Source organism: Lactuca saligna, chromosome 2, assembly GCF_052625555.1.
Source record: "Lactuca saligna cultivar CGN05327 chromosome 2, ASM5262555v1, whole genome shotgun sequence".
NCBI lineage: Eukaryota > Viridiplantae > Streptophyta > Magnoliopsida > Asterales > Asteraceae > Lactuca > Lactuca saligna.
Genome location: NC_136418.1, coordinates 9,866,247 through 9,938,335, shown reverse-complemented (window position 1 = coordinate 9,938,335; position 72,089 = coordinate 9,866,247). Strand labels below are relative to the sequence as shown.

General features: G+C 34.6%; 4 protein-coding genes across 5 annotated transcripts; 2 read left to right on the top strand and 2 right to left on the bottom strand.

The window, feature by feature from the left end:
* The first annotated feature begins 23,748 nt into the window (after nt 1–23,748).
* LOC145030677 (uncharacterized) lies at nt 23,749–27,105 on the top strand. Its single transcript, XM_078979072.1, has 2 exons — nt 23,749–24,057; nt 24,772–27,105. The coding sequence occupies exons 1-2, from the start codon at nt 23,899–23,901 to the stop codon at nt 26,911–26,913; spliced, it is 2,301 nt and encodes a 766-aa protein (XP_078835198.1). The 5' UTR covers nt 23,749–23,898; the 3' UTR covers nt 26,914–27,105.
* Nucleotides 27,106–35,355: 8,250 nt separating this feature from the next.
* ECH2 (enoyl-CoA hydratase 2) lies at nt 35,356–39,055 on the bottom strand. Its single transcript, XM_078979071.1, has 12 exons — nt 38,930–39,055; nt 38,762–38,837; nt 38,484–38,506; nt 38,276–38,381; nt 38,122–38,192; nt 37,739–37,811; nt 37,438–37,477; nt 37,252–37,324; nt 37,001–37,148; nt 36,236–36,306; nt 35,708–35,881; nt 35,356–35,567 (listed from the first exon to the last, which is right to left on the bottom strand). The coding sequence occupies exons 2-12, from the start codon at nt 38,816–38,818 to the stop codon at nt 35,477–35,479; spliced, it is 927 nt and encodes a 308-aa protein (XP_078835197.1). The 5' UTR covers nt 38,819–38,837; nt 38,930–39,055; the 3' UTR covers nt 35,356–35,476.
* A 2,564-nt stretch (nt 39,056–41,619) lies between these two features.
* On the top strand, nt 41,620–47,827 carry LOC145030675 (Pseudouridine synthase family protein). Of its 2 annotated transcripts, none has more exons than XM_078979069.1 (16): nt 41,620–41,828; nt 42,637–42,992; nt 43,072–43,192; nt 43,424–43,538; nt 43,682–43,776; nt 43,870–43,941; nt 44,256–44,324; nt 44,409–44,489; nt 44,988–45,107; nt 45,396–45,470; nt 45,655–45,735; nt 45,984–46,057; nt 46,162–46,222; nt 46,470–46,525; nt 46,821–46,930; nt 47,590–47,827. In XM_078979069.1, the coding sequence occupies exons 1-15, from the start codon at nt 41,691–41,693 to the stop codon at nt 46,900–46,902; spliced, it is 1,596 nt and encodes a 531-aa protein (XP_078835195.1). In that variant the 5' UTR covers nt 41,620–41,690; the 3' UTR covers nt 46,903–46,930; nt 47,590–47,827. The 2 variants fall into 2 exon arrangements, with proteins under 2 accessions (XP_078835195.1, XP_078835196.1); XM_078979070.1 differs by having other exon boundaries at nt 41,621–41,828; nt 43,694–43,776.
* Nucleotides 47,828–50,686: 2,859 nt separating this feature from the next.
* On the bottom strand, nt 50,687–53,461 carry LOC145030674 (triosephosphate isomerase, cytosolic). Its single transcript, XM_078979068.1, has 9 exons — nt 53,305–53,461; nt 52,470–52,545; nt 52,211–52,334; nt 51,997–52,081; nt 51,732–51,864; nt 51,462–51,556; nt 51,299–51,377; nt 51,054–51,136; nt 50,687–50,934 (listed from the first exon to the last, which is right to left on the bottom strand). The coding sequence occupies exons 1-9, from the start codon at nt 53,341–53,343 to the stop codon at nt 50,884–50,886; spliced, it is 765 nt and encodes a 254-aa protein (XP_078835194.1). The 5' UTR covers nt 53,344–53,461; the 3' UTR covers nt 50,687–50,883.
* Between the last annotated feature and the right edge of the window lie 18,628 nt (nt 53,462–72,089).

Genomic DNA, 72,089 nt, shown 5'->3' with positions numbered 1-72,089 from the left:
AAAGTGTAATTTCATGGAATTGCATGAATTCACTTTTCCTAAAGTAACTAGGATTGGGAATTTGAAAAACATGTTGTTACTTTGTATTTTAACATTATACTTTTAATGAGGAGATAGAGTTTCCCTATCCTACCCGTTCGGCTAACGACCCTCCACCAGTCAAGCAAGCGGTGGGTGTGAGTGTACACCCATTAAGCGCTATTTTATAGGCAGCAACCTTATACCCACCTTATAGACCAGTTTCGTGAATGAGGCCTACTAACGGTAAGACTAGCATTTTTAATTATACATATGTATGTGTGTATATATATATATATATATTAAACTTGTAATAATATAATAGTATAGGGTGTATTTTAAACATTTCAAAATACTAGGGTTTTAATCTTCAATTTAAAATTTTCAAAATTTAATACAATTTAAATTAAAATTTTAAATATTAAAACTCTCTTGATTTAATAATTACCATAAATTAAACAATTAATTTGAATTATTAAATCACAAAGGATTTATTAAATCATGAGGATAATTACCATTTATACATTTAAAATATCCTAATCCCTTGAATCCCTCTCTAAATCTCGAAAATAGGGATAGGATAATGCAAGATCTTCAATTACCATATTTAACAATTAAAGGATAATTACAAGATATGGGATTATCCAAATCCCTAAAATTTAGGATCTTATCTTGGGAAAGGAGGCCAATCTCGAAATCTAAGGGTTTGCAAACCCTAGATTTCGAAATCTTGGATCAAAGGAATGGATTCACAAAACCTTTCATGATATTTTCGCAAATTAGGGTTTGGAAACCCTAATCTCGAAATCTATAGCCTCCTAGGGTTTATTGGCAATAAACCCTAATTTGTCAAGTTCATACATTTGAATATACTAATTGAAAACTAGTAAAACAATGGCTCTGATACCACTGAAGGGTTTTAGACAAACAATCCTATGTGTACATGCAACCCTAGCTTTGGATCTATGTCTTCACTTTTAGATATTCAACATTATGAACACAAGAATAAAACCCTAATGTACAATGCTATTTTTCTAAATTCACATAAAAGGTTAGATCACATACCTCTTGTTGTTATATTGTAATAACAACTCAAATCTCCAAACCCTTTGTCTTGAAAGCAAGCACCACAAATGTAATGCCTCTAATGGCTCACAAACACCACAAGCAATTGGAGAAACTATAGAGAAAGAGAGGAGGAATAGAAATTGGCCTTGGTATCTCTAGAGAGTGGGTGGGACGATTTCTGAAGGCCAAGGGGTCTTTATATAGGGTTGTGATTAGGGTTTCAGTCCTTATCCTTATCTAATTGCTTGCCCACCAAGCAATCACAAGATAAGCCTTGAAAAGCCCATATCCTCTATCCCTTGGACGATTTCAAGGATATCTTATCCTTGATTTCGTCCAACCTATAATAAGGATAATCATTGCCCTAATTTATAACTATCACATAATTACAATTCAGTCCCTCTAGTTTAATTAATTACACTTGATCACAAATTTAATTCCTAATTAATTATTGACCAATATTAATTAAACAAATATGATTTTTCCTTTAATATATTATTCTTATAACATATTATTAAATCATAATAACCTCTCTCTTCAACTATTTCTCCAGTCAAGTTGCTTTGGTGAAGGCAACCCAAAAGGACCATGCACAACCGGTTCAAGTACTTACCAAATATGGTTACAGCCTTAGACACTAATCCAACAAATTGTTGTTGAGGAATTCAAGCAATGAAGCTAGTTAAGAATGTATTTTTAATTTTAATTGTGTAAATAGATGAAATAAACCTAATGTGAGGTTCTTTTTGCAGATTACAGAAGGCCCTTTAATCCTCTTTGACCTCCGTCGCATGACGGCTACTGATAAAGTGATAATCGAGTAAAGCTAATCAAATCGGAGTAATATCAATATGAAATGAACACAATGAGTAAATAGAATTTGGTTTCAACTCAATTATAGTTCCAACACTTTTAGAGAGAGTAAAGAAGATAGGTTCTATAAAAGACTCCTATCTAACTCTAAGTAATGTCCCTATTTACAGGAGATGCGAAAGTATACAAAAAATACTAAGGCATTGACATTAAGCTTCGAACATAAGATAGCTTAGAAAACACATTACAAAATATACGAAAGGTGCAGACCTCGACTCATTACAAGATAATTTTGACCCTTACAATCTCCCCCTTTGTAATGAATTCAACTTCTCTCAGTTCGTAAGAATCTGTATAGCATACATCATAACCCTTCGGATTTCCGTGTACCAAGAAATAATCTTCTTAAGATCCTTCTTGTCCCCTTCATTATTTTTCTTGCAATTATTCATACAAACAATGAAGTTCGTATACTGGGACGTCGTATACCTTTCAACTTCGCAAGCTTGGAACAAAAATCTTTTGGCTTTTCCATCTTTATCCATTCCAGCGAAGACCATTCCAATTGCTTTTAAACAGATCTCTCTATCTGCATACTTCTTCAATTCTTGTTGAAACTTGGTCGGTTCCATAGGAACTTTTACTTCTAATCCTTTCACAGTTGCTAGTTCCACATCGGTAAGAGCCAAACACTCATAGTAATTCTCCAAAAATATCTTGATGTGAGCAATTCCAACTCAAAAGACTTCGGGAACAGTTTCTCGAAGATATGAAGAATTTTTATCTTTTAAGAGTAGTGCAACTTGTATAAGATCATACAAGTTCATCAGTGGAAAATCAACTACCGTAAAATCACAATTTTGAACATTTGCCCTTGCCACAAAAAATCTCAAATTATGCATCATATCTTCGAATAAAAGATCCATCTTTATGATGATCACTTTCTTTATTTTGATTAAAGACCATACTTCTTCTGGAGCCTTTGCAAGAACAGCATGAAATGGAAGCTTAATGTAGTTATATTCATCTTCACTCTTGAACTTGTCATAGATTTTGAACTGAGGCATCAAGAACATCATTTCATTGACTGGAAAGTCAAGTTGGCTTCTATCAGCATTCAAACCCATGTAACTTTGATTTGGTTTCTTTTCGAAAGCATACATATGATTAAAAGCCACCTTTGCTTCAATGGTCTCGTAATTATAATGTTTGGTAGGATCTCCCTTGTTCAATCCAGGAGGATCACTTGCTCTTTGTCTCATGATGCTTTCAACAACTCTTAATTTTTCTATCTCAGCTTCAGCCTCAACCTTCTTTTCCTCTTTCGACTTTTCAACAACAATTAGCTTCCCTTTGTCTGTTAAACTTTCTATAACATCTTTTGTTTTCGAAGCATCACTTTGACTAATAGATGAACCAATTATTATCCCTTTCAAAATTGGCTTTGTAGTTGGTATTGAAGTAACTGTTGAAGTAACTGGCCCAACAGTAGAAATTATTGGCTTAGTAGATGGAAGTTTCGAAGGAAAAGATTTTCCAATAACTTTTACATCACCATGTGAAGCTTCACCCCCAACCTTCGCATGAGAAGCTTCACCAACTTTCTTCTCTCCCCCTTGCACCCCTGTGCGAACAGGTGGGGCAACCGTTGGCAGAATATTCGATATGTGAGATAAGGGAGCCAATTGCTTATGGAGAATTGCTTCAAATTGATAAAAAATTTAAGACAGAAACTCTAGGGTAATGATCGAAGAGGAAACAGGTTTGAGCACTGAATCTTTTATTTCTTTTAACAACGAAAGAACCTCCCCATATTGTTGATTATCACTTGTAGAAAGTTGAATAATTTGAGGACTCAAACTTTCGTATAATTTGACATACTTCGTTACTGCATCACAAATAATGTCAAACTTCTTCTGTAGAGTTGCATAGTCTTGTTGAACACTAGCAACTTCTTTGATCATATCTTCACGAAGCTCTTGAAGCTTGAAGTTGACATCTTCGCGAACCTTCTTCACATCAAGAACAAATAAAGTATGTCTCTCTTTTTGAACATTGGTCAACTCCTTTACTACTCCCATAAAATTTGAATTAATAGAATTCACTCGTAACTCAGTTATCTGGTCAGCATGATCCACCTTCTCTAATATTCTTGATTCTGAGTCTTTAATCATGCCCAACACTCTACTCACCATTCGAGCTTCAAATGCCTTCATCAGACTATCAAGTTCAAAACTGGAAACTAAACTACCTCCTTCCATATCCGCTTGAGTCTGTGAATAATGGAATTCATATTCGTATTCATAATTTTAAACTGCTTCTTGGACATAAGCATATGGTCAGGAAAGTACTCATCTTCATCATCAAATTCCAAGGCTTCGAATGTTCCTCCAAAACCTCCTTCTTCATTCTCAGACTCGTCCATAGGTTTTGGTGGATCAGTGGATTGTGATGAGAAAATAGATGTGAATGGTTGATTGATAATATTTTCAAAAGTGGGTGACTCAGTGGTGGAAGTGGTAGGTAGAATATATGGAAGTAAAGAAACGAAAGTACTAGAAACAGGTTCAATATGAAGAATAACTAGAGTACCTTGGGAAGATTTTAGAGCTTCTTTATGTAAATCTCTTTCACCCATGTTGACATTTACATTTGTATCAGATATTTTTGTAGTGATGTCTGAGTTCGTACCACCTCATGTAATGATTTAGCAGACGAAACTTCGAGTGTTATATCCATAGTCTTCTCAGGAGATGAAGGTTCGATGATAGGAATAGCTTCGGGAGTTTCAGGCACTTCTCCGTCTTCAGAAGATGTTGTTGGAATAACCAGCTATCTATTCTTTGTCTTCTTGGTCTTCTTAGAAATCTTCTTTTCCATGTCTCCAGCTCTTCATTTCTTAGATGAAAGAGAAACAGGAGCTGGAACTTCTCGGATAAGTACTCCTTGCTAAGTAAGATGAGGTTTTCAAACAACACTTAAAGATGGTGATCTTTGTGAACCGCTATACTTCTTCTTCAACCTTCGAAAAACTCCAGACTTTGATGGAATAGTGAATGAAACTGGTTCTTCGACAACAGGTTCAACTGGCTTGACCAAAACAGTTGAAACCTGATCATCTTGTTTCTTTGGTTTCGTAGGAGACTTCGTGTTCTTCAGTTCTTGAACCGTTTGCTCAGGTGTAATGGTAACAATCTTCATTGATTTTCTGGATTTCTTTGAAGGACTTGCATCTTCTTTGGTCAATAATTTCCTGGTTTCAATTATAGGATCGATAGTCTTCATATACTCAAATAATACATAATTTTTCGGATCAACACGTTTTAACATTGCATCAAGAATTCATGCAGTGTGTTAAATATCTCAGCATCATCAGAAACCTCCTTAGGAAAGTGATACTTCATGAATTCAGAAATTTCCTCATCAGCAGACACTTGAATCCCTTCTTTATCATAGAAATACAGAAGAATAAGACTCCAATATCTTGCAAACGAAATACCTTGCATCACGTTCGTGTTTTCTACACTCTTCTAAAATTCCTTCCATAGCTGTGTTGAGTAGTCCACCGGGATATCATAGTATACACCTGCAACCATGGCGTAGACTTCCATCCTCCCTTTATCAAGACCAACACCGTGACCAGTCAAGTAGCGTAAAAAGATTCCAAACAGAAAATTCCATACAGTCGATAGACCAGACTTCTTAACGTCACTTATCTTGGTGAGTGGGGGTTGATGACCCATCTCATTAACCATATGATTGACTTGGGGCGAAAGAAAGAGCGGTAAATGGTGGTGTGTTTGGAATTTCCAGAATCTGACAAAACAATTTCTTCGTCAATCTAACCTTCTTGTCACTTACCAGATTGAAGGTAATGACATCTAGGGCTTTGATGTAGGTTGTAGTGGACACTGCTATTTAAATCTAGGATAGAGGAACAACAAAAGAGTTAAACATGGTGGTGGAAAGAACACAAATTTTAAGAGAAACCACCAACATCTTCAAATCATCAGGATAAAGAGATACGTCTTCTTCGACTTGATAATTCGTTCCTTGGATCTTCATGATCGGTTGAGAAGTAATGTCCTCTATGGTTTGGGATGGTGCATCAACATCATCATGAGTAGCCATGATTAGGGTTTTGAAAGTTTCTGAAGAACAAATCAATTTTGCAGAGAGAATTTGGGAATTTTTCTTTTGAAAGCGTAAATTGATCAAGAACCCTTGAATCCCCTTTTATATGTATCCCTGAAGTTTGAATTTGAAGCAGGACATGCATTTAATGAAATCCAACGTGGCACCTTGAAACTCGCACCACTATTCCAATAAAGTAGCCATGCGTGAAAAAGTAATTGTCATTTCTCCTTGAAAACCGGATAGAATACAAGACGTCACTTCTAACAACCTGTTTATTTCTCCCAATAGAATTTGAATCGTCATCAACCTTCGGATGGATGTAAGGCTCTTTCACTTTTGGGATTTAAAGCGAAGTCATGTTCCATACGTTCGAAATCATCAACCTGATTTGGTATTACTCACAACCTCAAGGATTTCATGAGTGCATTGTTCCAAAGTAAAAGATACGAATCAAATAAAAAAACTTTGGATTTGTGATGTAAAAATCATTTTGACATGAAAGCAGTTAAACCCCGAGCAAAAGTTACTTCGTTAATTATCAAGAGATATAATCAAATGCTTGTGTGTTTTCCCGTGAATTACAATCGAAAACTTATTGAGAAGTTTTGAAGGGCTTGTTTTTCAAGGCTTCGTGGGTGGTATACATGATTTCGTTACATATCATCCAAAACATAAGGTGAGTAATTGTAACAGAAATAACTTGTTTGATCAGTGTAATCAGTGACAAGTATGCTTTGGATTAATTTTAAAAGTGACTTTGAAATCAAATGAAACTCTCACAGAGATCTTATTCATGAAAATTAATGTTGGATCCTGTTGGGTAACAAACATCAATAGTTTCAATAGTTTGATCAAGATCACTCATTCGAAATGAATATGATTTGGAGTTTTGAATCTAGTTATAGAAACACAGATTTTTGATATGTCTAAGTCTCGATGGGTTTGATCTGAGACCTCTTGGACATATGTTTTCGTGTGTGGTCGTGTAAGAACTTTTTGGATGAAAAAAATTTGTTTAAGAAATCATTTGTACCTCTGTTATTTCAGAAAAAACAGTAAACTCTAAACTCATGTAAGAAGAGTCAGGTACCTCATGTGACTAATGTGAATACAAGCCTGACTTGGGAAGAATTTTTATATGAAATATTTCATTAAGGATTTCGTTAAACACACACACAGTCAATCGAGGCTTTGGTCAACATGTTGCAGTATGATTCTAGGGACATCTTAACTAGTACAAAAGTTTCGAAATATTTAACAGGCCCTAGAACTACAAGCATTAAGCATTGAGATTCATCTTTGTTATCTAAAACGAAACACTAAGACAAAACAATATAAAACAAAATATTTTTGTGATTTTGATTTTTCGAAAATAAAAGAGAAAACAAATAAAAAAAATTTTGTTATTTTTATGTTTTTCGAAAAGAAATGACAAAACAAATGAAAAATCTTTTTGTTGTTTTTGTGTTTTTTCGAAAATAAAATCAACTTTAACGAAAATATTTAGAATGTACCAGACATACGAAATTTTCAGCTCCTATTTACGAAAACGAAGGGTGTCGAAGCTTTGACTCTGAACAGTAACTTTTGACTTTGACAGCTGTCCAATGTTCTTTATTCTTTCGAAACAGACCCCTCTTTGACCATTCCATGTCGTCCTAAAATTCTCACAAATGATTTTTCATCTAATGGTTTCGTGAAAATATCAGTCAATTGATCAGTGGTTTTTACAAAATGCACCTCAATATTACCATCCTCTATATGATCTTTTATGAAATGGTAACGAAGAGCAATATGCTTAGTATTTGAATGTTGCACAGGATTATGACAAATACAAATTGCACTTTGAGAATCACAATATAATGGAATTCTTTTCATATTTATTGCATAACCACGTAATTGACTTTGAATCCAAATTATTTGTGATGTGCAAGCTGCAACAGCAAAGCAGTCGAAATTGAAACACATGTTTGCTTCTTCGATTGTCGGCTCACCAGTTTCCTATTAAGTAATTGACATCCTCCACTCGTGCTTTTTCGATCAAGATTGCAACCTCCCAAATCAGCATCTGAGAAAGCTGACTAAAGAAACTTGTTTTCGAAGGATACCATAATCCTAACAAAATCGAGCCTTTGAGACAACAAAAAATATTATTGACTGCAGTGAGATGTGGTTCTTGTGGATTTGACTGGTACCTAGCACAATTACAAACAGAATACATGATATCAGGTCTACTTGATGTGAGATAAAGTAGCGAACCTATCATGCTTCTGTAAAGAGTGAAGTCAACAGCAGGTGTATCTAACGAAGGTGTAAGCCTTGTTCCAGTTGCCATTGGTACTCGTAATTTTGTGCTATTCGTCAATCCAAACATTTCAAGCAGATTCTTCGTATATTTTTCTTGATTGATAAAAATTCTTTCTCTGCTTTGACGAATATTTAGACCAAGAAAATTATTAATGTTTTTCATCATACTAATCTCAAATTTTCTTTTCATTAGATTTTCGAATTCATTAGACAAAGCAGGGTAGGAAAGCCAAAAATAATATCATCGACATAAATTTGAACAAGCATAAGACGATTCCCAACTTTCTTTCGAAATAATGTAGGGTTAACTGATCCTTGTTTAAATTTCGATTGTTTTAAGAAAGAGGTAAGAGTTGCATACCAGACTATTGGTGCTTGTTTTAATCCATAAACTGCCTTATCTAATATATAACAATAATCAGGATGATCTTTATAAACAAAACCTGGAGGTTGTTCCACATACACAGTTTCTTCGAGCTCTCCATTCAAAAATGCACACTTCACGTCCATTTGATATACATCGAAATCTTTGTGAGCTACATAAGCCAGAAATATACGAACAGCCTCGAGTCTTGCGACAGGGGTGAAAGTTTCTTCATAGTCTATTCCTTCTTGTTGTGAATAACCTTTTACAACAAGCATGGCTTTGTTTCGAATAATGTTTCCATCTTTATCGGTTTTATTTTTGAAAATCCATTTTAACCCGACAATCGAAATATTTTTAGGTTTAGGAATTAATCTCCAAACCTTGTTTCATTCAAACTCAGCTAATTCAGATTGCATTGCAACAACCCAAGCATAGTGTTTCATTGCATCCTTAACTATTTTTGGTTCGATTTTCGAAATGAAAAAATTGAACATGCAAAATTCTTGATGAGTATTCAGTACCTCATTCTTTGCACGAAGTTGAGCTCTTGTTAAAACTCCATCTTGTGGATTCCCAATTACTTGTTCTTTTGGATGATCTTTTGTCCATTTTTCGAGTGGTGGATATGTTGGATCAAAATCCAAATGTGCATCTTCGTATAAATCTTCATTTTCTGAACCTGCAACAAAAAGATTATCATTAATTTCGTGAAATTCATCATTTTGATCAAGACTTGTTGTATCATTGTCATTATGATTTTGTTGCTCCCCCTCAACATATTCATTCATTTTCCTATTCTCCCCCTTGAAATAATGCCCCCATCGATCTGAGTATTCGTATCCAAGTGCTCCCCCTCCACTGGATTTTCGCCAATTCTTGGAAAATTCGGTGTTGAATTATTGTCATCAATAATTTGGGTAAGATCCGATTCATCACTATGCTTCGAAGATTCAGATTGATGGTTATCAGTCGCATGATTTTTAGCATTTACAACCCTGTCAGGAACACCAAAAATTCAATCATAATCAAAATTAGATGAACTCACGATTTCAGATTCATCATTTGATTCATTAATAATCAGCTTTTGCTCGAAAAGTTTGTCAACTTGTTTAACATAATAGTCATCAAAAGTAAGATTAAAAGTTTCTTTGACTTTTCGTGTACGCTTATTTAACACTCTGTATGCAACCGAATTGTGCAAAAATCCCAAAAATATTCCTTCGTCAGCCTTAGATTGAAACTTCGAAAGATTATCCTTGAGATTCGTGATAAACCACCAACAACCGAACACGTGGAAAATTTTAACATTTGGTTTTCGATTATTTATATTCATATGGAGTGATATTGAAACGTTGATGAATAAAAGAACGATTCTGAGTAAAACATGTTGTTGACACTGCTTCGGCCCTAAAAATATTGAGGAAGATTCGCATATGTCAACATTGTTTTGGCTACTTCGCAAAGTGACCTATTTCTTCATTCAACTACACTATTTTTTGTGGTGTATATGGTGTCGAAAAATTATGCGAAATTCCTTTTTCAATTAATAACGAATCAAGAATCTTGTTCTTAAACTCTGACCCATTATCACTTTTGATTTTTCGAACACTCTTCTTCAAACCTTTCTCAAATTGCTTGATAAATTCGATCATCATTTGAGTGACTTCAGATTTTTAACCTGAGAAAATACACCCACGTAAATCATGAAAAATCATCAACAATAACCAAAATGTATTGTTTCTTGTTGAGAGTTTTAACATTAGATGGTCCACAAAGGTCAATATCAAGAAGTTCCAACGGTTCCACAATTTTCGAATCTATCACAATTGGTTGTCATTGGAGACTTGTCAGCAGATTTGGATATGAAGCATCGACCCGTCACCTCTTCGTCCGAATCATCCTCCAGCTTCGCATACATGGCACCATGCGTAGGTTTACTCATTTCTTCATCATCTGAGCCCGAAGACCATATTGGATAAGTGCCATCTTCCTCCTGTTCATCTCGATCCACCAAAGACATATCTTTGCCTTAGCTCTCACTTCCTCAAGCCTCTCTGTGTAGTACGCCTCATCCTTCACCTTATTCTTTCTCTCATCTTTCTTACGAAGCATGCAATCATTTGCGAGATGATTTTCTATGTTGCAGTAATGGTAATCTACACCCGAATCTCCTTTCAACTTCCTCTCACTCTTCTCCTCAACAACTTTCTCATCTTTCTTTTCAATCTTCTTCTTCTCCTCTCCAATAACCTTGTTCACAAAACTTCCTTTTCCTTCACTCTGCCTCACTTTCGGATTGAAAGGTTTCTTGAAGAACTTTTTGACCCTGTTGTTTGAATAAAAAGCTATTGCCACATCATCCGAATTCATTAAAAGCCCCTCTTCTACATCCGAATCACCATTTTCAACTACTTCCTTTTCGGTTACTTTTGAGACAAGTGCTAACGGACCTCCTAGACTAAGCTTCGACTCTTCTACCATTTCATTTACCTCACTTTCATGAGTTTTCAGTTGATTATACAAATCATTTAATGAAGATGTGTCAAAACTCTGTTGATTCTTCACCATCATGCTAACACTCCTCCATTCTTTACGGAGTCCCATAACGAAGGTAAAATTGAATTCCATAGCAGACCTTGTGATTCTAGATCGATTGCATCGATAAATCAGCTCATTGAAGCGATCATAGTAAACTTCAACTTATTCACTCTCCTTTTGTCTGAATTCTTTCAGCTCCACAAGACATTATTTCATGGAGTTGATTTTCGTCTTATCGCTTCCTTGATATTTCTCCTTGAGATTATTTTATATTTCTTTTGCACTTTTACAACCACGCACGTAATTGTAAACCATAGGTGGCAGTGCACCTCTCAATTTCCTCAGACAGCGTTTTTTGTTCTTCTTCATCCTTGTGGATTGTTCATCAACAACAGTAGTGGAATTCGAAGATCCGATGTTTTGAACATTCAATGGAGGTTGAGCAGTTCCTGAGATGCAATTCCAGAGTTCTTCATCCAAGTCATTCAGATAATCCTCCATGCGATCCGCCCATTGATCATAATACTCCGGAATTAACATAGGAATTTTCGTTGAAGATCCTAACAGATGCGAGAAAGAAGTCATTGTGTTCATGTTGAAATTCGCCATTATCATACAAATAAGAATTTTTCAGAAAACTTGAAGAAATTTGAATTTTATTGAATGAATTCAACAGAAACTCAAAAACAAACACTCGATTAAGCAAATCAAATGCAGAATCAAACCAAAACTGATGATCAGAGATGATTTTCAGAATCTAACAGTGCGGAAACTTTTAAACCGAATTTTACGATTCAAAAACAAAAGATTCAATGAAAATCAGATCGCAGTAATGATTGCTGCTCTGATACCAATTAATGAAGTGATAATCGAGTAAAGCTAATCAAATCAGAGTAATATCAATATGAAATGAACACGATGAGTAAATAGAATCTGGTTTCAGCTCAATTATACTTCCAACAGTTTTACAGAGAGTAAAGAAGACAAATTCTGTAAAAGACTCATATCTAACTCTAAGTAATGTCCCTATTTATAGGAGACATGAAAGTATAAAAAAAAAAATACTAAGGCATTGACATTAAGTTTCGAACATAAGACACCTTAGAAAATACACTACAAAATATAAAAATTGTACAGACTTCGACTCATTACAAGATAATTTCGACCCTTACAACTACACCACTAAAGCTACATCTGTTTGTTTTTTATGCGGTGGCATCTCCGATGTCGGTGATAGCGGCGTCTGGGAATCCGAGATTTTTTTCTTAATGGATTCTTATTGAAGACTCAAATTCCTGTTTCTTTATCTTCTCCTTATGTTGAGTATCTACTTTATTCAAGTATCATGTTTATTGTGGGAATAATGAGCTTGGTCGATGACTAAAGCTACTCATTTTGACTTTTCAACTTCAAAATTGTTTGAATTCTTTATAAATTTTAATACAATTTACAGAAAAAGAACCTGTTGTTTGCCGATATCTTTTAACAAAAAACAAAGAACAAATATATTCCAAAACCCAGGAGCCACAACAAGAGTAGCCCAAAGGAAAGAAGTGGTAATTTCCAATCCTTTTCTGTGACAAAAATTAAAGGTAATTTCTGAAATTAAGTTCAAGTCTTGAATGAAAAATATGACATTAATGACTGAATTTTGGTTTAAAAAAATAATGCTTGGAAAATGTTTATAACCTATAAAGAATTAAGTGAAAGGCAATTAGTTCATTTTGACAGCTTTGAATTTCTATTAAAGTCAAACATAGAGTGCAAAATCAAAATTATTTTGAATGCTCTCAATGCATGTTGAAATTGAGTTCCGATTCATAAAGTACTATTGGTAATAAATTAGAAACATAAAATAACCAAACAATTTAAGCTTTTGAGCTTAGCCTCAGCGATAATAAGTCGGTAAAAGGGTACAAATTTGGCTTTTGTAAAAGCCATGCTTAATACAAGAAATTAGAAGTTTCATGTTTATGTCTAAAAAAGTAATGGAAGTATGCTACTTGGAACAAATATATGTATTACATGATAAATGCTAAGTTTAAATCACATGTATGTTGGTTAAAACGGACTAAAATTAAATGGATTATTTGAGGAATCTGATGCATTAACGTTACTAACTATGTTCTACACAGACAAATAAAAAAATTGATTTTGATTATGGTCAGAATAAAGAAAAGTGTAAAGTTTGCTTTCTGCCTTTGGTAATATGAAAATCAATGCTATTGGTTCTAAAAAAGAGTTTCCTTTTAATAGAAATAGTATTTTAATTTTGGGATAATGACGAACAAACCATTATATTTTGTCACATTTTTTGTTTTAACCACCAATTTTTAATAAGTTCCGAAGAACCATCAATTTTTGGTAAAATGTTTCATCACGACCACTTTTACCTAACAGAAACTATTGTAAATACGAAAAAACCACTATATTTTTCTAAAAGTTCGGTTTAACCACCAATTTATGAGTGGTTAAACCAATGTTTTGAAAAAATATAGTGTTTTTTTCGTACTTAAAATAGGTTTTAATAGGTAACAGTGGCCACGCTGAAACATTTTATCAAAAATCGGTAGTTTTTTCGTAATTTTTTAAAAATTGGTGGTTAAACCGAACTTTTGGAAAAATATAGTGCTTTTTTCGTCGTTTTCCCTTTTATATTTTATAAGATAATAAATTTGTAATTTACCTGATTTGATAGCGGTTGTAAGGATGGAGAAGTGCAGATGGCGTCAAACGAGGGTGGTGGAGGAAAGCAATGAATGAACGGTAAGTATATAGGAAAGCATGAGTGATCCAGAAGCATAACTGTTCACAAATATGTTCATTTTTTAAACCTATAGATATGGGATTCATTTTTGAAAAGTTGTAACTGTTCACAAACATGTTCACTTTTATTCTATATATTAATGTCATGTTACACCATCGTATTTTGAACTTTTTCTTCATTTGAAACCTTAAGATTTTTAGCAATCGCTTTGATCCAACTTCCCTTTTCCAACTTTGGTCACAGGTTTTGTTCTTTTTAATATTTTTTTAACCTATAGAATTAAGGGTTTAAGGTTGTTGACCAGGTGACTCTCATTTTACCTATAACCAATCCAAAAGGTAAAAAGAATCTTATGCATTAATAACGTAGACTTGGTGGAGAAAAAAGAAGACTTACTCAAGGTTTCTGACAAGTTTAGAGATCTTTTTGGATATAAATTGTATGTTACTCTTTTGTGTAATAAGTTTCTTTTCGTCCACATTTTGCCCGCTGAATTTACATTTATGTGCTCTTTTGTTCTTGTAGGTGTTTCATGATTTATGGACTTAAGGGTTCTGGTGTAAAAGATCTTATATAATATTTGATGAAACAGGGAAGCTTTCAATAATTTTCATGTTTAATACTATTTTTCGTATTGTTTTGCTGCAAATAATTTTGTGTATTTGTTGGTGTATGTAGGTTTTTTTTATGTTAGCCAGTTAAGATACAATGGGACGAAGATCCTCTCATCATCATGGCCCAAAATGACATCAAGAACATATCATTTGAAGTTGTTAGAGAAATGTTTCCACACCGTAAACATCAATTTTCCTTATTCGAACCTTTTAAGAATGATCAATTTACCACTTATGGTCTTTTAAGAATGACCAAATTACCACTTATAGTCCTCCACTAGATTAAAATGTCAAGAGTAAATCAGTCTTAATTTTAAATTGTTACAGGAAATTACCTATGATGTTGAATATCAATTATTAAATTGGAAGGAATTGTGTGATGCGAGCAGCATTTCTGTAACATCCAAAATTTTGGTATGTCTTGAAACCCTAAGGAATGATAACTTTTGCATAATTGGTCCCGTAAGTACGTTGGGCATACTTAAGAGTACGCCTAGCGTACTGCATGGTTGTGGTCGCAGAGGAATCAGGGTACGCTGGGCGTACCTTGAGTTACACAGGGCGTACGCGCCAGGGACGCAAAACCCTAAATCCCAGAGTTGAGGCCTATTTAAACATCTTTAAGTCCTTTGGACTAAACCCCAGAGAGCCTCCCTAACTATGGAACGTTCATATACTCCTAGAAACCTTGTGAGATCATTCTTGAGCCTTAAAGAGTGCATTTGTGGCCTTTTTAGTGTGTATTTCAAGAAGAAGGGGTGGTCAAGCAAGCTTGGATCAAGTGGGTGCTTCATGATCCTGCACCAAAATCATCTTGCAAGGCTTCTGGAGGTAAAAAGCTTGCATCTTTCCTTTCTAATCTTTAGATCTAGCTAGGGTTTGTGAACTTTGGACCTCTTTTGTTGAGCTAAGCCTCCTGATTCGATATGAGAGGTAGATCTGAGGTCCCCTAGTCATTTAGAAGTATAAAAATGGAAGCTTGAGGAGCGATTTGACTACATGAATGGGTAAAAGACCTTGGAAAGGTCTTAATGGAGTAGTTAGGCGTGTATGAGACATGCAAGGGCATAAAGTTGCCAACTTTATGCCTTAGTACATCTTGTTAGACTTAGATCTAGCTTTTGGACGTGAAAGATTCGAGCATTAAGCACTTAATGGAAAAAGTGCTTAAAATGGTTGTACGCTGGGCATAACTAGTTGTACGCGGCGCGTAGTCCCTAAGCCTTCATTACGCTACACGTACCAGGGTGGTACATTGGGCGTACTCAACTCAGTTGGGCACTAATCTGTTTTGGGCCTTTGGGCCTCATTTGGTTGTTGGACTTGTTTGGATTCTGTGAGTTAGAGGCCTTTTCATCTGTTTGGGCTGTGGATTTACCGGTTTGTCCTTATTGGGTCAAGGGGGCCCATTAAGGATGATGGACTTGGACTTTGGGGCCCATTTGCAAGGAAAGGGTAATTGGGCCTTGGGGGTAGAATTGGAAGGTTGGGCCTTTCATGGAATAACTTAAGGCCTTATCATTGATTATATTATTATTGTTATTATTCAGCTTCGGAGGTTGCGGAGTTTTAGAAGGAGAATATTTGTATTCATCGGACAGAGGTGAGTCTTCTCACCATACATATGGGTCTACGACACCAAGGCCGTCCCATTATATGATCATGTTATGTGTGTGTTATTCATTTATGAATTGATATGTTATATGATATTATGTTGGTATGGAAGACCTCGAGGGGAGCCTATGGTATTGGATATAAGACCATGGAGGGTAGCCTATGGCATTCCTAGGTAAAGACCATGTGGGGTAGCCCATGGCATTGGATGTAAGGCCATATGGGGTAGCCCATGGCAGTCCTAGGTAAAGGCCATGTGGGGTAGCCCATAACATTCTTGTTGGATTATATTACATGGTTTCTGTGGCATGTTTATAGCTTTATTAGATAACACGATATATGTATGTGAATGTGTGTGGCATGCTCTGGGAAACTCACTAAGCATTTCGCTTACAGGTTGTTGATTTGTTTCAGGAACTTTTGAGCCCAAGGGTAAGGGCAAGGCGTGATGATGTGGCGCGCACTCTATCTCTCTTTTTAATGTGTTTGGGACCTCTGATGTTTTAAAAAGGAAAACAATGATGTAATGAATGTTATTTTGAAAACATATGTTTAGGAATCTATGGTTTATGAGATTGGTTTTGATTAGCTCAAAAAGGAAAAATTATCTTTGTAAAATTGGGTCGTTACAATTTTATTATTGACAAACTCAGTCTGGGGAACACTATAGTTAGGAAGAAATGTTCTAAAATAGGGTAATTTACTTTCATATCATAACTTAACTCACCTCTGTCTTTCTAAATACAAGAAATAGCAGCATACTTTCGCTTAATTCTCTATTACAACATCCATCCTACTTTCGTTTCTTTCTGTTACGAATAGATGAATCAATTTTTTTGACAAACAGATGCATAGCAATCACAAGAAGAAGGAGGTCCCAAGATTCTTATGAAGTATGTGCGTTTTGTTGGTTGCACTTTCCTCCTTCTACTATCTTTAATATCTACATACTTTTTTTTGGAGGAACTAGAGGCTTTTCTGGTGTTTCTTGGCATTTTTTCAAGTGATATATTCATTTGATTATAAATTATCGTGGATTTTATTATTGTTAATTTTTTGGTAATAAATGTGGTGTATTTTGCGGATAGGGTGGTCAGAAAGTAGACAAGTACTTTGCTATACTTTGAAAAATGTGATTCTGTCTATCACTGATTTTCATTGGTCTCCTTTTGATCCTATTTTTGCGTTCTTTGTACGTGAATAAGGTGGTGGATTACTTTTAAGAGTAATTTTAGGATTTTCATGCTCACCGTTGGTTTAACAACCATCAAAATTGCCATTTTTATGAGCTTTGTTGATATTGATACATTCAAATTTGTTACTTGGCCTTTGCATATCACAATTTGATACGAAAGTCACTCCCTTATTTCAATAAGATGGAAACCAGAAGAAACGCAAATTTTAGAAAATTATACCGCAAGAATGCACACACATGTTTTTTGTCGCACTATTACTTTTGGAGTTGGAATCACCACACATCAGATTGGTTTAAATATTGCTAATTCAAGTACAGTTAAGTTTTGAAATAGATAAAACTAATCCTAATTATGCAATTTTTGAAATTGTTGTCATTTATGTATTTTTTAGGGAGTAATCATTTCTGATGTTATTTTAAAGCAAACCGTTTCAACATTTTGTAAACATGAAAAGTGTTTTTAAAAGTGTTTACATTGAAAGTATAATGCTATAACATAAAACCAACACCTTATGTCCCATGCAACGCGCGGAAAAACTTCTAGTTGTTATTAAAAGTGTTTACGAATCAAAATTTTCTAAGATATGATTTTCTTAGGTATCATTTGTAAAACATGGCCATAATCATTGTCTAGAAAAAAATTTGAGTAAAAAAAAACAAATTTTATAACTTTTTCTGTGGAAAAACCAACAGTGAAAAGTTTAAAATGTCAAAAACTCTCCAATGGACATACCATATATAGGGATGGTCATGTAGGCAAAAAGACGGCTATATAGTTTAGGATAGAAAAAATAAAAACCAGTTTCTTAAACCAAATTCTATACCGGTTCTAATGGTGATATTCTTAAACCGGTATAAAACATTGATTGGTTTCGAGTTTCGACCAAACCAATATGTAAATCAGATTGGATCAGATTATGGGCGATTTTTTGGGCTCTCTACCCAACATAAATCCAAATAACAAAATCAGTGTATAAGTAATAAGACTATTCAAGTGGTTCTGCACGGCTCTATATCTAATAGTCTAATTTTAATAGACCTTTTAGCAACTTCATGGGTTGATAACAAAAAATCCAGTTTTTTCATACATTGATGCAAAATTGTAAGCCCAATACAACTGTACCAGTTAACAGAAGATAAGTAGATAAACTTTGTCATTTGGCCCAAAACTAAACTTTTGAAACGGATACTGTAGTTTGGTGGACTTCATGAAAATCTTGGGAGCATAACTTGTATTTAATAAAATACATTGAAAGTATAAAAAAAATAAGAAAGACATGTGGTATAAATTCACAATGAAATTATCAACTCAACCGGTAATCATTAAAGTTAACTTCCATAAATATATTCGACATTTTTATTTAATTATAAACTTATAACATAGTTCATTTAATGGTGATATTAAAAATAGGTGTGGCAAAAAATTGAAATGATACGAAACTCAATACGAACTCGAACGAAATAAACGGGTTTCAGTAAGATATTTCAACTCGTTTGAATAAATTGGTTGACACGACACAATATGCAAGTTTTTGACTCGACAAGTCATTTTATTTATATGCAAGTTTTTGAATTTTTTAAATAAACTACAAAAATACAAAACCAAAACAATAAGTAAAAGAATACATTTTGATTAAATTATTTTGTAATGTTGAAATGACTTAATTATCTAGATCAAGACTTCATTTTCATTTTTTCCGTTCGCTCCCAAACTATACAGTCTTCTTGATCACTCTCTCATCCTCATGATGAAGTGACTTAGCTGCTTAGATCAAGTCTTCTGCCTCCTCAACTCCTACTCTTTCAATTTTGTCATGTGAACTTGATTCTTCATCTATTCTACCTCCAAACGATTAGTTTTTCTTTCTGCCTACCCAACTCTTCTTTCAACATGCTTAACTTTTTAACCTCACATGACACGGCATATTTCACGATATATCCCTAACACGAAAATAAACGGGTTGATACGACACAACATATTAATTAAACAGGTGGGTTTAGGGTCAAACACTTTCAACACGTTTAGTGTTTTGATATAGCACGAACCCGACACGATATGACATGATTGTGACCTCTATTAAAAATGTATTCTTTATACATGTAATTTCCAGTAACTTAAAGCATACGCCTTTAACCCCATTTAGTTATTAAGAAACCAAAATCTTGATTTTATCCGAAATTTAAGCTAAAAAAATACTATTTTTTTTTTGTTGTTGCAATAAATTATTCTTGTACCAATGTCAACATACTAAAAGAACTCCTAGCGATAAGTTTAAAAAATTATGCCTCATAAAAGGATTTTAAATTCACAACTTGTTATAGAATATCATAAGAGTAATATTCTAGAATGTGTTGGATTAAAGACTTCTATCTCGGATTATATATACATAAAGACTTTTAAAGAACATTTCTTTGTCATCAAGATAGACACAATACGTAGGTAAACATATAACTAAATTAAATATTTCAATTTGTTTAAATCAAAATTTCAAAATTCTATAAATGAAAGACAATGGTTTTTGACATAATGTTCCCTTTTCGTTTGACGATTTAATATTCTATGATAGTGAATAAAATATAAGTTTACCAAAAATCGTAATGAGAAACTCTTTTTCTTATTAACTTATTTTGAATTCTGGCATACTTACTAAAGGAGACAAGCAAATATAATGAGAATACTTAAAGAAAATATTTCTATTCACAGTCTATAATGTCTAAATGAAAACACTTTGATGATATATATATATATATATATATATATATATATATATATATATATATATATATATATATATATATATATATATATATATATATATATATATATAATATCATAATACTTAACAACATTTTGGGTCTATTTCATATGTATTTTATATTAGATTTGATAAAAAGTCTGATCTGATTCGATTAGATCAAAACCGCTAGCTATTAAATTAGAAACTTATGAAGTAGAGTTGAAGCCTAAGTGAATGTGTACATATAACTAACTCAAATAAGATGCCCCTTACCATGGTGATGCCCTACTAACTCCATCCAGTCGCCCTACATCGCCCTACACATCGGTCGACATTACTTCTGATTCAATTAAATTCGTAGCTTAAGTCGCCCTAACTATTAAACACTTTGTCTATAAAATGATTTTCATATCTTGTAAATTTCATTTATATGTTTTGCACACCACTGCATATCTTAGTCTGTTAGGTGTAGTAAACGGTGTTATGAGGCCAAATATTGTTATCATATATTTCAATATGTTATATCGTCAATGTGATGTTCTTATTATCTTATATTTCAATATGTTATAATGTCAATGTGATGTTCTTATATTAATATGGTGTTGAGAGAGAGATGATTTGATTGGGTGTTACCTCTCGTATTCATTACAATATATCATAACATAACATAAGGTTGAGATGGTATTCCAATCGTTCGTTAAAACACTGTTTTTTTGCCCCATACCAAACATTCTTGTAGTTATGATTTTCGAATACCACCACACTTAAACCGTTATGAGATGCATGAATGAAATTTTATTTAGAAGTTGCAATATTTAATTAAAATGATTATATTATTATTTTATCAAGTATATTTTCAAACCGACTTATGACACAGAAGGTCCCACCAGCAAAACAGGCAAATGACTACGCATTTAGAGGAGTTGGTGATCTCTAGCCGTCACAAAGCACAACTGTACGACGTATTGTTCTACCTGCTCCAACTAGACCCAGTGACCCACTTCATTTTCGGTGAGTGGGGCCCAGGTTTCGTGGACTTCACGTGGCATCCGACGTGGCAATGGACAGCCATCGTAATGCATGACAGCGTGTTCTTCTCTTTCCCAAACATGCTTTTATTCTTCATTCAAATGCCGCCTCGTTGTCCAATCAAAATTCTTTTTTTCTTTCTAGTTTCTTAAGGTTTTTATATGGAATAATTAAATTATGCAATGTAAAATTTTGAGTATATTTTTAATTTAAAGTATAATTTAAATAATAATTCATTATTAAATAGAAGAAGTAATATCTGAATTTTGGAACTGGTAATATAAATTTGTATGATAGACGATTACGTATTTAATTTAAATATATAACTACTAACTAATTGCTGAAAATATATTTGTTTTGCATACAGGATATACAACTAATGATCAACTTCAGTTAATATCATCAATCATTGATATTTAATAGCCGTTCCGAAAAAGAATAATTGGTATTTGATATCCTTTGTTGTAAAGTTTAATGAATATAATATTTATAGGATAAAAAACCAAATATATAGAAGTTTTGATGATAAACTTAATTGTTATTTCAACTCGTTAACAATCATTATTTTCCGTTAGAAATATGATCAAATAACTAATCTACCGTTAAAATATATGCGTACATGTTTGGATTCTAAGTAAAACTAAAATAAATAAAGGAAGTTTCAAATAACCGCTTTGATAAAAATAGCTGGCAACTGAAACTTGTAAGTTGAAAATTATAATTTTTATCTATACAAAAAATATTTGGTAAAAATTAAAAGTTTTTCAAAGTTACATATAATATGCATTTATAAAAGCTCTTTGGAATAGTTTTTGTATTATAATTTTTTGTTAGAGAAAAAGTTTTAATTAAGCTTATATTTTCAAACAAATATTGTTTAATTTGAACTTTTTAAAAGCTAAATGTTAAAATTCTCTAAAAGCTCTCGTTGTCAAACACATCATATAAGCATCATTTTAAGAATGGAATTTGTAATTTATTAAAATACTAAGTTTTTTTTTTTTGTCGAACTAAATGTAATAGTTCTAGATATGTTGGCTACATAGCTCGATCGCCAAAGGTGAGCTCCTCCCTATAACCTCAAAATAGCAGAAAAATTAAACCGCTACAATATGTGGTCAAACCATTTAGTTCTACATATTTTACCAAAAAAAAAAAAAAAAAAAAAAAAAAAAAACATAAATTGTTTGATTAGTCTTCAAACTTAAACTAAAAATTTTATTTATTAATAATCATTATTCCTAGTTGTAATTTTATATTTTAAAATCTGATTAAATGATATGTGAACATTAATTGTGCTTGAAAAGTAAACACTTTTGGTAATATTAAACCAAACCAACATTACGTATAGGGTGGAGGGTGTCTCATTTGCCACCTCATTTTCCACAATGGAAATTTATCTCTTCCATTCCTGTCAATCATATAAATTTTAACTTTAAAAGTAAATTCAAACTAATTAAAGTTGCATAAAACTAACTCGTAAAATATTAAAACATACAAAATTAATTCACAAACCAATTAAAACTATATAAAACTATTTTGGTAAGAAGAAAAAGAGTGTCTTTTGCAACCAAATATGCATTTATCATTTTATGTAGAACGTTGTCGCCGTAAATACTGCCCTTAACCCTTATATAATGATTTGTATCGTGGTTGTGATTCGTAGAAAATCATGTCTTTTGCAACCAAATGTAATTAATCACCCAACCAACGCTTTATGTAATTTCGGTCATTGACTTTTTAATCCAAAGACCAATATTGTTTCTGATATTTTCTGATATTTCTCAGATAAAAAATAAAATAAAATAACTAAGCTAGATTAGGAAACATGTACATTACAAGGTCAAGAACATATTCGTAGAAATCGACTAATTGTTTCTTTCGTGTTTACACATAACATTAACATATAAAATGAATATATGCGCAAACCATCTCTCTAACAATTTATTAAATAAAAATATACGTTTTTGTCATATAATGCGAAGTTATTGTATTTAATTACATACATGATATGATAACTGAGAAGAGATTTATCTTTAACCAATGCATGCCCTAGATTTCTTTTGTCGATAAAAATGAGAGCAGTGTTACCCAAAAAAAAATCAATTGAGTTTTATATTTATACAATTCATTTTAAAAATAATATCTAAACATAAATTTATAAGCAAATAAAGACTTTGTTATCAATATAAATTAAGTTATAACCCATTCATCAATTAGTCTTTCTTTTATTGTAGATAATGAGGTATTTTATTTAACTGGAATCCTTTTTATTTAATATAAATATAAATGTTAAAATATAAATCATGGGATAAAAGACTAGTTTTCTTTATATTCTATGGATTAATGGCCTAAAGGCGCGTGACTTGAACAGCAAGTAGGTTTCCGATAAACCGCCGCCATTGGTGGATTCCGACCAATTGCGTCCTTCATTTCTTTATCTATTCGAAGATTAGGTATTTCAATCTTAGTCGTAACAACTACGCGCGAAAATCTCCTATATAAACCTTCATCGTTTCTCTCTCTAGACACACATTCATTCATATTCCAAAATCCAAAGCTTCTCTCATTTGCATCTATAAAAACAACCCTAGTTCTTCACATAGTCACTGTGTGTGTGTTCTGTTCTTGTTTCTATTGTGATATTTAATTTGTCACTGTGTACGTGTTTTGTTCTTGTTGTTGTTGTGATCATGGCTGACAATTACCATCAAGCTCCTAAGACTGAAGAATACTGTGAAACTGTCACCATCGTGAAGGTGGAGGTTGAGGAGCCGAAACTTGAGTGTAAGGAAGAGAAGAAGGAAAGCTTGTTTCAGAAACTTCATCGATCAGAAAGCAATTGCAGCAGTGTAAGTTTCTATTTTTATTGCAAACAACAGAAGCACACAGAGAAATTAAATTATATGTAAATACGTAAAATATGCATGTACTTAAGAAGGATACAAATACAGATATAATTACATGCATGTTAACTTTTTTGATTTAGTATTAATTAATTAGCGGTAAAATTAAATAATATGTGCAAAGTATTCCTATCATTTAATTAACTATTTTTTTAAAGGGGAAACTATTATATTCCTAAGTAATCCTAAACATAACCTAATTACCTTTTTTTATGTTTTTATGTAAACTGAATTATTTAATGCATCAAATATGCATTTATCATTTTATGTAAAATTTACATTTTTTTTGAAAGGATGTAAAATTTACATGCAGCTAATAGTAAAATCATGGATATAAGATGTTACGGTAAAATTTATCATTGGTAAAATTTACATTTTTTTGAAATGGATATAAGTTTATTAATGATTTAAAAGAGTTGTTAAATTATTGGTAAAATCATGGATTATTTTTTTCTTTTTCAATAAGATAATTGCTGCTCACATCTTATATATTTAGTATTCTCCTTGCATCATGTTACAAGAAGATTAAGATGTTACGGTTTACAAATTCTTGACGCTCTATTACATGGTTACGTTAAGATTATATATTAAATTATATTTATCTTTTAGTTTTTCTATCTAGTATTTAACTTTACATAATCTTTCTTTTAATAATTACAGTCTAGCGATGAAGAGTGTAAGGAGGGAGAAAACAAGAAGGAGCTTAAGGAAAAGATTGAGAAAAAAATAGACGAGAAGAAAGACAAAGTTAAGGAAGAAGTAGAAGAGGCAAAGTACAAAATTGAAAAAGTGAAGGAGAATATTGAGTATAAAGTCGAAGAGGTCAAAGAGAAAACGGAGGAGAAGGTAGAAGAAATCAAGAAAAAAATAGAGGAAAAAGGGCACGAAGGCAAATACAAAGAAGAAGAACTAAAGGAAAAGATCGAGTGTGAAGTAGAAGAGGCGAAAGAGAAAATCAAAGAAAAAGAATATGAGGCCAAGTACAAGAACGAAGAACACAAAGAAAAAGTAAAAAAAGAAGTCGAGGAGGCCAAGTACAAAATAGAAGATTTCAAAGAGAATGTTGAATGTAAAGAAGAAGAAGTTAAAGAGAAAGTTGAGGAGAAAATCGAAGAAATCAAGGAAAAGATCGAGTGTGAAGTAGAAGAGGCCAAACATAAAATCAAAGAAAAGGAGTATGAGGCCGACTATAAGAAGGAAGAGCACAAAGAAAAATTCAAAGAAGAACTAGCAGAGGCTAAGTACAAAGTAGAAGAAATCAAGGAAAAGATCGAGTGTGAAGTAGAAGAGGCCAAAGAGAAAATCAAGGAAAAGGAATATGAGGCTGAGTACAAGAAGGAAGAGCACAAGGAAAAACTCAAGAAAGAAGTAGAGGAGGCCAAGTACAAAATAGAAGAATTCAAGGATAATATCGACTATAAAGTAGAGGAGATTAAGGAGAAAATTGAAGAAAAAATTGAAGGAATCAAGGAAAAGGTTGAGTGTGAAGTAGAAGAGGCCAAAGAGAAACATAAGGAAAAGGAATATGAATCTAAGCATAAGAAGGAGGAACGCAAGGAAAAACTTAAGGAAGAAGTAGAGGAGGCAAAGTACAAAATAGAAGAATTAAATGAGAAGATCGAGTATAAAATAGAAGAAGTTAAAGAGAAAATTGATGAGAAAGTCAAAGAAATTGAGCAAAAGGTTGAATGTGAAGTAGAAGAGGCCAAAGAAAAACATAAGGAAAAAAAGTATGAATCTGAGTACAAAAAGGAAGAACGGAAGGAAAAACTCAAAGAAGAAGTAGAGGAGGCAAAGTACAAAATAGAAGAATTGAAAGAGAAAGTTGAGTGTGAAGTAGAGGAGGTTAAGAATAAAATCGAGGAGAAAGTGAAAGAAATTGAGGAAAAGGTTGAGTGTGAAATAGAAGAAGCCAAAGAGAAACATAAGGAAAAAGAGTACGAGTCTGAGTACAAGAAGGAAGAGCGCAAGGAAAAACTCAAGGAAGAGATCGAGGAGGCCAAGTACAAAATAGAAGAAATCAAGGAAAAGATTGAGTGTGAAGTAGAAGAGACCAAAGAGAAAATCAAGGAAAAAGAATATGAGGCTGAGTATAAAAAGGAAGAGCACAAGGAAAAAATCAAGGAAGAAATAAAGGAGGCTAAGTATAAAATAGAAGAATTAAAGGAGGATGCTGAGTGTAAAGTCAAAGAGATTGAAGAGAAAATTGAGGAAAAAATCGAAGAAATCAAGGAAAAAGTTGAGTGTGAAGTAGAAGAGGCTAAAGAGAAAATCAAGGAAAAAGAATATGAGGTCGAGTACAAGAAAGAAGAGCATAAGGAAAAACTAAAGGAAGAAGTAGATGATGCCAAATACAAAATACATGAATTAAAGGAGCATACAGAGTGCAAAGTGGAAGAGGTTAAAGAGAAAACTGAGGAGAAAATTGAAGAAATCAAGGAAAAAGTCGAAGAGAAAATTGAGGAGCACAAAGAGAAGAAAGAAGAAAAGAAAGAAAAGAAAGAACTTGAGAAAATCAAGAAGCATAAGGAAGAAACTTATGTCCCTATAAAGACTTATGAGGAAGTTGTCATCTTTCAAGAGCCAGATTCCTGTGAACAAGAAGAGAAAAAGGTATTGGTTGTTGAAAAAATTGAGGAGGATTGTGTTGCTTCGCTACCACCTCCAGTGGTGGCACATAACGAGTATGTGCCTGTTGAAGTTGAACACAAAGAGAAGAAGGGTATCTTTGGAAAAATTAAAGAGAAGTTCCATGGACATCATTCAAAGAACGAAGAGAAGAAGGAAAAAGAGCACTACTAAAAATATGATTTTGATCAGTTTGTTGGTTTGGTTTGTAATTGATTTGTGATTATGTGTTGTTTATTGTTTTTGTTATTGTCGCTTTTGATTAAGTACATTCTTTATGTTCTTAAGTTCGGGATTTGTTTGTGATTTCTAAAAGTGTGTTGTTTATGATAAATGTCAAGCTTACAAATTTGTATTCTTTTAAAAGCTTGTGTAAAAGGCAATTTGCTTTCATATATTTGAATAATACATTCATATTCTTATTTTTGAATTCTTTAAAGACAAAATTGCAAAAATGGTCCCTGTGGTATGCATTTTTGGGGGTTTTGGTCCAAACCACGAGTTTTTTAGTTTTGTGGTCCTTTTGGACTGGTTTGTTTGTGAAAATGGTCCCTATACTTAACACCCGTTAAAAAGAATTCGTTAACTCCCACATGTGCCTTGCACATGAGGGTATTTCTATCTTTTTACTTATAGGGACCATTTTTGCATACGGAAAAATAAAACCTCCTTTATATATTATTTTCTATTCCCAGCTTCTTCCCCAACGAGTCTTCTTCCCAAACGTTCTTAACTGTTCTTCCCCAACGACTATTTTCTTCCATTTCTCCTTCCTAACCTACAATCGAACAATAGTGGTTTGTTTTTGTGGAAAGCTCACTTTGGTGAAAACGTCTTGGACACCACTAAATCCCGGAAGGATGTTTTATGCTTGCCCTAATAAAGATTCTGTTTGTGGGTTTATCAGGTGGGTTGACCCGCCTATGTGTGCTAGGAGTAAAACAATCATACCTAGTCTTCTAAGAAACATAAATACGTTGGAGGAAAGATGTAATGGGCTGGTAAGAAGTATCAACATGTTACAGGAATAGTGCAATGGACTTTTGAGCAGGAACAACATGTTGGAGGCAAGATGTGATGCATTGAAGGATGAATATTTCAAGTTGAATATGTATTTATGTGCAAGCTGGTTTATGTTTGTGATTATTATCTTTAGTATTTGGTCTATGTAAGGGATAGGGTTAGACAAATGTGGGGGGGTTTTGTTGATCAAGTGATGCAGGGTAAAAATGGTATAATTTTGTTGTAAGTTGACTTCATTATGTTTGTAATGAATTCCAATGTTGTTAATGATATAAATGATATTCAATTGTGAAAATGCATTCAAAATGTGTATCAATTGTCGGATATAAGCACATAAATAGAACCAAACTTTACCAAAATACGTGTCATAAACTGACCAAAATTCACATTTCATTAACCACCTGAGTGGAACCAAAAACCATTACCAAATTAAGCATACAAGTGTATGTGCACTATACATAACCACATCATCAAACCATAACTAAAGTTTTCAAAAACAAACAGTTTTTAACAACAAGCAACTAAATAGTCATTGCACCACAAAAAACAACCAAAATCACTTCTTGGATTGATTCCCACCTTGCCCTTTACAGGTCCTAGAGTTGTGTCACTTATTCTTGTATTTGCTACAAGTAAAACTGATATGTTTCCTTGATAGCTTTTGCACTCCAGCATTTTTTGGACCTTGGGAATCTTCTCCTTGCATCACGTTGACTCCATCACCTTGACTTCCCTTCTTCCTTTTGCTTAACTGTAACGACCCAATTTTCACGTCCAAAAATTTCATTTTTGATTATGTGATTTACGAAACATTTGTAACAAAATATCATCCGATCATATCATTTAATAAAAACATGTCTCGTATCTGAAAACTGAATCGTAAAAACATAATAATGTCAGAGTACAAATCCTAAAATATCTCATAGTGCGGAAAACAAAGAGTGGGTGTATGATGTGCTGCTACCGCGCCAGCTCCTTCCCCTTCACTGAAGAGGTACCTGAAACCAAAACTGTAAATTGTAAGCACGAAGCCTAGTGAGTTCCCCTATCGTACCACATAACATGCAAACATATAGCATACATACTGTCGGGCAATTCTAGGGTGCCTGGCTTACCCGGTACGGCCATTCTGGGGTGCCGACCTACCCATGCGACCATTCTGGGGTGTTGTACTACCTATGCGGCCATTCTGGGGTGCCGTCTTACCCATGTCAAGCCATTTTGGGGTGCTGATCTACCCGTCGATCCTAACAACCGATCCTCAGGGACTATTCCACCCTTTACTGCTACTATCACACATATCATAACATAAGCATACTATCAGACATATCTGGGGTGTCTGACCTACCCTTTGGTCCTAACAACCGAACTCTACTGCTATCACATATAACATATCATGCCAACATATAACATATCAGGTAGTAGCAAACCTAGATGTTATCACAAAGACAAACATCTAATCATACAACTCCTACTGTGGGCCGGCATTGTAGCCATAGACCCACCGCTACTGGAAGGTAACTCACCTCGTAGTAGCTGCTGATATGTGCGGGAATCCTCTGACTATTGTCGCTGCTGCTCCAGGAATCCTCCGGCTATAATTCCCACAAAACACTTAGTCAAGCACTGCTAACTGTTCTTAGGGTAAAATGACCATTTTACCCCTGACCAAAACAAGGTCAAAGTTAACATCTAGTGACCTGACTCACTGAGTTGGCTCGCCAACTCGTCGAGTCCCTATCCTTCCATCTGTCCTTATACTCGTCTCTACTTGTCGAGTTAGGCGATAACTCGACGAGTTTTCCTTCTAAAAGAACATCGACTGAAACCTCATCCGACTCGTCGAGTTGTATGAACAACTCATCGAGTTCATCTCAACTGATACACAAGTCTTGTCCTTGACTCGTCGAGTTCATCTTATTCCTTAAGAAGTTTGACTTGGACTCGCTGAGTCCCATGAACTTCCAAAACAATGGCTTAGTCCAGAACGTTGGGTCACTCCCCGGAACCCCCTTAAAACCTTTCCATACTCAACTGGGTCCTTATGACCCTCAACTGATATGGGACAAAACCTTGGTGTAACGACCAAAATTTCGAAACAATTAAAACTTTTCAAAACACCCCATTTTAAGAACGTTGTTACAAAAAGGTTTTCAATATATTATTTAACAGAGTATTTTTCCCAGTTCCATTTCATAAAACTCCAACGCGAGGAACGGTACGATCACACCTTTGCCTTGCCACAGACTCCTGAGAACCTGAAAACATAAAAAACCACAATTGTAAGCCCGAAAGCTTAGTGAGATACCCCCAAAATACCAACCACATATACGCCCTTTCAGGCCACAACCTTCCGGTCCAAAACATATTGCCTTCCGGCCCATAGCGTATTGCCTTCCGGCTCATAACATATCGCCTTCCGGCCCGCAACATAGAAAGCATACATATCATGACAGAACACAGAACAATCATGCATACCGGGTTACACTCCAGACCAGACAAACATGCGCATAACATGTAATCATATAACAGTTCACAGTTAGCAAATCGACCAACCGATCACATAACATATCATTACCCTAACCAAGATACCAGCCTAGCCGATCACTAGCATAACATCACCCTACGACTCAGCCAACATAATAATTATGCACCTACGCCTTTCCAGGCCATGACCTTCCGGTCCACATTGCATTGCCTTCCGGCCCACAACATGTAATGCCTTCCGGCCCATATCCCGCAATATCATACAACAGACAATTACCCGGATTTCCATCCGATAAAAGGGTCGGCCTTGGTGCCTTAAACCCTATAGATATATTGAGGATAAATCACCTCGAAACTGCCGTCTGAACAGATAACCCAAGCTGCTCCGATCCCTGATACGATCTCCACCATTGGACAGCCACCAATGCACTGAACTCAAAACCATAATCAACAATTACCAAAAATGCCCCTGGAAACCACTGGTTAACCCTTGGTCAATTACTAGGTCAAAGTCAGCCCCTGACTGACCCTACTCGCCGAGTCAACCCTATGACTCGCCGAGTTCCCATACTCAAAACTTCACTCGATCCGCGACCTAACTCGCTGAGTCCAACAACTCCGAGTCCACCCGCACACATCTCACCGAGTCATCCCTTAACTCACCGATTCTTCGACTCAACCAGGAAAGATTGGGACTCTTCGACAAGACTCGCCGAGTCCAAGAACAGACTCGCCGAGTCTAAGGCTATCTTCAACCTACTCGTCGGGTTGTTCATCCAACTCGTCGAGTTCCAGGCCATCTTCAACCGACTCGCCGAGTTGTTCTTCCAACTCGTCGAGTCTCAGCTCGTCTTCAAGCAACTCGTCGAGTCCACCCATGTGACTCGCCGAGTACCACCGGTCTGAATCCATATAGAAGCATCCCAGGCCATGCAATTGGTCCAAAACATAGATCTAGCCTCCTACAACTCATCCATCACGTAAAGTGGCAATCTTTACGTGAATCCAAGGAGATCTATGCATTTTGCACATTAGGTCTAAGGTTTGGGACAAGATAGCTTCATCCAACACTCAACATAGGGACTTTCCTGCATTCTAACCCTCCTCTATTCCAGATCTGAGGTAGCAACCTCAGATCCAACCTTTAGACTCCAAAATAACCCAAGATAAGTTTCCCCCCAAACCCCAAAATGAAGAGACAAGACAATAACAGCTCAAGAACGAGATTTTATCTTCAAAGAATGCCCTAATCTGCAAGGAAACTCGAATCCAAGCAGAAGCCCCTTGCTCCACACCTTCAAACTTCCAAACTTTCTCCAACAATTACTTCTCCAAGCTCCAATCCACTCAATAATGGTGCTTCTCCACGATTTTAGGGTTTCAGGGACTCAAAGGGGTGATAAAGAGGCTGGGGAGGAAACATAATGCTCTTTATATAGGGCTCAACCCCGAGAATTAGGGTTTTCTCCACTCAGCGCCTACTCGCCGAGTCCATCTCATTGACTCGCCGAGTCGGCTGTTTAACACGCGACCAAGTCGCGACTCTACTCGCCGAGTCCATCCATGGACTCGCCGAGTCACTCTTTCCCAAATTACACTTTTAGCCCTTCCACTCAGCTCTTGCTATTTTGGGATGTTACACTTGGACTCGCCGAGTCCAAGAATGGACTCGTCGAGTTGGTCACAACCACTCACTAAATCTTCGATTTCTGATGTACAACCTTTGATCAAAAGATAGATCTATGCTTCTACAATCGATCTAGCATGTAAAGTTACAACCTTTACATGCTTGCATGGGACTTTGAGCTCAAAAAGTCCTTAAACAAGCTCTAACAATGCATGGGGCCTTCTTTGAGTGCAAAAGCCACTCCTTTCTGCCTTGTAACCCCTCTAAGGACCTAGATCCGAAACACCAAGTCCAAACCATGCTTGCAATCATGGTTGGTGACCTAAATGGCTTAGAAAAGCCCTAAAACTCCACAAAATGGGATCTAAAAAAAGAACAAACAAGGTATAGACTTTATACCTTCTGTAGGCTGCAAATGATGCTTAAACTCGGATCCTTCTAGCCTCCTCTTGATCCTTCAAGCTTCTCCTTCCTTCCTTGGGTCACAAAAGCACCAAAATCACTCCAAATGCCTTAGATTGATTCAATAATGGCTAGGGTTTGCTATGGGGGTCTTCTGGGAGCAAATGGGACGAAGGAGGCCAAGTTAAGGTGTTTAAATAGGGTGTAAACCCTCGGGTTAGGGTTTTTGTCCAGACATGGCCTACTCGCCGAGTCCGGGACTCGACTCGTCGAGTCAACAGCTTAAAACCCGCACCTCATCACGCTTCTACTCGGAGAGTTGGTCCTTCAACTCGCCGAGTCCAAGGTCGATATGCAAAATTATAAATAAGAGAATACGTACCAAGAACCAGGTGCTACATTAACTTTTCACCCTCACTTTGTCTTCTTTTTTTCTTAGGCCTTCCCACCTGAGTGAGATGTGGAGGAGGGATTAGCTTTGTTGGAAAATTACTTTTAGGCCACATGGGTCCCCCTTTAATAGGTTCCACCTTAAATGAATAAGCTTTTTGCCATGTCTCTAGCCATACACCTTGTGTACCCACTTGTAAATGTCAAGCTCAGCCTCAGGGTCTTTGCTCATTTCATTAAGAGTTGCAATTTCATGCCTGCAAGGTATTCCCATTAATTCCCACTTTCTGCAAGTGCAGGTTTGGTTCCTTACATCCACCACATGTTGATCTTGCAATGCTCCAGTTACTTGATACTTGTTTTCCCCATTCCACCTAACAATATATTGTGAAGCACCTTTTTCCCTTGCATCTAGTATGTCTGTTGTTGTAGGTATTAGTGGACCTTTAGCCTTTTTCATTGCCTTCATGACATTGCATATCCTCTTCATTAGATACTCCCTAATGAAATCTAAACATGAAATTACAGTCTTTTCCTTGCCTTTTTCTATCTTCCCATTAAACACTTCACACATGTTTGAAATCAACACATCAGAAACAACTCTTCCTGCACATTACAATAACATACAATTAATGATGATAAATAACGGAAACACATAATCATTACCGTATGCAAACATATACATAAATTTAATAGTGAGGCGTTGAAGGTTGAAGGGGACAAAGTGGACAGCTGAACAAGATCTATTTTTTTAATATATATAATATATATAAATTTATTCAAAAATAAAAATCTATAATAATGATAGGGGTGCTTTTTTCTGATTCGTACAGGACAATTGGTGATATTTACATCCTCAGGACCGGCGCTGATGGCCATACTCATGTGAGTGTTTCTCGTGTAAAATTTGAATCACAATCAAATCTAACTGTATAAAATCGAATCTAACCATATGAAACCAAACAAGTTCTTGTCAGTTTTACAAAAGAAAGTTTAAGATGCCAAAAAACTGTGAGATTTGCCCTCAAAGGGCAACCCCATACTCACTGTGATGATTGTCTACATGAATGAAGGGAGTCGTGAAACCAGAAACTTTCGCAAGGGATAGATAAAAAAAACAATAAAAAATATTAAGATGTTTCTTTTTTTCAATTACGATTTCATTAGATGTAACAAACTCGTTAAATAGTGGTTATGGTTGTAGCTGATGTCTTTTTCCTCCACCGGTTTCATCACTACTACCATTAAGTTTTCATTTGAACAACTAAATAAAACTAAAATATTAAACATTGAAGATTAAAGTAAATAACTTATATTTGTTTCATTATTGCTTGTGGAAGAGAAGTCAAGCCAAATAACCATTGCAACTAGCCAAGCCGTGACAATCCATAAGCAAGCTAAATAATATTAGGTTTTCTTTTTGTTGTTGATACTTGTGAAGAGGGGACAGAAGAAAGTACAATCATTTTTACCTTTGTTGAATTGTTGTTGAGTATTTGTTGTGTCGGATTCATTTTGTGTATGTAATATAGTGGGCTATTAATTCCACCATCCATTTTCCTTTTCATTTTGTGGGTTACTTAATTTATAAAGTCGGCCTTTATTTGGACTAAGATTTAGAATTTTAGACTTTTTATTAAGCCTAATAAGTGCACCATATTAGTTCTTCCACTTAATGAAGCTTTGGTGATCCATGGCAATTGGTCATGGTCATCGCGATTGGGGCTCACCACAACGAAGGGTTTGTGTCAAAATTGGTAATTGTTTCTTACATGTCTTATTTGTTAGATTTATAAGTAAGTAATGTGTGTTTAAGATGAACATTTAGAAAATATATAATATTAATTTATCAAAAGCAAATAATCATATAACAATAGAGGATGTCTAATATAGTGTTTGGATGTGTTCATACTGTTTGAATTGAAGTTGTAATAATCAAATAATTAATTGTTAATCATGTTTTGCAGCTTTATATGAAAAGTTCATGACAAAATTGCAGAAATGGTATTTGTGTTTTGTTATTTTCTTTGGTTAAGACTCAAAACTTAGAAAAATTGTAGATTTGATTCTTTCGAAGTAGTTTCGTTGTGAATTTGGTGTCATCAAAACTAAAAAAAGATAACCAAAATCATAACGACTTTATCAAAACACTATGAGAAAATGATTGCAGACTTTGATCAATGGAGGGAAGTTTCATTTTCCCGAATTTCTCTATTAAATCGTTCTTTCTACTGGCATGGGTTCTTTCTTTCCCCATAAAATCATGTATAGATGAAGTGACTTAATGTGTAATAATATATGATTGATAAAATGTTGTATATGATATATACATAAATGTGTGTTTCACTTCCTTTTTAAGACCGATAAATTGTATCTGAATGAGAAAGTCATCAATTTTAACACGAGGGGTTTGGGGAAGAAAGAGGAAGAGAATATAAGTAAAAGATTGATGTCTTATGTTTTTGGCTTAACCCATTAAGTCATTATGTTCAGATTAAGCAAAAAACAAACAACCATAAATAGCTATCTAGAGTAAGTGCTTAACTTATTAACCCCGTTAAGTTAAAAGTAAACATCCCCTTAAGTCTAATCCCCATTAAGTCCAAAAAAAAAAGTGTCTACTTTATGAAGACATAAACAAATGTAGAGATTTCTTATCAGATCATATTTAACTTCAGCACCTTAAATACTAACAACAGACAGTATAATTATTAATAAATGCAAAACACAAGAATTTCAAGCTTCTATTACATTTCTTACACAGAAAAACCAAAAGATACTTGCCTTGACTTTTGTCTGATATAAAACTCACAGAGATGAAGTTCTTGAATGATTGAGGTCAACAAATCCAGCAAGCACTGCTCTGTTTCTTTCTTTAACCTTTGTCTGATATAAAACTCTGCAAATTTTTTATTCAATTACTTTAAAAACAAAAAACATGTCGAACAACTTTCATCTCTAACGAATCAAATTTGTTTTTTTTTAAACAAAACAAAAAAAAAAAGAGTATAATTAATTAATTAATTAATTAATTAATACCTGGATCCTTGAGGCCACATTTCAATGATCAATGTTTCACCAGGGTAAACATGCAACAGAAATCGACCTGAAATGGCTTTCACAAGGCTTGCATCTCCATTGCAAATGGTTCTAATAATAGCCCTCACAGTAAACCCCATTGTGCAGAGTCCATGAAGAATAGGGCGTGAAAACCTTCACACAAGTAAATTATAGAGTAAATTACCGAAATCGTCCCTATGGTTTGGTTAAATTTGCACGTTTGGTCCCTAACTTTTTTTTTGCACTCGGATCGTCCCTGTGGTTTGGTTACAATTGCACGTTTGGTCCCCAACTTTATGTATGTAAGGGACGAAAAACACAATAAAATCAAACCACAGGGACGATCCGTGTACAGAAAAAAAAAAGTTAGGGACCAAACATGTAATTTTGATCAAACCATAGGGACGATTTCAGTAATTTACTCTAAATTATAATCAGCTGTAAATATAGTTATTTCTGGTATTTAGCTCATAAAATAGACAACATTGAAGTAGCCAATACACATACCCTGCTACTTCTGCAATATTAGGATCTGCATGCAAAGGGTTGTAATCACCAGAAAGCCTGTAAAGCAATGCCTACATAATAAAGGATTTAGTTCTTTTTTTTCTGTTAACAAAACACAAAATGATAAGATAAAGTCAAACATTGTTCTTTATTCCCTTTTTGGTAGAAGTATAAATTATTTTGAGTAAATTACACAAATGGTTCCTATGGTTTAGGGTAATTTTCGCGTTTGGTCCCTAATTTTTTTTTTTAACTCGGAAGGTCTCTGCTGTTTGTTTTTGTTACGCGTTTGGTCCCTATCTTACGTAAAAAGACAATTTTACTCTTGGTTTTTTAATTTATTTAAATAAACACACCCCAACTCCACCCCCTCACGTTACCTTACCTACCCCACCATTTTTCCCTATTTAAATAATAGTCTTTTTAGGTAAAACAAGGACCAAGCACGTAACAAAAACAAATAGTAGGGATCTTCCGAGTTAAAAAAAAAAGTTAGGGACCAAACACGCAAATTACCCCAAACCATAGGGACCATTCGTGTAATTTACTCAATTGTTTTCTTGTTTGTTCATCCTAGAGTGGCTAAATTGATAAAATGGTCAAAGCACATTGTGTTTTTCTGTATTATGTTATGGCCTTGTATGATATAATTAGCTAAGCTTCGATTCTAATTCAATCTTTTTTTTTTTTTTAATATTCTATATTTATTTTACGGTTTTACCACAAACATCTTGACTAATAAAAATATCAAAATGCTTTACACACCTGTGATGGTTGAATACGTTCCTCATGTACTACAAAAGGTGGAGTCTTTGGAGTTTTTGAAGCTGTTTGATCCTTTGGATACTTAGAAAATGAATATGGTGGAGATGATTTTGAGAATCCACCAGCACCCCTTAAATAAACCGTTGATCTGAAGAGTAAAAAAAAAAAAAAAATTTAAACTAACTGTGACAAATAGGTAACATTTGTAGACACCTTTTTATTTCTACATTAATAATTCAAGAAATATTAACCTGTTCATGCTTAGTAGTTCACCAGTCTCTTTTTCATAACTCAAAACTTCAAACTCAAGAATTGCAGCTTTACCTATAGAAAAATGAACACTAAAGAAGTAATTCTTACTGAAAAAATTATGTATCCATGTTACCTTTGACTATTTCTATCATAAATATATGGGGAATTTAGAATTTAGATCAAACCTTTATCATGCAACCCTACAATGCTTGCCTTGTTCCTCATCTGTAAAGGAAATGGAGAATAAAAGATGTCAATGACACCAAGAATACTGCAGCAATAAGATATAGGGATAAGTGCAAATGTTAATAAAATAGTAATTTTGCAACACTTTAATGGTTACATGTAATAACTGGCCCCACATGGATAGTTGTTACATAGAATAGTATTTAAAAGAGTATATGCAGTTAAGTCTGAGTAAAGAAAAAATAGCCTTATTAAAACTTAACAGAAGTGTTTATAACAGAATAAGGAACAGATTCTCACTGAACAATTAGAAGGTAAAGGCTTGCAGATCTCAATATATTGCTGACCATGTAAAAGAAGGCGTGGATCAAACCTAAAACATATAGAAACAAGGTTAAAACAATTACAAAGAAGAATTGTTTTTTAGGTTAGAGTTGATTCAATGAAGTGAAATAGGTTATATTTTGGTGTACATCATATAAGGATTAGATATGCAAAGAAAGGGAAAGTCAACTGGTCAAGGTTAAGTAAAGGAGGTCAAATCAGGTCAAGGCAATTCAGTTGAGTTCACCTTTTGTAAACCTTTCCATTTCATAATCAATCATTTTCAGTTCTTAATATGATCATTCAGCACTAAGCTACAAGTATACAACATATTTTAGCAATATAATAGTAACACTTACATAAATCCTGGCAACTGCTCTAGGTTATTAATAAGTCCAATGGAAAAGATAGCTGCAAAAGTTGGAAGCACCTACAAAGGATGAAACACCACAAGATTTTCAAATTATCAACTCTGAAAGATTTTGCTAAGAAATTCTATCCAATTTGTAACACCTGAATGGATTGTTGCCCATCTTCATGGTAAACATATTTGAGCTCCTTATCATCTAAAGCATCTGTACTACATGCTCCAATTCCTAGGGCGTATACTGCAACATCTCTATTTTACCTCAAAGAAAGCAACCAATGAGTAATAAATCCATCTTCTATTAAGTGTCAAGAGGAATGATGATTACAAATGATGTATACATGTTCAACCTACCTTTCATTATAGGTGTATGTCGTCTGCAATTACACAACAGAATAAAGTCAAATTAAACCAATAGTGGTCAAATTATATATATTTAGTTTATAGTTCCTAAATTAGAAATGGATCGCTAGTTCGCTACCACTACAACCAACGAATTTCAAAACGAAGACTGATTTCAATATGTTAAAAGTTTATTTTCTGCAACATAGCATGATCGCAGTACCTAATAATCATAAGTGAATTGAAATAACTGATTGCGGATGGAAATAAACGGTGAATTTTTTTTATACCTCTGGGAATTTGTGATCAATTACAAGCTCTGGATTAATCATGGAATCGTCACTCATGATTGCTCCTCCCGGTGATCTAAAACACAACCAGAAGAGGAAATACTAAAATTAATGCTACAAATAGTATATATCAATTGAAACTAATACTTTCGAAGCTCAAACTCTTACCAAGTCTCTATTTTATTTTCTTGGCAGTATAGTAGTATAGATTGAAGAAGAGAGTTTACTTGCGTCGGAGAAGAGATTATATGATATTACGCAGTTCGAGGTATGAGATAAAATTTTATGACTTCCTTGCCGTTGAACATTCCAAGAAGTCAAATAAGCCTGGCCCATGTAGGTGTGGGTAAAATTGATGGGTAGTTAGGTGGATCTCTCAATTCACAGTGACGTCAAGTTAAGTTTATTATTATTATTAGACAAAACTGCACAAATGGTCCCTGTGGTATGTCGAAAATTGCCACTTTGGTCCAAAAAGGTTTGGACTAGCACCACATATCCAAAATTTTCATTTTGTTGCGAGTTTGGTCCAATCTGTTTTGAATTTTTATAAAATGACGATTTTGCCCTTTGTATTTTCATTATTTATTTATTTTTTAAATTACAAAAACTAAAAAAGGAAAAAAAATGTTTGTATTATTACCCCCCACCCCATATTTTTCTCTCTCCCATTCAGAAAAAGGAAACACCACCAGATTTCCGGTGGCTGCCGGAGCACCGTCGTCCGACCACTAAAACCACCGTCGACGTCGGAACCCTAGAACTATCCGGCGCCGACTTCGCCAGAGAAAAAAAACTGAGATCTGAACCTCCAGAGACCATCATTCTTCTTTCTTTCTGCTGCTACGATGGCCATCTCTCTCTCTTTCTCTCCCTTCTACTGTTATGAACCGCCTGTCGGACCATCCAAATTACCACAGATGACGAAGATCTAAACATCTCGCCGCCACGACGAAGATCTAGATTTGCTGGTTGTTCGACAAGAAAAAGAGAGAGAAAGAGGGTTAAAACAGATCTGAAAACTTGGGGTTTCGTAAAACTAGAAGGGTGGCGGCGTTAGGTCTTTTGCTGTGTAGACACCTCGTCGGGGAAGAAGAGAGTCGAGCGGTTTGATGGTTCTGATGCCTGAAACTAGAGTTTTATCGAGCCACAGACGTCATCATCATTGCCGATGACGAACAGATCGAAGGCGTCGTCAGATGAGAAGATAAAAGACAAAGGCGATGATGGTTTCGACGAAAAGCAAATAGAAAGAGGGAAAGATTGAGTCCGGTTTCCGACAGATCTACGTCGTCCTTAGGAGGGTTTCTTGTTCGCCGGAAAACGATTTCTTAGATTTTGCAACTGATTTCTCGATTTCTAGCAAACCCGACTCAGTTCATCTATCTTCTCAATCCGTCCTTCGCCCCTTTCTCAGATTTATGGCACCAGAAACCCTAGCCTCAAATATCGAAACCCGCTTCGTCGGAAGCCTCCATCGCCAGTGGTGGTGGTTGGTGGTGAAGAAGATGAGCAACTTATTGTGTGGAGAGAGAGAGAGAGAGATAGTTTGCATTTTTTTTCCGGTATAAAAAATTATAATAATAAAATAAAAAAGGAAAATTTTCTTTTTTATTTTTCTTTTAATCAGAAAAAATCTTTAAATAATAAAAAAAAACTGAAAAATGAAAAAACAAGGGTAAATTCGTCATTATGAAAAAGTTCATAGCAAATTGGACCAAACTCGCAACAAAATGAAAAGTTTGGACCTCTGGTGCTAGTCCAAACATTTTTGGACCAAAGTGGCAATTTTAAGCAAACCACAGGGACCATTTGTGCAGTTTAGTCTTATTATTATTATTATTATTATTATTTTACAAATTAAAAAATAACTTGTTAACTTTTTAAAAAAACTGTAAGAATACGTTACACTCTTTTGTTTTTCTGTTTTATTGACTTTGCTCAAACGTACATTGTTCAAAACGGTATCTATTCCATGAATAAAGTATAGTTAAATACTGACATATCCGATCGTTATAGTGAACCTGGAGAGAATTTTTATATTTGGAGCCTAAAGCGAACAATATTGTATTGTATGTAAGAGGGAGATGTTACAACTGATATCTTGAGATTAGTTTGATTTTGCTTTATATTTTATATTTTTATTTATTGGATCTCCATCTTCATTAACCTATTCCCAAAAAATTATATTTTTTTCTTCTTTAAATCCTTCATATTCAAAAAGTAATTCATATAACCAAGCCATTATTTAGGAAAAGGATATACCAAAACTTTCGGATACACTTACCAAAGAGTTAGGACAAATCTTTAACATTCTACCAGGATTAGCCTTCATGAATGATGTCTAAATTCGAAAATGGTACCCACGATCACAAGACTTTGCATCATCAAGTGACCTCTTTGTCTCGAAAATGTGTGTATTTGAGCTAGAGCTCACCAATTTACAGGAAGAAGCCATGAAAGATGAAGAAGTTGTTCACAAGGATTGCTACACATTGGTTCTTGCCCTAAATCGATTCATTAAGGTGGGATATATCATTTAATGCTGAGTCGGTATGCCTACTTACTAACTGAGCAGTAAAACTCATATACTAATATGAAGTAACTTGTTACTATAAAGTGTGATTTGAACAAATGATATACTTATATGATATTATGTGTACAAATACTATAGTTTACTGATTTTTTTGTATTTATTAAACTTCAATGTTTTTTTTTTTTTTTTTTTGAATAATTTTAATAGTTAACTACCCTTCTACTTCGTTTTCCATACGGTTAACCACTATTCAATGTAGGGGCTAAACTAACATTAACAAGAAGTAGAAGTACCATATGCGAATTTATTATACCAAAAGACACAGGTCCATAACAGTTTCAACCCGTATGAACCTCAAAACCTCGCCGCTTAACGTAAAACCCCCGACCGATAATGGCCGACGAATCCGTAAGCGCGCCGGTTGTTAACGATCAAGATCCCGCAATAGCGGCCGCGGACGAGATGAAGCTTCTTGGATATGCCGTGCAGGAACTACCTGCTCACGCAGTGAAAGACCTGTTTGCGCACGAGGTTTGTGCGTTTTTATTTCAATCTCTTGTTACACTTGAGTTTTTTCTGAAATTATAGGGGAACATTTTCTTTGTATTGAATATTAAACAAAGTTTATGATTTTGGCAAAAAAATTTCCCGAAAGTTTCATAACCAGTGTTAATTTTAATACGCCTGCGAAAGAGCTGATCATGACACTCGTGTGTTTGTATCTTCAATCTCTTACTAGCTAGTAGCGACACTTTAAATCTTTCTGAATTTTCAGAGAAAAGTTTTTTGTGTATTATTTATTTTACCAAGTTTGAGACTGTTGTTTCAGATAGGCCTGTAATCGATGTTGAATTTCCAATGCGCTTGCTTTCTCGTGAGTCACATTTTGGCATTCAATTTTAGTGCTTATAATATATTTCATTAGAAGGCGTTAATAGCTATATCTTTTAAAATATTTGGTTAACCAACCAGAACACAAGAATAGTAGTTAAAAATATATTGATTAAATGTTATCATAAACTCCTGTCAAGAATCTTATATAGATACACCTTTTGCATCTGCATGTATGAAACTATGAATGATACATTCAAATTTAAGTGTACTTTGACATAAGAGAACTTTAGTTTTGTTTATTGAATGTTGGTTCCATGCATAAAAATATCGCCAATATACAAGCAAAGAATAAAAGTACATGATCAAATTGTTTCACTAGGTAGGCATTTTTATCTAAAGATCCATCTGATCTTAATATCTTTTTGAGATCTGATTACTGCATTTATGCATTGCTACTTTGCATACAGTGATGATGGAGCTTCTGAACTTCTTTGATGTTATGCAGGTGTGTGTCCGATGCATTTTTCGGTTATTTAACATTCATGAGGGTATTTATGCTTTGCTATCACCAACAACCATATATTCCATTATTAAAAAAGCTATAAATTCAGAAGATATGGCGATTAAGAGCACCAAAGATACTGAAGAATTAGAAGTGAAGTCAAGTATTTGTTCAGTTTGCTTAGGTGTCTTGCAGTTTAGTTATCTTGATGAGAGAGATACTTTATTGGGGAAGGATCATGCTGAAGACTTTGCCATGGCAGTTGCTGAAAGTGTGAAAGAGAAAGGTCATGAAATTCCCAGTTTTACCCTTGAAGTCTCGTTGCCAACACTCATTACAGAAAATGAACAAGTGATTCTGTAAGTTATTATTCTCAAATTAGATTTTTCAATATATGCAACTTCATCACCATTAACTCCCTCTTATTTTCTTATCCAGATCGTATTTGAAGAAGAAGTATGCTTCTGAAGTTTGGTTTCAAGAGAAATTCTCATCTGAACATATTTCAGTAAAGGATGCACTCAAGCTATCTATGACACATCCCCTTGAAAAACTTTTGGTAATTTGGAGAAAATTTACCACATTTGGAGAAAATTTCCTCCTTTATGCTGGAAAGAAAGCTACATTTTTTACTTTCTAATATTATATACCAAACCTATGACTCTTACATGCTCAATGTGTGTATGAATCTTGATATAGATAAAACACCAATATAAAAGATAAACTCCATTAATTTTTTTAGTAAGGTATTTTAGAAAAGCTTTTTGTTTATGCAATTCAATTATTGCAGGGTGTTAAATCTGGTGTTAGTGATTTTCGTATTCGTTTGACATTCGAACATGTTGATGCTACATCTGCTGAAAACAGGATAGGGAAAAACCAAGGGAATAAGAGAATAAAATCAGGCATGTATGATGTATGGTTTACTTATTCTTCTTTGTCCAAATTTTAAAAAAGTTTATATTTGCATCTATTTGAATTTACATAACAGGTTTAAAAAAATTTCCAACTCACAAATAACTGTATAATTCAAAAAATATACTAACAGGATCAATTGCAGATGAAAGTAATGGACTTGTTAAATGTAGCAATGGGACATTGCAAAGTGGTGATGCATCTGACATTAATTCTCCACTGAAAAAAGTAAATACTAAATATAATGTCTCATGAAGCATTAGTTTGAGTTGTGTTGTGGTGTTTTTGACCTTTATTTTGTCTTATTCTCTTTTCTCTTAGGTTGGTCAACCTTGTCACATGACATTGGTTTGTTCTAGGGCACCTGTCTTCATTGGTGGTCGATATCTCAAGGTATTTTAAGTTTTAACTTTTGACTTTGTTAGACTGATACAGGTGTTGGAATTATGTTTTAGGTCAAGTAAATTTCGAGTTTTGGATCCTAATTTAACTGAATATGATTTTAGATAATAATATAACCATAAAAGTAAAGGAAACAGTTTAAACAGATGGATGGATAATACCACTGAATGTTGGTTTGTTCTAGGGATTGGAATCAGTTGTAGATGCAATTAATACCACCGAATGTTGTTTATTTTGACTTAATTTAATGATAATCGTACGTAATAATTAATATTAATAACAAATCTGCTCCTTTTTTGTGTTAGTTCTCAAGAAATGTGAGTCAAACCCGTTGGATAATTGATGAAGAAAGGAAGGGAGAGGCGTCTGTTGAGGTACTTACTGGCTTAATTTTCATTTTGCAAAAGAAATCATCTTTTATTTTTTTTAAATTGTGAAAAAATTGGCTGATTTTTTAGGAGCTTATTGGTGGCAATATCCTTCCCATGTGTAATGGTGATAGCTACAAGTTTCATGCTGCTGGGAGAGAGGATATAGATGTATGTATACATTCTTTACTCGGTGTAAATTTTTTAAGAGTAAATTACACAAATGGTCCCTATGGTTTAGGGTAATTTGCGCGTTTGGTCCCTAACTTATTTTTCTAACTCGGAAGGTCCCTACTTTTTGTTTTAGTTACGCACTTGGTCCCTATTGTTTGTTTTTGTTACACGCTTGGTCCCTCTCTTAACTAAAACGATTATTATTTAAATAGGGAAAATGGTGGGATAGGTAAGTTAAGAGGAGAGGGGTGGGGTTGAGGGTGTGTTTATTTAAATAAATTAAAAAATCAATGGCAAAATAGTCTTTTTATGTATGATAGGGACCAAACGTGTAACAAAAACAAACAATAGGAACCTTCCGAGTTAAAAAAATAAGTTAGGGACCAAATGCACAAATTACCATAAACCATAGGGACCATTCGTGTAATTTACTCATTTTTTAGACTTTTTTGTCCACTAATTGTGGTCTGATCATGAAACCCGTGTACTTTTCAGGTGAGGATGTTGGGGTCAGGTAGGCCATTTTTGGTTGAGATACAAAATGCCCGTTTTGTCCCTTCTGAAGTATCCATCAAGGAAATGGAAAACAAGATAAATAGTCTCGAAAGTAACCTGGTGAGTTATAGGCTGCATTTGTTACGCTTTTTATGGCTTTTTTTTTCATGAGATGATTGGGGAGGGCATTTACGTCTTTTTTCACATACGATAGATCAAAAGCGAGTCCGTATCCTATCTCTTTGGATGGAACAAAATAGTGTAACTTTTTTTTTTGTCCCATTGGATCAGACTGGTCAAGCTTTTTAGTGCTATTTTTTTTTTGATGAGAATGTTGAGGGCATTTACGTCATTTTCATAGACTAACATTAAAAACTTGGATCCATACTGAATGCATTGTGTACCTAGGTTAGAGTAAGACATCTGAAGGTTGTAGGGAGTCAAGGATGGAGCTTAATGCGTGAAGGAGAAGCAGAAAAACAGGTAATTGTCACTTAAGTTTAATTGTAGAAATACTTTCATAATCAAATAAATGAAAAAAAAAATGAAAGTATGATGCTATAATATAATAAACAAATAAATAAATGAAAGCAAAGTACATTGCTATTTCTTGCATTTAGCCCTTAACATGGGTGTTTTCTCTTGTCATATGCTTTTTTGCAAACAGAAACAATATGCTGCTTTGGTGTGGATATCTCGCCCTATTAGTGATGATGATGTGGAAGCTGTGACATCCCTCAAGGAATTGGTAAATTATATGTGGGCCCTTGAAAATATCACATTATACTTTAAAATAATTGAGCTAGTTATATAAGTGGAACATGTTTTGTATTTTAGTAACATTCCTGTAGTTATATGTAGTTTTCAAAATACAACATTGTAAAATGAAGATATGATATTAAGATACTAATCATAATAATAATAATAATAATAAAATAATGAAAGTATGTTGCTATTTCTTGTGTTTTTAAACTGTAAATTCATTGGGTGTTGCAGAAAGTTTTGCAGAGAACACCGGTTAGGGTTCTTCATAGGCGAAGTCCTTTGGATCGAGAAAAGACTATTCATTGGTACAAACTCTGCATCTGTTAATTATAAGTTTTATTATATATATGTAATATGTTATTTAACTTTTTTGGATGTGTTTTTTTATGATATTAATTTTTAATGGCAGGATGAAAATTGAGAAAATTGCTGGAAGTTGTCAGTATTTTCTACTTCATCTATGCACCCAAGTAAGATTTGATTCTTATTTCTCAGTTATGTTTGAATAGAGATAATAGTAAGATTAAATTGCGTATTCCGACGGAATTGGAATTCAAGATTCCATTCCATGGTGTGTTTGGTTGCTAAATGGGTAGATGCGAATATACAAACAAATTAATAACCATAAGAAAATGAAATTTATAATTGCTTTAATATTATTTATTAAATATAATCCGTAATTAATTATTGTTTTTCCTTTCATTTTTTAATCAACAGGCTGGAACGTATATCAAAGAATTTGTTCATGGAGATCTTGGACGTACAAATCCTAGGTACATTAACACTTTTTTTAACCACTTAATTTCATGTCATTTTAAAATTTTATTGAAAAATATGCCACTAAAGCGTTTTCTAGTGTGTGCCCCTCATATCAAGGGCAACCATGTAAATTTACATAGGGTTAACTACAAATAAAAAAATGCAACTACTTTCACCATTTTATTAACCCATGCAAACATAATTAATGCAACCAACATTCTGTTTTTCACCTTTTTGATGTGTAATTTAACCATTTAGTAAATTGTTTTTATCTGATTTTCTTATTTTTTTTAATTTTCAATGTTGCAGCATTGGGTCTATTCTTGGGTGTAGGGCTGAAATTCTGCAACTTGATGTGACAGATGTCAAAATGGATACCTTAACCGAATGACTGCTGTATGTGGTGGATTTTTGAAGTGGTAAAACATTTGACTAAATATACCCTTAATTAATTATAGAAAACTTATTTTGGAAAATACCCTTTTATGTAATTTTATATCTAGCTTATTTTTGAAGTGGATTTTTGAAGTGGTAAAAAGCTAGTCTAAAGCTGCGATTGGCATGCCACAACTAGCTTATTTTTCGAGCTTTTTTGGGTTGTCGTGTTTAATAAGCCAAAAAGCTAGCTTTTAAAAAGCTACTTGGAGTAGCTTATTAGGAGCTTTTTTACAAACTTTCCAAATATACCCTTAATTAATTATAGAAAACTTATTTTGGAAAATACCCTTTTATGTAATTTTATATCTTTTAGCTAGCTTATCAGTTAGTTTTTACAAAACTCTTTTTTATCATCTAGCTTATCAGCTAGCAGCTAGTTTTTCAGCTATTAGTTAGCTAGCGCACCAAACATAGACTAAGTAGTTTTTTAAAAAGCTAGCTTATAAGCTACTTTTTGGTTTGCAAAACACAACATAAAAAAACTCAAAAAATAAGTTAGCTTATCAGCTAGCTGTAGCACATCAAACACAGTCTTAGTTTAATTCGGTATATTTTTCAAAATACAATGCTGTAATAAGAAGAAATACTTGAAAGTACGTTGTTATTGCTTACATTTAAACATTTTTTATTTTTATTGCAGATTTTGAGTGGATGTCATGCAATTACGTTGTTTTTGTAACTGTAGAATCTTGTGTCTATGTTGATTGACACATAAGGGAGCATGAAATGATGGGAAGAAAACATGGATGTATTTTTTCTATGTAATGACTTGTATCTCATGCATTATAAGTTGTAAATTAATTTTTACACCAGCCAGCTGAAATTAGATTTTGAAGAGTCCTTTTAATAGGCTCCAAGGGGTTCTAAATTAATTCTTACATATGTGAGTTCTAATTTATTAATTAATTCTTTGACTTTCAGAGTCGCTTTGTTATTATTATTGTGGCAAAAAAAATGGTTTTTCTGTCATATTGTTACCATTGGGATGCAAAAAAGATATCCAAATTCGTGAGGAAATCCTAGTTAGATAAGAGGAAATCAAGAGGAAATCGCATGGCCTGCGATTTTAAGGGAAATTTAAAATTAAAAAAGAGAACTCTTATATCTATACGGCTATACCTTAGTTTTGGGCCATGAGCCGAAATTGGGGACAAATTGCAGCCCAAGAAGAGGGCAATCACAGCTAGAGGGTATGGAATCGCAAGTCAGCCTAGCCATCTACGATTTCAATGATTATTTTTAGAAAGACTGGATATTTTTGTTATTTTTTAAGAAGTCATAGACTAGATTTGTAATTTTCTAAAAAAAACTACAATTGCTAATAAAACAACATTAGTGTGCATACTAGCATGCAATATGATTGGAATAACTTCATGAATGTATATTTTTTTTAGCTTTGAAAGTGTTAGATTTTTTTAAGGCTACCCGGTATGGGAGGCATTTCACGCGTCTTGGGCTGAGGTGGCAGCCTCTCTCACGCGTAAACACCGCCCCCAAAGCTAGTGGGCTGCGTGTGATGTGAATGGGAAGATGGGAGAAGACGCTACATTTGATTGGTTGTGAATCTGACCCCTCACAATTTCCCTCTTTCTCTCTCTTTCTTTTTGCCTTCTTCACCACCAGCCCACTGGAGAACACCATTTCCATACCCTGGTGGGTTGGGTGTGGAATGGTGAAATATCTATGTGGCATCACAAACAACGCGTGACCATTCCGTATGGCCTAATGGTTGATGAAGATCCTTTGTAAGTCTAAGACCAAATGGTGTGGATGCGGTTTGGTCTTATTTTTGCCATGGTGGCAGGGAGTACATCGTGCCCACCTTGTGGTTTCCTTTACAGTCTCATCGTATGCGGCTATTTTTGGTTGCACCTTTCTCTCTCTTGCTCTCTCTTTTCCCAACATTGAACCGTCATTTTTTTTTTTAAATTTGATTTTGTTTTTTTATAAAAAATTTTACCTAGAAATAAAACTTTACAAACCCTAATTTACCAAACTTCAATCAAATTCTTTTATCTTTCACTATCTTTTTTGTTTTTTATTTCAAAAACTCTTAATTGTCTTCTCCCATCAGCCGTTTTATTAATCTTCGCTTTATCACTATGATGGTATGTTATCGTATTATCCACACAAATTCCCACAACGACCAACACAAACACAAACACAAACTCAAACCCAAACTGTACCCGATACGGATTTTAATCCACTTGATTTTCTGTCTAAACCAAAATTTGTTCAAGAAACTCAAGCACCGATTTTCGATTCCGAAACCGAAATCGTTTGAGAAACCCAACCCACTCAAGCACCAAGTAAAAGAAAAGAGAAGGCAGCGACCAAAGGATGGAACTCGAAGAAGTGTTAGTATAAGTACAATCATGGATCGATATTTCAAAAGATGCGAAGACATTAAAAGACAAAAAACATGACCATTTTTTTAGACGAGTTACAAAAAGGTTCCACAAAGGAATGAGTTTCCAGAGTATCGTTCAAAACATTAAGTGTACTTCAAATGGGAGAAGACAAATAAGGAAGTCATCTTGTTTCTTGATTTGTATAACATGAAATGTTAATGAAAAAGTGGAGAAAATGATGAGGTGATTTTGAAGAGAGCTCTAAAAGTGTACCATCAAGAAAATAAGAAAACGTTAAAGTTTATTGAGTTTTGAAATGTCGTGAAAGATAACAAAAAATGAAAAATGAACAAAACATCTGCCGAGCATATCGATAATGGTTCAAAACGTTAAGAACATTTGAATCTGACTACACTACATAAGATGTTCATGTTGGGTTCGACCTCAACGATGATGAACCCGTTCAAGTTATACAACCTTTATGACTAATGAGAAAGGACAAAGACAAAGGCAAAACAATAGATTTAGATGACTTAAAGAAATGGGAGACGATATGAAATATAAAAGAAAGAACAGATAAATTTTTGCAAATTGCTTCTGAAACCGACATTCGGAAACAAAGAGATAGTGACATGAAAGTACTATTGATAGACACATCGCACATGACCGGGAAGAAACTTGAAACTGTTTTGGCGATGAAAGTTGACATTAGAAAACATTATGCTAAATAAGTTTAAAATTTCTAATTATTTTTAATAGGTTGTTGTGTGGTTTTTTATGCTTACACCTTTAAAATTTCTAGTTATTTTTATTTTCTAAGTATATAAGACTTTTTAATATCATGTTATATATATTTTTTAAGTGATACAATGTTATGTTTTTTATTTTTAAGTAATGAAATATTTTTTTTATTAAATTGAAATTTTTATTTAAATTATATTGTTAAAAAATGTGACACCACGCCTAGTTTGTGGCAAAGAAACTATAGTGAAAAAAAAAAAAAAAAAAAAAAAAATTCTACCACACCCTCCAACATGAGAAACTCACTATTCATCATTACCTGATCGTATTTTGAGAATTAAGGATTAATTGGAAAGCTCTTTCACATACTCGAGTTCCACTAATAAAACTTACTTTTATTCTTTGCTTCAATAATCTTTTCAATTAGGTTTTTCATCACTTCTAATCCCTTCATCCGGTTGTTTTCTAGTTCCAAGCGATGCTCATCTCAAGATTCTCTCAAACACATAAATGCAACAGAATAACAAAAGTTTTTGAAGAGTTCTCAACACACAAAAAAGGATGCATTCATATATGCCAACATGAGAATAAGCAAAAAGAAAAATACCCCAAAAAAAAATGGTACTTAAATGTCTACACAAACTATAAAATTATCAATTTCTGGTGGTTCTTATATCACCCATCTCATAGCTTTTCACAAAAAGGAACAACGTAGTGCTGAGTTATTGACCAAAAAACCACATGGTGTCACTTGTTAGTGCTCACCAAACATTTGTCATATGCTTATTTCAAACAACAAAATACAATTACTAAAAAGCCCTTGGCGAGTTGTACAAAAAAACTTATGCACTCTTCTTCACTTCAGCAGCCTTGATGATGTCAATGAACTCCGGCTATTATAATAAACCAAACAAACAATTAGAAACTTTTTCAAATAAATAATTACAAAGATTTAATCATTATACAAAATAGTTGATTAAGAAAAAAAAAAAAAAAGAGAGCAAGAATTTACCTTGAGTGAAGCTCCACCAACCAAGAAACCATCAACGTCTGTTTGTCCTCCCAATTCCTTGCAATTGGAACCACTCACAGATCCTGCAATGTCAATGTCATATTGTCATGCCAATGTTTTTACACCAAAAAAAAATGGTGAAAATACATTGTGATTTTACATATCTGTCCATGAAACCAAATCACAAATTCCAATTCCACCCAAAACACATCATTTAGTGAAAAAGATTAATAATAAAGATATACCTCCATAGATAATCCTGGTTGAAGCAGACACTTCAGCACTGACATTGTCACTAAACCATTTCCTCAATCCTGCATGTACCTGATACATTGGAAGTTGAGAAATGAAACTTAAATTCTTACTATTTATTATGTTTAAAACATGCAATTATTGGGTCCCACTTACTTCTTGAGCCTGAGCTGGAGATGCAACCTTTCCGGTTCCAATAGCCCAAACTGGCTCATAAGCCAAAACAACATTATCCCAACTTGAGATTTTATCTGCAACAAAATAATTACTAAAATCAGAATCACATAGAAAAGGCATATTGTGATTTCTTGCATTAAACACCAAAAACATAACTTTTGAGTGCAAGTTACTTATTATATCAAAGATAAAACAAGATTTTGATTTTTGACATACAGTAGAAGCAAAGTTTAGTTTTAAAATAATTACCAGCAATTGCTTTGGTTTGTGCAGCAACAACTTCCATGGTGGTTCCAGCTTCTCGTTGCTCAAGAGTCTCCCCAACACAAGCAATAACCTTCAAACCTTGAGAAAGTGCGTATGCAACCTTGTCTCCAACAAACTGAATGAAACAAGAAAAAAAAAAAAAAAACTTTTTCAGTTATTTTGCATACAACACCGATTAAGATGTTCAGAAGGAAAAATGTGAACGATTTGAATAGGCTGAGTAAAATCTACACAAGGAAAAGGGTACCTCATTAGTTTCATTCAAAAGGGCTCTCCTTTCAGAGTGACCTAGGATGACCCAAGGGATGCCCAAATTGGCAAGCATCTCAGCACTGTAAATATAGAAAACCAATTTCAGTATTTAGTAAGAATCAAGAAGAAGAAATCATAGATAGGAAATTGAAAAGTTTTGGAAAAAAAAAAAAGGATGGTAATTTGATAAATGACACTTTGAAACATACCTAACCTCACCGGTGAATGCACCACCCTTCTTAACCCAACAATTTTGAGCTGCAACTTGGATTTCAGGCCTCAATTCACTTTTAACAGAGGTAAGAAACACAAAAGGAGGGCTCACCACCACCTCTGCAAGAATAAAGGTTTGTTGAGATTTGAGACATCAATAAGATGAATACCTTACAAGATTCACAGGTTATACATATAAGATCTATGCCTTCACGAAGAAGAACTTGGGGCAGATATCATCTGTAGGTTACGTACCAACAACATCGGTGGATGGAATTTGACCAGCATTAAGTGTAGCCACAATCTTCTTCACATCCTCGGCAGTTCCATTCTACCAAATGAAATATCAAATCAGCAAAATGAGATTTCCAAATTCAATACTCATATTATATCCTACCACAAGTAAGTATACGTTAACACTAAAACAGAGAAACACCATTACATTCAAAGAGTATATTTCTTTCTGTATAGAAATCAGATCATCACTGTTGACTTTTTAATCAAACTTATCACTTTTTAAATCCATAATCAAAATGAAATTTATCTCGCTTTACGAATCCATAAAACCGTGATCGCATCATCTAGCAAATGCAAAGCATGCTGAATTCATTTGACGATAAATTTCCAGTAAATTTATCATTAAGCAGAAAAGTAGACAAGAAATCATCAAATCAGTACTAATTTATGCGTGTCTCTGATTTTCCTTTACCCGATCCTTTCAGAAAACATTTTCTCGAACTAATTTTGGATCCAAAATGTGCACATCAAAGATCTACTCAATCGAACCTCGATAAGAGCATATGGCTACTATCACTTAGCTCGAAAAACAGATTCGTTGATACAGTGAAAATGAAACTAAAAAAGAGTACACTATTAAGTTAAAAGAGTTCATCAAGGAGGAATCTGATCCTGCTTACTTCACTCGAAAATCAGATTTGTCAATACAGTGAAAATAAAACTTTGCGATTAAAAAAAATAGTATAGTTCATCAAACACGAATCTAACTAGATCATAGACGATAAACTAAAAACAGGATCAAATTTGCGTTCATGTGCTTGATTTACAACAAGAACTGAGATCAGATACTTACGCATTTCCAGTTACCACCAACGAAAAACTTACGACCCATTTTGATCAAAAAAATTCGACTTGCAGAGAAAGAAAACTCGAAAACTCCGATGAGATTTGGTAAAGTCCAACGCAGAACACAGATAAGAATCGCCTATTTATATCGAATCTGTGGATCGCCAGATTAGTGAAAAGACGGAAGTACCCTTGGTAAAGGTGAGAGGATCCGAGAATATGCTTTATTCTGGGACTTGAGTGATGTATGTCGAGGAGTATTTTAGTAAATTAGTACTGTAGCCGGTTTATAGTTAGCTCACGGTTTTTCTTTGATGCAACAGAAAACCGGTTCACGGTGGATTGGGTTTGCTTGGTGGATTTGGGCCTATTTCTCTTGTTTATCTCGAATTTTACTAATTTTTCCAGCCATTAACATTATTCATGGTGTGCAAAAATAGGTCCAAACCCATAAAGAAAGTCAAATCAAAGTGTACGGTTATATAACTTATATTTGTCGTTCTTAAAAATTTATATCAAATTCATTCTTAGTTCTATATATTTTTAAGAAAAAAATCTCAATTTAAGATAGTTAAAAAAATCGGTTGTCCACCCATGTCAAATCTCAAATTGAACCAGTTTTATTTAGGTTTTTTATTTTTCAAACTTGGAAGATATCGTTTTATAATCTTCCATTTGAATGCGGTTTAAACTTTTGCATGAGTTTGGTTCTAGATTCAGTTTTAGTTCTTTCTTGTTTTGTTCGGTGAACAACTTTTTTTTTTTTTTTTTTTTTTTAATTTTATTTTAATTTGATATAAGTTGATGTGATTTAGTTTTCAATTGATTATAAATTGTGTTTGTCAAATCAAGTCTACCTAGACATTTCTAATAAAAATATGGAAAATGCATACAACACAAATTAAGATGAAATTCTTTGCAAGTTCGTTCATATGTGTGACATGTGAATTTCAAAGAAAACAGGTTAGAAGCTAGGTTAGAATTGTTTGATTTTGCATCTAACTGATAATACAAAATGATTATATTTCCCATTGACAACATTTTTTATGACTGTCTTTAAAAATTGTCCTATAGATATTATACCTTCTAATTAAGATTTCATTTGGGCATTTACTCAAACATTTCATGTCCTTGTAAAATCACAAACATATTTAAATGAGACAAAAATTCACCCACCATAGCATAAGGTTATAATGTATTGATATTTCACCAAGAGGTTATAATATACATACATATTTGTTCTATAAAAATTATATTAAAACAATTAATCAAACACTACCCAGGCATGTATAATCACAGACAATGAACAACTTCAACGATGATGAATATTAAACGAATTTGCTTGAAATCGACTCAATTCATTTGATTACTTGTACAACAACAACAAAAAACATGAGCACAACAACAATAATTCAACGAATTTGCTTAAAACCAATTCACATTCATTACAATCATATTTCATGCTAATTACATCTACCTCAAGAAAGCTGAAAATACAAGGGAAGAACACATACCCCTTGTACAACCAATGATCTCCATACTTGAGATCTTGATCCTCCATGAAGTTGCTTGGATGAGAGGACCCAAACCAGAATCCCTCTAATGGTATCACACTCAATGATACCAAAGAGTGGAATAAAAATAACTAGGAGAATGGTCAATTTCACAAACCCAAAGAAGGTTAGAAATCATCCCTATAGGATGAGGAAGAAGATGCGAAACTTCAAGCTAAGAATGAGCAAGGTTGAATGAATCCCTAAGGACCTATTTATAGTCTTGGATACCTCCTAGGGTTATACCCTCAAGCCCATGTGGGATGGGATAGCCGTAGAACGAAATTCCCCTTATCATAAGGGAATTTCCGTCCACCACCCTTCTTCTTAGGGTTCTGGAATATTCCATGATCAACCAATAATTGATTAATTGAATATTCAACCATTTGATTAATTAAACTATTAATTAATTCCGAAAATATATTTCCAATAAGTTTCTAATTAACTATTAAATTAATAAACCAATTTCTCATTTATTTATTCTACTCAATTTGGGTCTTGAGAGCAACCGAAAAGGACGTTGTTATTATTAGAAATATTAGCAATAGTTAATGACATTGGACATTATTCCAACAATCTCCCACTTGGACAGGTTATCAACTATACGAGGACCAATATTTCTCTAATAATCAACAGAGTTAGCCATCCAATGCAACTGCCGAACTCTTGATCTAATCAAAATTCAACCCTTAAATAAGTAATCAACTATCCCTTAATTCTATGATATATGTATAAATTCGAGACATGGATAATGGTCATCTCAGAATTCAAGATTATGTTTCCCGATATAGATTTGTGATGACTACATCTGACTACTAAATTGAACACATCAATTCCAGTCAGGGCTCGGCCAGGCACTTTAGATGTCAACACTAAATCATCGAGGGCCCCATAAATATCGCTTCTCCTATTAAGGCAGAAGGAACAAATAAACTTCAAATACATAGTTTTTGTCTGTTTCATCATGTCACACGTAGACATACCCTTTGTAAATACCATTTACGAATAGCGTTGAAGTAGACCAATGCATAACAAATTCATAGAGCAAAACTCCACATATATCTAGGTTTGAAGAATAGAAGATATTATTGTCTTTGAATTACTCATGATTGTATCCATGAAGTAATATCTAAGCGCGAGTTGGTCCAATACTTAAATCCCTATTAAGTACTCATGAGTGTTAGCGCAATCTGTATGTTATGTCTAATCACTATGGATAATCCACTAATACTCATGGCAGTCTTAAATCACTACTTACTTCCAAGAGTATGACCGAATGTGGATGTTTGAGTAAATTAATAATCAGAAAAATGGGTTCCAAACATGCAAAAGGAGAACACAATGATAAGTTAATTGAAATGATCAAACTCCATCATATATTAAGATCTCCACTTAATAATCACCAAATTGAATCAACACTTCTATTGCTTTAAGTTCTCAAGTTTAAAACAAACTAAAATAAAAGTGTTCAAGACAATTCATTTGTAAATCTAATTCCTCTTGACTATGTCTGACTATCAGAATTGGTCAATGACATTCACTTATGGAATGGATGAACAAGATTATCTTTTGATATGACTCATTGACTATGATGTCTTTACATTTGACTCACTATCAAATGTGTTGGAACTTACTGAGTATGTATCATGTGAGCTTGTGTAACCATGGGATCCATACTCAAGGTAAGTTTACCCTTAAAGTCACAAAGAGCCACCAAAAGGACCATCAATGATTGAATTTCAACAAAGATGTCACTAATGAATCTCTTTCAGTCACGTTGTCTTCTTTTCAATTTGACCAAATGCAATATACTCTAAGTTTGTCAAATCCACTATGGTGTATTACTTGGTAATCTTCCAAGCCAATACTTCAATATTCAGTAAATGCACGAATTTCAACAGCAAATAGAATCGTCTTTATCAGTTTAGAAGTTTAGAATCAATGCAACTCTTACAATGATCTTTTCCATACTATCAAGATCATTTCATTTGTCCTCCTAATACACTTAATAATGTTCTTGATCTTGATTCATTGATTCTTGCTAAATTGATCTAATCTAACTTGTCATGCTCAAGGCATACGAGTCATCAGATCTGATACATGTCATGACATATATGATTGATCCCATAGTGGAAGTCTGTGGGACACGACTCATAACCTCTAGCTCAATAGTAGAACTAGGACATTAGTATTGCTTAATGTGATGTCATATAAGCACGAACTCGTTTTTGAGTCATGCATGTCGAGTTTCCTCAAGATTTCATATACCTTTGCTTAATCAAACGAATTGAGACAACCGTCAAATTCTGGTCAGGTCAAAGTCAAACAAAGTCAACAAGTCAAACCAGTCAACTCAGTTAACCCTTGTATACTAGGTTTATATTATGTAATTACTGTACAACTCGACATTCTAATGAGAAATCACCAATTGAAAAGTTCGTATATCTAGATTTCCTTAATCTAAAACTGTGGTAAGTAATGAACTAAACAGATAAAACAAGGTTGCATACTCATTGGGAGTGTATAAGATCCTTAAACATGACTTAACGGGGCTTACGGAACTTGCGTTGCGAAGCCAAGCACTCAAAAAGGTCACAAAAGGAGCCTCTCCCAATATCTTTCACTCTATCTCTGTCTATTAAAAATCTCTCCCAAATCTCTCTCAAAAGTTCCTATAACTTTTTGAAATCATTCGGGTCATCCCGACCCTTAATCGTGTCAACAATCACCTAAATCGGGGTAAAAACGGGTAAAATAGCCTTAAGGACCCGAAACTCACTCTTTAGGGGCGAACCCTCTTAAGGTCGAACCCTATAGAAGCGAACTCCTAAGGACCGAAGCCCATAGAAACTGAAACCCTAAGGACCAAACTGCTGTAGACCCGAAAGCAGGAGAACTGAACCTCCTCCCTACGGACCAAACCTCGCCTGAGCACCGAACCCGAAGGTCCTCTCGGACCGAACTCTCTTTCTGCCTTCGCTCCATTTCGCCTCTATGCACACAACCGAAGTTTGGTCCCACCCTCTAAGGAGCGAACCCTCGCGTCTTCGGTCCCCCATGTGAGAAGCGTCGCAGATTCAGCTTTTCTTCCTGGTTTTCAACTACGACTTCATTTTAAGCCCGTTTTTTCATCATTTTAACGCGGGATTTTCACCCAAAACTTTATTTTAACATATAAGGCCCCATATTTATTAATTAATCATGTTTTTGGGGATAAATCTTATCCAATAAGAGTGGGTGAAGTACCAGAGGTGGAATGTTGACTTTTCTTTAGTTTATGACACAAGCAACCACCCACACCCACTCCATGACTAGCCCACACCCCTCCCCACCATACCTAGTCACTTCCTTGTACTTTTCCATTAATCTCCTGCCATTCTCACATCCTAAGAGCTGGACAACCCACCCCCTCTCCTCACTTCACTCATTTTCCCTCATTTCCACCAAAAGATCAAACACTGTTCTCTCAATCTTTTCTCTCTCAATTTCGAGATTTCCAAGACATTTATCAAGATTTCCTTCTACATTTGGTAAGTATCATCACCCTTCTTATGGTTATTGCACTTCCTTCTACTCAAAATCATAGAAATCTCACACAAACATCGTCACCTTCATGTTAGGTTCGCGATTCATCAAGGCATCTTCTAAGTGTTCTTGAGTTGAGCATTCCTTTTCTTCAACATCCATCCACTAAGAACACACAAAGTGAGTTCATACCCCTATCTTTTCATGTTTTCTTATGTTTTAAGGGGGGATACAAGTTAAAACACCAAGAATACAACTAAACTTTTCCAACAGCTTTCATCAGGAAAGCTTAACTCCATTCACGGACTGTTTTGGTCAACTTAAACATTTTAGTTTTCAAAACTGTATTAGATGAAAATATTTAAGGTTTATACCTTTAAAATGACTACTTGCACATCTGCATACAGTTTTTCTACAATTTATGGTGATTTTTACAAAACTGCCTATTACTGTAGCGATGAATCTGGACCAATCTATGAATATGGACATTTACACACAAGTTAGAGACATCTAAAAATCATGATAAATTTTATGAACAAACTAGACACGTTTTCTAAACTCCCAGAGCTTACGAATTCAATTTTTGACTTTGTATGATTTTTTTGGGATTTTTCCAAAACAGTACAGAAATGTTAAAAACAAGTTGATAGCTTACAACTTCCATTCACACCTTGTAACTTGTTGAGTAAGGTGTGTATCATTATGTGATTATATATTATTACAGTATGTGTCATTTTGTCTTGGTATTTAGACATACATCAGAAAAAAAAAATGGGTTTTATGGTGAAATAATAAATTGTCATAAACAAAGTTTACATCCGTTACATACAAACAATTGGTAAACCATGACAAGGATAGTACTAATTGAATACATGTGAATGATAATACATATTATTTACCTTATGTCGAAGATATGAATCATATACCATGGTTTTCCACTACTACTAGTAATTACAATAAACTATAATAAGTGTACACTACCAACAAATACGCTAACTATAGTAGGTATAGTTAGGTTGCATTACATTACAAACAATTTGGATAAACTATAATATGCATACTTCATGTTCACTGTCACTACCACTATTTGGTGAATTATGATATGTATAGTTTATGTTCACTACCACCACCACTGTTGGATAAACTATAATATGCATAATTCATGTTCAGTATCACTACCACTATTTGGTGAATTATGATATGTATAGTTTATGTCCACTACCACCACTTGATGAACTATGATAGGCATAGTATCGATATTTGGTTTTTAAGACTACATTCTATCTAGAATTGTTAGTTTTCAGCCATAATTACTAAGTGTATATGCTAGAGTTATATAGAATTTAGTCGTGATCGACTTAGAATTTGTGGGTCCGCTTTATTTCCTGTTCCTTGTTTGGTTGTGGGCTTAGGGCAGACCCATTACATTCGACGTTTTATCTAACTTTAATTTTATATAACTTATATATACTTGGAGATTATAGAAGGAAACTATAGGAAATTCTAGGATGCACTATTTCATAACATAGAAACTTTCAATTCACTCTTTAAGGAAAATATCGGATTTTCTGGAACAACTTTACTGCTTTTACAAAGGAAAATGGTTTCGTTTTAAAATAAAACTCTTATGAACTCACCAACTTAAATGTTGACACTTTTTCAAAACTACTTGTATTCTCAGCATTTCAGTAAACAGGAAATGCTCAGCTTTGAGGACAGGGATGCTAAGGCGTCAAGTTCAAAAACATATTTTGTCATCATGATGTAATTGATTTCGAAAACATGTAAACATATACTATGATGTAACTTTTTCAATTATATTGATGATGGTTGTGTTTTCTTTCTTCGCTATTATATTCATTGTTATGATATTGCATAAGAAGTCATCCGCCCTCGAACGTTTCTGTCGTTCTGGTTTGGGGGTGTGACACGAATCACTTTGATCTATCTCCATAGATCCTTATTATGTATGTGTCTTGTATCTCCCATGTATATCATAGCGAAACAATTCTCATACCAAACCAAGTTTTTACACTTGCTAAGTTAGAATATAGTTTCCTATGAATTGTACATTATTGATGTACAGTATAAGGGTGACTACAATGCTTCCATTAGCATTGAAATACATATGGTTTATCTATGTTTCTCGAAATTCAATCTCCTTGAACTTTCTCATTAAAACAAAGATTTCAATCACTCCCATTAGCTTTGACATATATATATGGCTTATCTTTATTTCTCGTGTAACATCCAAAAATTTTACGCCAAATTTAAACTTTTCAAGCATAAATAAAACCAAATAGTAATTGTTTACAAAAGTGTTTTCAATTCGTTATTCAATCAGAGTGTCCCAAAAGCCAGATCATAAGGATGAGGAGCGGTACGGTCACGCCTTCTCCTTTCCATGAACTCCTGAGGTACCTAAAACAATAAACTAAAAACTGTAAGCCCAAGGGCTTAGTGAGCTACCCCCAAAATACCAATACCACGCTGATAATACCATATATGTAATAACCAATTAATCAACATGCATACTGGGCCATCGACCTGACTGGACCACCCTACAGGACCTACAGTCCAGCTGGATCTACATCGAGCCTTCGGCATGACTGGACCGCCACATGGTCCTACAGTCTTCCCAAACCGCTCCTAGGGTGTGTAGGCCTTCAGCACAAAGCAGGACTGCCTCAACCCATGCAACAAGCCAATAACCATGTGCACATAAAAAACATTTACTGGCATATACAAAACATCGAACATATCTATCTCATTGATTACCAAACATAGCAATCTCTTATAAATAGAGCACTGACCTAGTAGGTCACTAACATATCAATCCCTACGGATCATAAGAACATAACATATAGTCTATCATGATTCTGATATAATGGATCATATCCACATGTAGCATACCGTAATGATAACAACTAAAGGGCCGGCCTTGGTGCCTTAGACCCTATCGATATAGTGAGGATAACTCACCTTGCAGATGTCGACTCGGAAGATAAACTCCAACTCTCGGGTTACTTGACACATGCTCCACCACTATTACCATAGTACAATATACTCATAAGTCCTTAACCTTATAAGGTACTCCATAACCCACTAGTAAAACCCTGGCCAAGGTCAAAGTCCTATATCAAGGTCAACATTCCATGTTGACCTTAACTCGTCGATCACCCTCAGCTACTCGCCGAGTTCCTTGAAGCACTATCCAACTCGCCGAGTCATCGAGGTGACTCGTCGAGTTCCTCCGATTCTTGATCACACTTTTAAGCCACCCTATGAGTTTCCTTCTTGCAACTCGATGGATACACACGCATACATATCCTAGAGAAAACTCATTTGACTCACAGAGTTGTTCATACAACTCGCCGAGTCTGTGACAATTTTCATCGGATTCTCCGAGTTGCTCATCCAATTCATCGAGTTCAAAGCCATCTTCATACGACTCACCGAGTTTCTTCAGCCCTTAATCCATACAGACTCATTTAAGCCATGCAATGGCTCTAAATTACAGATCCAAGCTTCTAGAGCATGCTTTTCACATAAAGTTGCAAACTTTACGTGTATGCATGGCTAAAAAGGCTCTTAATGGCAATTCTAAGCTCTTAATGGGGTTTCATGCACAAGGAGGGTTTCAATCACCCCCATACCCACAACTTTATGGCTCTAGGACTTAGGAAGGGTCCAGATCTGAACTTACAACTTTAGATCTAGCCCATAGCTCCCCATGTCAACTCAAAATCCATAAAACCCTAAAACTCAACCAAAAGAAAAGAGATCTATAAGGAAAGGGAAGTAAAGATTGCAACTTGATACCTCCAGAAGATGCTAGTTGAGGTAAGTTCTGTTTCCCACACCTTCCTTGCTTCAACTCCTTTGCTCTTCAAGCTTTTCCCTCCTAGCCAACCTTCTTTCCAAGGCTTAAATCACACCAAGAAGAGTACCACACAAATTAGGGTTTCACTGAGCTTCTCAAAGACTGTAAAGAGGCCAAAGGAGGCTGAGGCTCCTTTAAATAGGGTGCAAAACCCTAGGATTTAGGGTTTCATCTGCCAGCTCCTACTCGTCGAGTCCCTTCATGGACTCGACAAGTAGGTCACTAAACATGCGTGTCAAACCCGTTGCTACTCGACGAGTAGGGAAACCAACTCGTCGAGTAAGCCTTGAAACCAATTAAATTCTTATTTGAACGATACCTGGGAATTGGGACGTTACATCTTGAAATTCAAACTCTTTGAACTTTCTCATTGAAATAATGATCCCACTTGCGAGATGCTTATTTCGGTCCATAAATGAACTTATTAAGCTCACACATCTTTCACAACCTATCTTGGTTTGATGATGTGTCTGTTCCTATCCATGCTTGTCTCTTCTTGAAGATCCACTTCTGCCTAATGGTTAAGGCCAAGTGCTTGATCAACCAAGCTTCAACCTACATGGACTGAATCTCGCTTTCCATGTCCTCCTTCCATGTTGTAGCCTTTAGGTCCTACCATAGCTTCCGATACTTGGTACACTTTGATTGCTCCATACTAGTGAATCATTTACCTCAATAATATAAACTCTTATATAACTAGGCGTATGACGTCCTATATCATATCTATAAGGAAGAGGTGGAAATATGTCAGTTTCCTCTATAGCTCTTTCAATCTCGAATTGAATGTTAGGTCCAACTTTAGGTTCTTCATTGGTTGAATCACGAATCTTATCAAGATCAATGTAGCTCCCCTACCCCTTTCAGAAATCAGTTCCCTCTCTTAGAATACTGCCCTTCGAGGAACATACACTTTATTCTCAAAAGGATTGTTGAACAATTATCCAAAATTCTTAATGGGTTCTCCAATGAGATAACACATCTCTATTTTGAGTTCTAGATTGTCGAGCGCTTCAAGACGAGTGTAAACCTCATAATCGTAGACTTCCATATGTGCTATTGAGGAATGAATCAAACTTCACATATCATAGAGTGTTTCATGAACCTTCTTAGTTGGTACAAGACCAAAAGACTTCTCGTAACACTATTCATGGGATTGTCCATGAACTGTTAGTATGCATAATGTGACTCATCTAGTACAAAATCAATCAGTGATTTGTATCTTTATCCAACTAACACTCCTTGTGGTAGTGTTTTGGGTGGAGATAGCTCGTGAGACTCTTTCACAAATTCTTAGATGATCGATAAAGTTTTGGACTGAGATGCTCACTATGAGTGTCTCATCCTATTGCCCAGTTGATTCTTATCTTCGCTTTTTGAGAGCTTTGAGCACATGAAAGGTTCCAGACTCATGTTCATAAGAAGTTGGTTTTACCATGTATCGTGGTTTATTTGAACGGTCCATTAGTGCAAACCAATTCCAACAGATATTCACATCACCCAATGATGTATTCATCATCTATCTTGATAAATAAGAATTTCATTTATCATGAGAGTCCAAGTCAAATGATATCCAAAATCTGATCCAACTGGATACTTGGTAATGCTCTTCTCATTTATGTTTCCAAGACTGTGATTCCACAAATACATTTACGCAAACCTTTTGGATGTATTTGAATCAATGCCTATTGTGGTTAATTCGAATGATCCATTATGTAAACTAATTTCAACAGATATTTGCACCACAATAATACACCTTATTCAAATATTTGAATCAATTTTGAACTATTGCTACTATACCAACTTCATAGATTTCATGACTTTCTTTTAACATGTTAGAATGTTCCACATCTAAATAAGTCAGAACTATCTCATGAATCATAGTATAAACAACTTTAATTATAATACCATAGATTAAACATTTGGGAAATGAATTGTCTTTTGATCCTATGAATAGTAGCGAGGCTCATATTCACAATCAAATTATCTTCTCCATGTTTCAGTCTTCTTACTTCATTTTAGCCATTGCACATTCTTACAAATGTCAGTACTTAATTCTTAGTAAAATACTCAAGGTTTAGAAGTAGTGTTCTGATGGCCGTATAAATCCATATATTTGATTAATCACCAAACATGGGAGAACTAGCTATCTTTTGATCCTATGGAAAATAGCAAGGGATCGTAATCCATGATCAAAATTAACTTCTTCATGTTTCATTCCTTTCACCTCAAATATATATTTTAGTCATATATGCTTTCTAAGTCCTTTCTTTTTATGAAAACAAATTGCTATTAAAGCATGTCTTAGAATAATCCTTTCTTTTTCATTGGCATTAGGGCCTAGATTAGGTATACCAACACTAATCACCTTTTAACCCATGGAGAATTGGCTTTCTTCTTATTGACACTTCTATTCATGATAGTAAAATTATGTGAGTGTTTTGAAGTTTGAGTCTATATGATTGGCCTTGTTAGTTTCAATAGGAAACCTCAACATGTTACACAAATTCTTCATGGACATTCTAAGTTGTTCATATCAAAATTAGAGTGAACTGATTATATGGACATGTCAGCTAGTCGACTAACCCTAGTCAACTCCTAACTCAAGGAAATTCCATTTTACTTAATTAAGTCAGTTTACAACATACACTTGATAATTTGATCTTTCTAATAGTTTAGAATGCATTGTTTGGAGGAACTTAGGAAGAGCTTTATTAGAGGCATAATATTTTTTTTTTCGGAGAACTATTCCTAAACTACAAATTTGACAAGATTGATCATCATCATAACTAATCCTTTTAAAAGGTTTTATAGCAATAGACTTTAGTGAATAAGGTTATAGACATCATCCAATATCAATTTCCATTATAGTTTGTTTTACTTATCCTTAGAAAATAATCACCTTAAATAAATTTATTTTAGAAGGCTAGGATCCATATTTGGCTCCATGATGTGTAAATGGATGCTGTAAACACACCATAATGTTATTTAGGTAGGAAAAGCCCTTTGCCAATTTCGATCACCAAGAAATTCCTAGATCTTTGAGATTCATTGACTATCAAAGGCATGTTAATCTCGGATTATGTTCATTTCAGATTCAATAACGGGGTCGTCGCAGATCACTAAACAGATGGTGAATCAACCATGCAAAATCGTGTGGGACCCTGCTCAAGTTACACTTGAGATTCATGAGTTCCATATCATTATCTACCTATACTCTCAAATTGACGTGCCAATTAACCACACGAGCTCCATCAACAAGTTATAAAGAGAATGTGCAACTTCTATAGATAACATAGGATTCACATTAAATAGGTTGTGAATTAACGATGCAAAAATCGCATAGTCCCCAACTCAAGTTACGCTTGAGATTCGTGAGTTCCATATTATTCTCAACTATACTCTAGATCGATGTGTCGGTTCACTACGTGCTGCATCGATAGAATATAAAGAGAATGTGCAATTTTCATGGATAATATGAACTTTACATTCTATTAATAAATTGATATTTTTATTTTACAATTATATTTAGAATACTTTTAGGTTGACCATTATCACTATCAAACCCTTTCGGTAACTCCATTCTCAAAATGCAATAGGGCGGTGAGGGTGGTACGCGTGAAGCATATTAAAATCCGACCTCATTAGGAATCATAGAGATCTCCTTAACCTCGTACATTAGAATGGGTGGGCCTAGTTGTGACATCCCCATTTTCACGGGCAGAAAAGGCCGATTTTGTTTATACTTTATAAAAATCAGAGTACCTCTTTTAATAAAAATGTTGTGGAATTTGTTCCTAGTAAAACATGATAAATACGTTATCAAAGCATTTACGAAGAAAAATATTTTTATTCATTTTAAAACATTTGGGATGTCATCGTCAATACAGAAACATAAGCATAAACAGAACTTACATTCATTATCACTAGTGATTTATATCTCCTTAATCTCTAAGTGTTATGTGACTTCATATCAACACATGTGATACAAATAAACTGAGTGGGTCAGGTTCAGAAACCTGGTGAGTAAATAGGGTTTTCAACCCACAATAAATAAGTTTATTACGTTTATCAAACCAAACAACCCGATTACCCGTTCCCATTATCTTCATTTTACGTCCCTAAAACATCTAACACAAGGGACCTAGTCTAAGGTACTTTCATCAGGGTGACAACACATGCTTTGGGGGTTCCTCATCAATTCATGTCAAATAAGGCAACCATGTGGGGTATGGAGTACTAATGGTGAGCACACAGTTCAAATAAACGCCTACAAGTTGCGAGCCTGCTAGCATTCCACTGGACTGTTTAGAATAGTCTGTGGTCATCATGTATACTCCGCTAGAAGACTGGATCATCAATAACATCTATATCGAGGCCTCTCATTATTTTATTTGGTCATACAGCAACTATTACATCTACCCATGTTTTACCCAACACGTTTTGTAGATATAAAATACATATACAATTTAAATTATTTAAAACGTGTATAAAGATATTTCACCAGCATAGACATCAAGTATTCAGACAATATGCACACATAGCACGTAATTTATATTAAATACTTCATATGTATGTGTAATATGAAAGGGACCATGCACTCACTTGAAAATGTGGTGATTTCGAACTCAGATAGCGCTTCGCTTCTTAAAAATAATTTTCTTCGACGAAACCTAGTATTATTACCACTAGAGTTTAGTATATTTATTCGTCGAGACTAATTAATAATCTAGCTATTATTTCTATTATATAAGTATTAAATAATACTTATATAACCCATAATAATAGCCAAAGTACTTATTATAAGTTCCTAATAACGTTACTATAATTAAGTAAAAGCTATATTAAAAATAGCGTAGACGTAGCTCACTTACAGCGGGTTTTATAGAAAACCGGGCTTTGCTTGGAGCAGCGTTCCCAAGCTGAAAAGCTCTTCTTCTCAGAGCCGTCGAGCACTCCGGGGCTTCCGCCTCGTGCTAGGGAGGTTCTCTAGGCTTTTCAGGGGGGGGGGGAGGGGGGAGGGGCTAGAGAGAGTAAAGAGAAGAAAGAATAGGAAAGGTGTGAAGAATATGAAGGTGGAAGAAGTTCTATTTATAGGGTGAAAAATGGCTGAACTTGGTGCCACATGTCACCATCTAGTGACAATACTTAGGGAGAAAGCAATGGCCAAGATTGTGACAATCACCCATTTTCGCACAACACACTTACAACTTCTAAAATCTGTAACTTTCACATACGACCTCCATTTTTGAAGTTCTTTATATCCACGCGTAAATAAGATCTACAACTTTCGTTTTGAATCCGTACGCTAATTCTCGACCGATCTTAAATTTTACAGTACGAGGAGATTATATTGTTAAATGTCCGCGTAAAATTAATAACTTCTACATACAGACTCTGTTTTCGTCTGTATTTTTACCGTTGAGTTCCTATTAATGAGATCTTCAATTATCATTTAGGTCATGTAGGCCAAAAACCGCTCGATCTAAAATTCGAGTTTCGAGCTGTGCACTGCAAAGCCAAATTTTAGAAAATTCATAACTTCCTTATACAAAGTCAGATTTGGACACTCTTTTTTTTTGTATGTTCTCAGTTTAACGTATACTACAAATTTTGTTTAGATCACTAAGGATAAAAATTACTCTACCATAAATTCACTATTTACGCCTCCCGGTGCCGTGCCGGTTTTGCCGTAAAACTTCGACGGGCCATAACTTCTTCGTTATAACTCGAATTTCGGCGTTCTTTATATGTACGGAACCCTTGTAACATATAATAAAACTTTGTTTAGATTAATCCTTCTAAATAATCTTCCATCAAAAACTCATTTTTGATGCTCATCGTCTCTAAATTGACTAGCCCGGATCTACGGACGTTACACCAGTCATGGTAAAACTGACAATGTAAATATTTAAAACAAACGAGGGCGCATATTGTAACATTCTTATAATATAATAGACACAATTATAATATATATAAATACAAGAGGTAAATTTAAAACATTGTAAATTTAGTTGTCTATTATTAATTCTAATTAATTGCGATGACGTAATGTAACAATTAATAAATAACGAGGGTTTAATATTCAAATTTATAAATCCCTATTATAAATAATATTAAACATTTAAATTCACTATTTAAATTAATAAATAAATATTCAGATTCAAATAATCATATTTAAATAATATTTATTAATTTTCCAGATTATTTTAAATTTGGTATTTATCCATATTTGATAAAACTTCTAAGTTGAAAAATGGAAGAAAAATCGAAACCCTAATTATGTTGTGCTCACGTTGTGAGCCCTATGCTCTTACGTCATGAACACTGATTGGGTTTTAACACTTACAAAATTTTCAATTATTCTTCTTTCATTCAATTTTAAACAAGTATTTCGGAAAATATGAACCTAGGGTGAATGTAATCATGAACCAATGACTCTGATACCACTGTTAGGTTTTCTACGCATCAAATACACTCTGAACTAGGTACTAGAAAAATCAAATCTATGATATACCTAAGTGTAAATGCAACCTATGGATCTATGGTTTCAAGCTAATTACATTTACCCTAAGAAAATCAAAAATACAAGGGAAGAACACATACCTCTTGTGTAGCCAATGATATCTATGCTTGAGATCTTGATCCTCCATGAAGTTGCTTGGATGAGAGGACCCAAACCAGAATCCCTATAATGGTATCACACCCAATGAAACCATAGAGTGGAATAAAAATAACTTGGATAAGGTTCAATTTGACAAACCCAAAAAGGGTTAGAAATCGTCCCTTTGGGAGGAGGAAAAAGAGGCAAAACTTCAAGCCAAGAATGAGCAAAGAGGATTGAATCCCTAAGGCCCTATTTATAGCCTTGAATACCTCCTAAGGTTTTATCATCAAGCCTATGTGGGATGGGATAGCACTAAAACGAAATTCCCCTTATCCTGAGGGAATTTTCGTCCACCACCCTTCTTCTTAGGGTTCTAGAATATTCCTGATCAATCAACTATTGATTAATTGAATATTTAACCCTTTGATTAATTAAACTGTCAATTAATCCCCAGAATATATTTCCAATAAGTTTCTAATTAATTAATAACCATAATAATTAATAAACCGAATTCTCATTTGTTTATTCTACTCAATTTGGGTCTTTAAGGAAACCCAAAAGGACCCTGTTATTATTAGAAATATTATCAAAAATAACCTTGGACACTATTCCAACATTAGGTCCTTTGAGAATGAGAGATTTAGACCCATTTGGATGTGCATAAGGTCAGATAGATGATCTTAAAATTCAGTTGGTGATTTGGAGCCCAAGGGTATAATCCTAATGTGGTAGTCGGGCTTTTTATGAATTTTGGATTTTTTTTGGAAAGTTTTAAGGCAAGAATGAGTTGACAGAAGTGCAGATCTTCTCGTTACCATTATGGGGATATAATGATCGTCGAAAACGGACTTAGAACGAAGAAGTTATGGCCTTTGAAAGTTTGGTGGTTCAAGGGTTAAACCGAGTATGCGGGGCATACATAAGTATACGTTGGGGGTACTTGTGTTGAGCCTAGAATGTTGGATGTACATGGGAGTACACGGTTGTACTAGGAAGATTGGCCGAGGATGCTTAAGGGAGTATGCAGGGCGTACTCCAGTCAGACCCAAACCCTAATTTAGGGTCTTGGACCGTATTTAAGCACCTTAACTCACCACTAAACCATATAATCTTTAGCCTTCATCCCCTTAAACCCTAGAAATGAAGCCCTAGCCTCCATTGGTGTGGTTCTTAAGTTCTTGGTGGTATTTCATGTATTTTGGTGCTCATAGAAGAAGAAGGAGCTTCTTGGAGAAGTGTAGGATTGCATGGAGCTTGTGGATCCAGGCTTAGTGCATCTTGATCTAACTTCTCAAGGTATAAAGCTTCAAACTTGATGACTCTATTCATAGATCTTGTTATGTCATAGTTTCATAAGTTTTTTTCCAAAAGTTTGGATCTTTGTGAGTATGGAGTACTCCAAAGCATATTAACTGTCCATTTTGAGGCCTTAAAGTGTATTGAGCCATAAAAATGATTGCTTGATCGTTTCCTTAGAACCATGCAAGAGTTAAGTGGGTTTGAGTGTTGTGAAAGGAAGGATTTTCGAGATTTAGCCCTCTCCTCTTTGGCCATGCAAAGGCTTAAAGGTTTTGACTTTATGCTTTAAGACATCATTTAGGGTTAAAAGAAGTGGTTGGATGCCTTTAACTTAACCCAATAAGAGCTTACTATGAATTTTTGGCCCTTGATGAGTACGTTGGGTATACTCTGAAGTATGTTTAGTGTAAATGGAGTTTCATGCTTTAAGGACTTGTAAATTGAGCTTGGAGGGTGTGTACGTGGGGCGTACACTTTTGGTACGCGGGGCGTACTCTCCACGATGTGAAAATTTAGGCCTTTTGATTTGGGTCTTGTTGGGCCATTGGACTTTTGACCTTGGGCAATGCATTGATTATGGGATTTCTTGGAATTTGATTCATTATTGTTTTTGTGCCCAAATAGAAAGTTAGACCATATCGGTCCTTGGTTTTAGGCAAAGTAAGAAAAATGGTAAAACGGTCTTTTACCCTGTTCATTAGGCAAGTAATTTAGATTCTTGATTATGGGTCGAGATTCAATTATTAATTGGATGATATTTGATGGTGCTAGCACATGTGGATTTCCAAATTAACGGTCCAAGCATTTGTATGAGATATTCAGCTGCTTCAGGTGAGTTTCCTCACTGTACTCATGGGTCAATGGCACCAAGGCCGACCTATGAGATTAGATATCCAATTATGTGGTAGTATGATATCGTGTTGTAGTGATCTGTTAGATAAGTATACTGGTATATAGGAAGATGCTATGCTTAGTGATCTGTAAGATCTGTCTGATTGTTGACTAGTTAGATGTATGTTTATCTGTTATGAATATGTTGACATGTTGTGTGTGGTTGGGTTGAATTGGACCAGCGTAGACTGAAGCCTAAGAGATCCAGGGCATCCCGGATAGACAGCAGGCCTATTAGGCATACCAGTTAGGCCGAAGGCCCAGAGAACGGTCCAGATAGGATGAAGGCTCGATGAGGCATTCCAGACATGCTGAAGGTACTGTGAGCATCCCAGATAATCTATAAGCTAGTACAACGTTCCAGTCATGCTGAAGGCTCTATGAGCATGCCAGATAGTTTGTAGGCAAGTGTGGCATTCCAGTCATGCTGAAGGCTCTGTAAGCATTCCAGATAGTCTGTATGTAACATCCCAAAATTTACGACCAAAAATTTCATTTTTAATATAACAATTATAATACCATTTTTCTGAAAACAACCATAGTATCAACTAATATCAAAACCAAAGTATCAATAGTCAAAACATATCATGATAAAACAACATCAGAGTATAAATCTCAAAGATCTCCGGTGTAGAAAATATAGTGTGATGTGTTGCGATCATGCTGACTTCTTTCCCTTCAAAGAGGAAGTACCTGAAACCAAAACTGAAAACCATAAGCACAGAGCTTAGTGAGTTCCCCCATGATACCACATACCATACAATAATATACTTCCTAGCATATCTGGGTGCTGGCCTACCCCTTTGGTCTCTTTCAATCAGTAACTGTAAACGTTACCATAAATGGTCCCGTTAAATATAACGGGCATCATAAATGAGACGTTATCTTGTCAGGACTTTGGCCAAGGCCCGGTATTTGCTGAGGCAATCTAGCACCATGGTGGCAATTCACTTCCTCCACGAGGGACGAATATCCCCCGTGATATTCTCATTCACTCACGACCAATCAAGACGTGACAGAAAGCTTAGGTGACGCCC

Excerpts from the sequence above, each read along its gene's own strand:
- ECH2 (XM_078979071.1), bottom strand. The coding sequence starts at position 38,818 with ATGAGTGACGATTCCATGATTAATCCAGAGCTTGTAATTGATCACAAA. Across the intron at positions 37,325-37,437 it reads TGTAGGGTTGCATGATAAAG|GTAAAGCTGCAATTCTTGAG; the intron begins GTTTGATCTAAA and ends ATTTTTCTATAG. Across the intron at positions 36,307-37,000 it reads AACGTATTCAACCATCACAG|GCATTGCTTTACAGGCTTTC; the intron begins GTGTGTAAAGCA and ends TTTATTATGTAG.
- LOC145030674 (XM_078979068.1), bottom strand. The coding sequence starts at position 53,343 with ATGGGTCGTAAGTTTTTCGTTGGTGGTAACTGGAAATGC. Across the intron at positions 51,378-51,461 it reads CTCCAGCTCAGGCTCAAGAA|GTACATGCAGGATTGAGGAA; the intron begins GTAAGTGGGACC and ends CCAATGTATCAG. Across the intron at positions 50,935-51,053 it reads TTGGTGGAGCTTCACTCAAG|CCGGAGTTCATTGACATCAT; the intron begins GTAAATTCTTGC and ends TTATTATAATAG.
- LOC145030677 (XM_078979072.1), top strand. The coding sequence starts at position 23,899 with ATGGCTGACAATTACCATCAAGCTCCTAAGACTGAAGAATACTGTGAA. Across the intron at positions 24,058-24,771 it reads CAGAAAGCAATTGCAGCAGT|TCTAGCGATGAAGAGTGTAA; the intron begins GTAAGTTTCTAT and ends TAATAATTACAG.
- LOC145030675 (XM_078979069.1), top strand. The coding sequence starts at position 41,691 with ATGGCCGACGAATCCGTAAGCGCGCCGGTTGTTAACGATCAAGATCCC. Across the intron at positions 42,993-43,071 it reads GAAAATGAACAAGTGATTCT|ATCGTATTTGAAGAAGAAGT; the intron begins GTAAGTTATTAT and ends TTTCTTATCCAG. Across the intron at positions 45,471-45,654 it reads AAGGAGAAGCAGAAAAACAG|AAACAATATGCTGCTTTGGT; the intron begins GTAATTGTCACT and ends TTTTGCAAACAG.